The sequence below is a fragment of the Ischnura elegans genome, chromosome 8, assembly GCF_921293095.1.
Source record: "Ischnura elegans chromosome 8, ioIscEleg1.1, whole genome shotgun sequence".
NCBI lineage: Eukaryota > Metazoa > Arthropoda > Insecta > Odonata > Coenagrionidae > Ischnura > Ischnura elegans.
The window spans coordinates 25,185,271-25,257,359 of record NC_060253.1 but is presented as its reverse complement, the minus strand read 5'-3'; the positions used below and the strand labels follow the sequence as shown (position 1 = coordinate 25,257,359).

At 36.8% G+C, this 72,089-nt stretch overlaps 2 protein-coding genes and 4 long non-coding RNA genes across 9 annotated transcripts in view; 3 read left to right on the top strand and 3 right to left on the bottom strand.

The window, feature by feature from the left end:
• Positions 1 to 6,332, bottom strand: part of LOC124163213 — an 11,699-nt gene extending 5,367 nt beyond the window's left edge. The window contains exons 1-4 of the mRNA XM_046539957.1: positions 5,595 to 6,332; positions 5,259 to 5,497; positions 4,680 to 5,042; positions 1 to 2,973 (exon numbers count right to left, since the gene is read on the bottom strand). The exon at positions 1 to 2,973 is cut by the window's left edge and continues 5,367 nt beyond it. Of these exons, the coding sequence (XP_046395913.1) occupies positions 2,497 to 2,973; positions 4,680 to 5,042; positions 5,259 to 5,497; positions 5,595 to 6,081 (1,566 nt within the window). The 5' untranslated portion in view covers positions 6,082 to 6,332 and the 3' untranslated portion in view covers positions 1 to 2,496. The remainder of the gene's footprint in view (positions 2,974 to 4,679; positions 5,043 to 5,258; positions 5,498 to 5,594) is intronic.
• A 13,058-nt stretch (positions 6,333 to 19,390) lies between these two features.
• Positions 19,391 to 43,985, bottom strand: LOC124163678 (DDB1- and CUL4-associated factor 13). Of its 2 annotated transcripts, XM_046540738.1 has the most exons (10): positions 34,597 to 34,693; positions 28,699 to 28,832; positions 28,414 to 28,613; positions 27,153 to 27,359; positions 26,341 to 26,509; positions 26,017 to 26,164; positions 25,784 to 25,937; positions 21,584 to 21,730; positions 20,432 to 20,595; positions 19,391 to 19,608 (listed from the first exon to the last, which is right to left on the bottom strand). In XM_046540738.1, the coding sequence occupies exons 2-10, from the start codon at positions 28,766 to 28,768 to the stop codon at positions 19,521 to 19,523; spliced, it is 1,347 nt and encodes a 448-aa protein (XP_046396694.1). In that variant the 5' UTR covers positions 28,769 to 28,832; positions 34,597 to 34,693; the 3' UTR covers positions 19,391 to 19,520. The 2 variants fall into 2 exon arrangements, with proteins under 2 accessions (XP_046396694.1, XP_046396695.1); XM_046540739.1 differs by lacking the exons at positions 28,414 to 28,613; positions 28,699 to 28,832; positions 34,597 to 34,693 and adding an exon at positions 43,882 to 43,985.
• LOC124163680 lies at positions 30,360 to 34,583 on the bottom strand. Of its 2 annotated transcripts, XR_006865823.1 has the most exons (7): positions 34,469 to 34,583; positions 34,234 to 34,304; positions 32,955 to 33,255; positions 32,644 to 32,881; positions 32,412 to 32,570; positions 30,909 to 31,104; positions 30,360 to 30,652 (listed from the first exon to the last, which is right to left on the bottom strand). It is a non-coding gene; the product is annotated as an uncharacterized LOC124163680 (long non-coding RNA). The 2 variants fall into 2 exon arrangements; XR_006865822.1 differs by having other exon boundaries at positions 30,360 to 31,104.
• Positions 41,781 to 55,256, top strand: LOC124163681. 2 transcript variants are annotated; one of them, XR_006865824.1, is made up of 3 exons: positions 41,781 to 42,142; positions 47,258 to 47,364; positions 55,143 to 55,256. It is a non-coding gene; the product is annotated as an uncharacterized LOC124163681 (long non-coding RNA). The 2 variants fall into 2 exon arrangements; XR_006865825.1 differs by lacking the exon at positions 41,781 to 42,142 and adding an exon at positions 45,980 to 46,054.
• Positions 55,257 to 56,562: 1,306 nt separating this feature from the next.
• Positions 56,563 to 58,710, top strand: LOC124163221. Its single transcript, XR_006865734.1, has 3 exons — positions 56,563 to 56,903; positions 57,374 to 57,471; positions 58,635 to 58,710. It is a non-coding gene; the product is annotated as an uncharacterized LOC124163221 (long non-coding RNA).
• Positions 58,711 to 66,858: 8,148 nt separating this feature from the next.
• LOC124163210 lies at positions 66,859 to 70,152 on the top strand. Its single transcript, XR_006865732.1, has 4 exons — positions 66,859 to 66,947; positions 68,402 to 68,450; positions 68,722 to 68,825; positions 69,898 to 70,152. It is a non-coding gene; the product is annotated as an uncharacterized LOC124163210 (long non-coding RNA).
• The last annotated feature ends 1,937 nt before the right edge of the window (positions 70,153 to 72,089 follow it).

The following is a 72,089-nucleotide window of genomic DNA, read 5'->3' as shown; positions in this document are numbered from 1 at the left end:
TTAATAAATGCCTCTCAAAGCATGACACTCTTTTCCAAATATCTTTGTGGGGCAACAATGGCCTAAAGTGAGTGGGGAAGGATAGACTATGTATAAGACCAGCCAGTGTTGGTGAGCTCCATCGTCTATGTTCTTCCACTTTCATATCCACTCAATTTTTCAAATAATTTCCCCTATGATTGTTTCTAAATCCTTCCACTTGCCCTTGCCCAATAATTTGGATAGTGATAGTAGTAGAAAGATAGTAATACGATGATAGTCATGTGCCAAGAATCTTTCCCTCTGCTCACCCTCACTTGCTTCAGCAACATACACTTCCTACCCCCAAAGATGTTTGGAACAGAGTATAATGACATTGGAACACTCATTTTTTCTCAACCATTGCATATTAACAATAGATAACTCTTTGGTTTATTGGAATGGTACAGAACCATACGACCATCTTCGATTCCTCTTTCAATCAAATAACAAAGCAATATACAGCTCTAAATCAACTTATATCTTATTGATAACTAAAAAGGGTGATACCTCACGCTGGTCATTGAAGTTTTATCACTAAATCACAATAAAAAAAAGACGTCACGAAGGATGTTCCCAAATATAGAGACCGAGACTAGCAACACAGTGGCTTTTTTCTTAAAACATCATTTATGAATGTAAGTTGAACTGTAAATGATGTAAACTCACTTAATCATAGTTAAAACAATACAAAAAATAGCATATCAACTCAGCAAACAATATCACAAAACATCCAAGGAATTCCACTGCAAAATTCCCTCTAAGATTACCACCAAGCAGTTTTAACCTTGGATCTAATTTTCACAAAGCTAAGGAAAGGCTAAGACATGGATCACTGGATAAGTCACTTCAATTGAAAACACTTGGTGACAATAAGCCATTCATACTGTATAGTCAGCATTTTTTTTTAAATCTATTACTCAAATTTCTTTCAGCATGACACTAATTTACCCTGCATTACAAGTGAAATTCCCTATGTTAAGTACTCACGAATATAATAAAGTAAAAATGAAACTGGGATGAATCCTGTGTTCGTTAGAATGATTGCCATTAAAATAATGCAATTAACTATTTACTCTGGGCCTAAAAGGAGGAATGAAGCACCGTAAATCCCAAAAACAAGGACTATGTATGGGGGCAGAATTACCCTATTAACATGTCTAATGGTATTAATTTTGCATCCCTTACAAAAAATTTGTGTACAGATGCATAAGGTGTTGCTTGATTGAGCCAAAAGATGGCAAACGATCTACTTCATGTGTATAACAGGCTGATAATTCTGAATATATCAATAATTACCTTGGAAATTTTCACCAAAATTCAACTGAAGGGCAAATAACAAGAAGAGAGATTCACATTTTACCTTTACATCAATGAATTGCTTTACCCTATTCCCTTACATTTTAATGATGGATGTCTCATTAACTCCTTACACACAGGGTAATGAGTGCATGAATATAAAATCAAATATCCCTCACAATTGATAAATACGAATAAAGCTTTGAAACAATACATTTAAAATCATTGACGTAATGAACTAGGATGATTAAAAACACAATACAAAACCCACATGATAAATAAGCTAATAACTTCCAATTGGCAAAAACTGCTGCACTCAGAATAAATGGTGAGTAACAAAAATCTTAAGTTTTTCTGTGAACAGTTTTGATGGGTAACTTAAAGATGATTCTCCAAAATGATGGCCAAATATCAAGTAGTATCATTCAGGTATCATTAAGAGCATTCTATGCATGAGAAAATATAGTACATGGAAAGCCACCATTATCACAAATTTATGCACTTGCCCTGCACGAATAATCATGCAAATGGCATAGTCCCTGGTTCTGAGATGTCGAATATCAACGTAAATATTTTGTTGTTCTTAAGTATAAAAATGCATGTAGCATGTATTTTAAATTTGAGGTAAAGGAACTGTGATACTAGGGTAGTACAACTGCATAAGCACAAGCCAGGTGAAAAGACAACACTGGCAAACAGAATTTAATATTGCCATTCACAATATAAATAATATTTTCATTTAACAAAGCTAAAATTGTCACGCTTAGTCTTATAGGTTTAAATGTTCAATGAAGGCTTATAAACTTTGATTGTTGCTAGCCTCTTTAAGGTATTTGGTACGACATATCCGAATAACACGCTGAAATAACGCATCGGAAAACAAATCACTTGGTATGACAATGTGAACGTTCAGATCCAATCTACTAAACAGACACTAACAATTTTGATGGGTAGGCATCCTTTGAAATGCCAGAGATAAAATAAGTTTTTTTCCTGCTTCTTCTTCTACTATGACTATTTGCCACAGCATTTTACAACTTGTAAGATATCCTTAAAATTCCATAAAAAGGGTTGAAAAATATATATACTCACTTTACAAATGCACGAACCAAAATGTCACCAAAATACAGGAATTGACCACCTACATTTTACAAAATCTAACGTTCATACTATGTATCTTTAGTTGGGTCCTGAATCAAGAGTGTCTCCATGCTTCTCTTCCACAATGACCACCCTACGCGTACCGCCTGACAGTAGCTGTCTGCAGCTTTCGGCTTGGGCTCTTTCGGCCCAGTGACTTTTACAGAATAAGCCTAGCCCAACCAGGACCACTGGTAGGCCAAGGAGAGCACAGATCAGCTCTCCTGTGACCGCAGGAGCCAAGTGAAGGCCGGGTTCTTGGCCAGACAGCCCACCATCATGCAACACAGACCAGAATATCGATGCCAGAGGTAATGCTGCTGTAGGGGTAGCCATAGTGAGCACAGAGGATTCTGACAGAACTAACAGGACAGTCGACGTCAGAAAAAATACTGTATAGGCAATGGCAAAAGCCCAACCTCGTTGAGCAACCATTTTGCAAGACTCACCACCTCCTCCAAAGTGACAAGACAATCCAGATGTTATCAACTCCCATGATTCAGCAGCAGATGCACCCTTACGATAAAAGGAAAGGCAAGTGGTTAATCCACAATTACCACTCAATTATTGTGATTATACCCCCAACATATATAATGTGTTCATATCAACTTTTCATGTTCAATTTCCCTGATTTCTAGACATAATGTTTTTAAGTTTCCATAACTTTACATTAATATTAAAGGAGTCGTACACTGAGATTTTAAGGAAAAATGTAGCAAGGTACATATTAGTGAGATAACGTCAAGTAGTAGTAGAAGCAGAAATTAAGTCAAGTGGCACCAAGTTCATCCAAGTCCAAGTCAACAAAATGACCACCTAACCCAGCCACTTTTTAAACATTCAACCACAAAAGTCATCTTTTTGCTATGCCTCTCAAGTTATCCCTTGACCACAGCCTAATGTCCCTGACATTCCCATGATTTCTCAGACTGTTGTGTACCACAATAAATTGACTACCAAGCAGCTTTCTAATAGTCTGGATCCCAACAGACTCCCTGTTTTACAGCAAACGAGCTATGCATTAGGAGTAGACTTACACAAAAAGTTTTTTTTACATCTTAAAAAAAAGAACCGATAAGAAATGAAAATTTCAACAAATTAAAACATTCGCTATGACCTGATTTAAAACCCCTAGCCATGGCATAAACAGACAAAAAAATTAAAATGCTTATTCTTAGTGGCATGGATGAAGATGGAAAGTATTCATATGAATACGAATGATGAAATGGCATGTATACAGTTCGGTAGCAACATTAGGGTGGTGCCTGAACACTTCACTGTTTATGGCTCCACCAAAAGACATAAATAAAAACTTTCTACGAGTAGTACATAAGAAACAAGAAAGTACACTTTAATCCTTAGACTGCAGGAACGTTTTCATAAGTTTCGTAAGATGACTGGAGGAAAACATTTTTAAACGTTGGACCATTGCGCGACTGATTACCTTCTTCGGTTTCCCAACACTTTTATTACGACCTAGGTAGAACCCATGGGCACTTTTCCACACTGTAGGAATTGCAATTTCACCTCAACTCTCCCTGGCCATCCAAAAAATACAAAACATTTAAAAAATTTCCTGCAACCTAAGAGTTAAAATATAAGTTCGGCATCCAAAGCTAAAAATGAGTAAAAGGTAATGTGCTCCTGACATGCAGCCTACACCACTAGAAAAGAGATAATTATTGTTAAAGAAGGCTAGCATTTAAGCAATCAATCAAAGCACAACAGGAAATCACTAAGTGAATAGTAATAACAAGAAAAAGGAATAATGATGCTATGATTGCCATTCTTTGCTATAGAATCCAGCACAGAGCTGGAAAGCTAAAGGAATAGGTAGGCACCTCTAATAGAAACGGAGACAGAAAGGACATAGGACTACCTTGAGTCTAAAATAGTGGAAGGAGAAAGATTTTTTCACTAATGAATCTGAACACTACCTTAAAATCTAAACCCACCACACAATACTATAAAAATTAAAACTGGCTGTTCCAGGAGAGATACGTTGGAACCGTTCTATCAAGACTGAAAGACCCTTAGGTTAGGTGTCACCTGAAAACTATACTAAGACTGCAACGAGATTTGACGTTGCTACATCTTTGCTATCACTTAAAAATTACACAAAAATATCGTAATTTGTAGTTTCAGTAATAAAATTTTCACGTGGAACCTGCAAAGGATCTTTCATTCTTACACAAAAAATAAGATAGCTTAAGATCACTTACTTTCCCAATGTAGGGTAACATGTCGGTCCAGCAAAGACATAATATGGCAAGCATAGTGACGATGTGTATCCAGAAAGCAAGGGCTGGCGGCGAAGGGAGTCGACAACCATGACACTGAGACGTATCTCCGGAATCCTGTATTTGGATCCCACTGATAGGTTGAGATTCAGCCGCTGTGCTTGACATTCCGCTCATACCATCCAAAACGGTGTTGCTGACATCGGATGAAGACGCAAGTAGAGGAGATCGACAAGCATCGTTATTCATTCGCCTCAGTCTATCTTTTGTGGCAACAAGGCGAGATATGGTGCTAAGTAGAGATGTGGAAGACAGAGACGCTGGGGCATATGAGGAATGAATGCACTGAAAGTGAAGAGTTGAAATAAATCAGCGGTTGCTAAGTAAATAACCAGCTGGTTCGTCACCAAAATTCGATTACGGGCACACAAGATACGCCGAATTCTTTTCAGGAATTATGAGAAAAATATCTGACTGTATTGCTTTCTGATTTTCATGATGAGAGGAGTGTAAAATACCTCTATTAATAAGTAATGACAACGAAAGCAAGGCGATACATACACTTGATCTGTAAACTTCGCCTTCCAGAAGGGTGAAATTTAGGGTCCAGACTGCGAGGCCGCCAATGTAAACTAAAGTCCAAACAGCATGACTGCGCCAGGACAAACGAACCGACTCATCACTTTGAGGCTCTCTGCTACTGCCGTGACATCGGAACTCATCGCAAAGTTGGTAATCGACGCTGATGAAAAGCCCGACGATAATTGTCGTGGCGCAAAAAATCTTCTGAAGCCCCATCACTAAAGAGAATTCGGTAGGAAAAATTTTAATCCACACAACATAACAACGGAGAGGGACGTACTTGACATCAATAAAAATAAATACGGGTCTACTCACTCTTCCCACAGAAGAAGAAATAAAACACAAGTGAAAACACGAGAATAACACCCATTATAGGATCCTGTAAATGGCACAACACTCGCTTTCTATCAAGGGAGTACACGAAGATGACTCCACTGACAGCATTCAGAATCCCTGCACGAATAAGGCGCATTAAGGGCAAAGGAGGGCCAAAAGACCGTCTCGGCAAGGGCCAAAGAAGCTGTCCGCCTATACATACTGCCCCAAGCAAAACAGCTGATACAGAGCACGTAAAAATTATGGTAGAGTACGCATCACCTTTGACATTTACAGCTTCCAAATACAACGGAATAGTTACTACAAGAACGGTTGCAGACGAAACAACCGCAAACATAGACACGAAAAATAAAATTTTCTCCCAAAATAACTTGTTATTATACTGATTGGGCTGAGAATCCACCTCATTATGGGTAACTTGAAAAAATTCTTCTGTGTGTATGATGTCTTCTTGATCGCCCTCCATGAAGAACTGAGCAGAAATAAAGCCGATAAAACGAAGAGACCGACACAGTGGAATAGTTGGTTTAAATAGGAGGCTGCGCCTTAAGATCCGACATATCAAGCATCTATCATGTTAAGCTGTCGCACATTAGAAGGGCAAGATTACCCCAAAACGCAAAACGTACACACAAACGTCAGTTCCGTGGCCAGTGCACTATCGCCATTTTTAAAAACGCTGACAAGTGACAGTCTGCTTGTGTGATAGCGGGATAGCGGATGATGCCGCTGCCGTCTCCGAATCCAATAAATTCACGAGAATGCGTACAACGTCCCAGAGTTGATCCTATCTTCTTGATTGTGTCATAAATGCGATTAAACCTGATTAAATCCTCTATTACGAAAATCAATTCCAGGAAGAGCAAATTTTTTGTTCGATTATTTAAGGCCAAACAGTGATTGTTTTTAAACTTGGTTCGGAAGTGTTTATATGCATCATTAGGGTAAATGTATAATTGCAGTTAAGGTATAAAAAAATATATCTTAGGGACCAAAGAAGCTGATTTAACCTATAACATAGTTTAATTATGCTACCTCAGAAATATTTATTGATTTTTAAATATTGCATAAATGCTGGGAAACAGCTTCATTTAAGCTTGAAATGTGGCTGTTTACCCCATTAATTAATCCAATAATATGCGCCATGCTTAATGCAGAAGAACCTGGCACCCATAATACCAGTATTGCACCAGTCATACGGTTCATACAAAACGAGAGAGTTATTTTTTCACACTCCACTGTAAATGTCAAATTTTAAAGCGCGTGCTAGAATTATGGAGACTATACATGAAAGATAATCGTTAATCTTTTCTGCAACAGCGATCATAAACCTGCTTAAAAAATTTGCTTTTTATTGTAATGATTCAGATTACGATATTGGCGAAAATACGCCTCACCGTGCTTTCACGTTTGTGCTCTCCGGAATGAGGTGAGTTGAATTATTGTTCTACGTGTTGCTGACACATCAGGATAGCTCTTCCTGCGCGTGGAGTATGGATATATAGATGCACGAAAAGGAAAAAAAAAGATCATACAAAAGGGCCGTTGAAGGGAGAGGGTTGGGGTAACCGCTCCTAAAATTAAGGAAAATAGCTTAAGCTGTTTAGATGTCGAATCTCTACCGCCTCCAAATATTGTAGTGATGGGCCAATTTTTAGGGGGAGGAAAAGTCTCCCCCATATGGTCCATGGACCTCTCAAAAATTTGGCAAATCGAAATGGTTGCGGACATTTTTCATACTGCCCTGATAAACCCCTTCAGTAATGTATAACTATGTCATGAGAAAGTTGGCTGAATTAAGTTCTGAGTAGGTCATACTGAAGCAACCCTATTGAAAATTTCTTATAAGTCTTACAGAAATTCTTATAAGAATTCTGTAAGACTTGTAGGATTCTATAAGTCTTACAGAATTCTTATAGGATTCTATAAGTCTTACATATTTCTTATAGGATTCTATAAGTCTTATAGAAATTCTTATAGGATTCTATAAGTCTTACATATTTCTTATAGGAGTCTATAAGTCTTATAGAAATTCTTATAGGATTCTATAAGTTTTACAAAAATTCTTATAAGAAATCTGCATTTCTTATAGAATTCTACAATAATGCTGCGCGGGTCGCATACCTTTTATGTTTTCATCCAGCAGGCGTGTCACCATAACTTATGTTGGCAATTGATAATTATTTAAGGAATTCTACATATGATAATTTTTGGAAATTATGTATAACTCTTTTTTAAGCAATGTTCTGCTAATTTCCTGGTTTTTTTCAGCATGGTATTTGATATAAATGGTTCCAAGAAGCGGAGGCTTCTTTAATGCTACTTGTTAGGTATAGCTGAGGGCACATGAAAAATTGTAGACTTATAAGATCTGTCTCTTTCGAGTCTACAGATTACTTGACCGATGGAAGTTCGATATGGGCCATGAATAACCACGATGTATACTACGATTGCATACGTTGCAGGATACTGTTCACATGGTTCCCTAGCAACCTAACAACCAAAACTTGTATGGTTGTTAGGTTGCTAGGGATTGCTTTTATATGTTAATCATTCACTATGTCTTTGTGATAGCAGTTTAATAAAATAAGTCGTGTGCTTCTAACCAAAATAAGGCATTGACCTCATTCGGTAAGTATAAAAAAACTGGCATTCCTAGTATTATGTTACCTTAAACAGATAGTTTCGTTGAATTATAAACTTTTCATCATTAATTTAGATAGAAATGTATATTTTTCAGATTGTGGTATATCTAACATAAGAGGAAGTTTTAATGAAAACTGTGTTTTAATGGACAAAGAGAGTGATTTAGTCGTCTCTGAAGAGAATGAGAATGAATTTGTATGAGTATGCCAACATCTGCACAGTTATTATTTTATGGAAAATATATCAACTATTATTATCAATCAGTGTTTCTGTGATTCCTATTAATTTCCCTAAATCTTGCACTTATTGTTAGCCATATTCTACGTATCCTTTTCTCTAAAATGGCATCAAATTCCATTTTGCTTTGCTTATTTCTTTCATTATCTATCCAAATCTGCATGTAAAGGTCTCATTCTCTCTGGTATCTTAAATAAACATTGTTCATATGAATTTTATTTATCAAATTTTACTCTTCCTTCCCATATAATTTCTTGAAGTACCTATCCCCAGTGGAAATTGAATTTTATTTCATTTGCTTCTTCAATTTTCAAGGTTAAATCATATTCCATATTGCAATTCCTGTATCTTTCATTGCGTAATGATTGCCAAAGTTGTATTCAATTATCAGTCCATCATTCTAGGCTATCGTTGGTTTCATTGATTTTAGTTTCTTTTAGCATGTGGGGACATTAACCCTATACAGAACCCATGCCCTGAAAGACCTCTATGGTATCTCGCCTTTTCTGGCCAGCCAGGTGAACTTTACAGAGCTTCAATGTCCTTTTTGATGTACACTGATGATAGACATCTACATTTGGTTCATGGGAAATCATTAGGTTTGCTGTATAAGATATAGGCGTCTACATTTGGATTGAATTAGGTATAATGCTAACTTTGTACTCTCAGTAGGGATGTAAATCTTATGTAGCTTTTTATAGAAGTTTGCGCAAGTGTTTTAAGCATGTTGATATGATATTTATAATAAATATTTCCATCAGAAAATTTGTGATAAATAACATTTTGTAACTGATAGTTAGAAGAAATTTTCTTATAAGAAAAATTCTTATAAGAAATATGCCCATTTTCTGATAAGAAATTTTCTTATAGAAATTTTCTTATAGAAAAATTCTTATAAGAAATATGCCCAATTTCTGATAAGAAATTTTCTTATAGAAAAATTCTTATAAGAAATTTTCTTATAAGAAAAATTCTTATAAGAAATATGTCCAATTTCTGATAAGAAATTTTCTTATAAGAAATTTCCAATAGGGAAATTCCAAAGGTGAAACATCCCCTCTTAAAGTGGGAGTACCCCCAGAACCCTTCCATAGTGTGGGTGGTCCAGGGATGAACCCAAGGGCGGATCCAGAATTTTTTCTGGAGGTGGGCGCAAGGGTCTGACAGGCAAACAGTCTCCTCATTATTGTGATTATAAAAAAAATTACTGCGCGAAATATTATCATAGATTTTTTTCCTCATAGAAAAATCTGCCAATTTCATTGGTAAATCAAGTAATGGTTTCCCTATTAGTGGGCCCCGATGTCCTCATGGCAACGCGGGTTTGTCCCTATCTCCTACCTTCCACTCCTATCTTTTCCCTGGAGGCGTCGACGGGCCCCTATTGTGGCGGCGCCTACTCCCTTTTCCCTTCCCACTCCACCCCCTCCCCAGGTGACAGAGCGAATCAGTTTTTGGTACTGGATCCCTGCCCTGGTGTGTTGTAGCCCCCTTGGGCCCTCATGTGTTGTATAAAATATTTTCTTTAACTGAATATGAAAATTATTAACAAGTTACATGTATAATAGCGACAGTTTCCAAGTCCCTTTCCCACTTGGGCAATGCTTTCTTTTGAGCACTGTCCAGCGAATGATCAATCAAATATGTCTTCTTTACTTGAGCTGAAGGCTGAAATGATTGAGACTCGGTAATACATGGCACAAAACAAACATAATGATAACCACATTAAATATCTGTTGATTTTTTAAACGTGTAAGAGGGCAAATACCTAAATCTGCCTATGGATGGAGTCCCAGCCAAAGCACATAATTATAGTACTTCCAACCCATCTCCTAGTACTAATGTATCTTCTTAGCAAATTTAGGTAACCTAACCTGACAATGATTTTGGCCAGAGCCAACTTTAAAGAACTCTCCATCTTTTTTACCACATCTCTTTTCTTGGTGGCCACCTCAAAAGTTATAAGTTGTACATGCTACTCTTTGACTAAAGCTGTATGATGGTTAAAAATATTGGCAAACTGGCTCTCCAAAACAATTTAAATTTTACATGGGGTCTCCCCATAACAGTGGTTATTAAAGCTCATGAACTTACAATATAAAAACTGAACCTTTTCATGAGTTTTCTTGAGAAACTTTATTGCAGCAGCAGTAATTTTCATAGAGTATTCTTGAAGCAAGTAAAAAAATTAATTACGAGGATGTTTGTTGAAGGTAGGTGCATAAAAGGTAAATCATTCATCAGAACTTATTTACTTGTGATAAGATAACTATTACCACCACAGATATCTTATCAACAACCTCCATGAACATGAGCTGAACATGCCTGATGCACGTGATTTTATCTTCACTTGTTTGACATACTGTTATCTTTCCCCCAGCAATTTATTAACAGTGGCGGCTTGACCATAGGGACTCTCAGACACAGCCCCTCCCAAAGATTTGAAAAAGGCAAAAAAAATTAAACGCCCATTCAATTACAATTATACATCTAATTAACCAAAGTGTTTTTTTTTCAATCGCATACATTGAAAATGTAGTTACACAAAGAGTGGCAGTGGTGGGGGCTGCTGGTGCTATGACGCATATAAATTCGTGCCTTATGGAAGTCTTGACATCTTGGGATGCCACCCGAGAATGCGCAGAGCGAATTATCTAGTGAGTTGACATCGCCGCGCCGCCCAGTGGTCGCATAATCTTGGTGTTGCAGTGTTGCAGAATACCTTGTTTTGGTGACCAGTTGACTTATAACTTATAAATTACTTTATCGAATGAGGGTCATTCCATGTCAGTTCATCCAGGCATGACACCCACCGACTCGGATTTTGATGAAACTTGCCAATTTTCATCCTTCCATGCTGGAATGAAACAGTGTAAAATATTTCTTGGCTATCTCTAATAGTTTTTTTTTCACGACCATTTGAAGTTTGGGTGAAACTGCAGTTTTTCAATGGATGCGGTCTCCAGAGGCACTTGTGCCTCCAGAGGGAAATAATTTGTCTTAGCCATAGTTTTCATCCGATACTTATGAAAATTTGCAGGTTTACTATAGAAGTCATGAGGATTCCAAAATCTTATTGAAAAATATCCTAAGGAATATTGGAAATTCTCTAAACTCGTATGTTTCATAAGATTTTAGAAAATTTTACATCAAAAACATGGTTCTATAAAACATCAAATTTTGACCTGAGGCAATATCTGAATCAAGCTAAATTATTTTTTCTAATATTCCTTAAGGTATGACCCACCACCTGTAAAAATAAAATTCATGGCTTTTTGCTTGCTTTGTTGTTAAAAAAAAATTTATGCAAAAAAAATCCTTTTTCACGACTCTGGTCGTCAGTGTTGGGTCCTCCTCCAAGTGTGATGAAATGCTTGTGTTAACTGCTTTCTATATCTAAGAAAATATTTACAACATGTATCTAGTGCATAGTACATTCAAAAATTAAAACATTTTTTTATGTGCAGGTTGTTTTTCTCCCAATACGAAAAATATATTTTTGAAATAGAATATTTTAAGGAATTCATAGCACTTACCCATCATTGCTGGGGATAACTTGATTGTTGCTATATAAAACACATCAAAATACAGGATGCATGTCAATACAAGTCACCTTTCTTCATTTTGTATTGACAAAAAACTTCACGAATGTTTTTTACCTCATTAATATTGTTCTACTTTGAACAAAAAGGTTTTCAAAGTACTGGATAAAGATTTCCTTCCAGAGCATGATTCAGAAGTTCTTGATAAAGCGAGTGATATGGATGTGCTAGTTGGGTTACTAAAAGAAAAACTGGTGACAGCAGGCATTCAGCGAGAGATAATTCAGCTACTAACACTAGCTCCAACTTCATGCAGTAGGAAAAAAGTAGCCACCAAAATTAATGTTAGTGAATATACAATTCAGCATACAACGGAATTCTAAGAATGAAAGGCATCATAGCCATACCAGATCCAAGGAGGGGGAAAAACATAGAACAAACTGCAGTGGACTTAGTTCAGTCATTTTACCAAAATTACGAGTATTCACGCCTTATGCCAGGAATGAAAGATAAGGTGAGTGTGTCCAAAAATGTCCACAAGCAAAAGAGGTTACTTCCAAGTAACCTAAACGAGCTGTATGCAGCTTTTTAATTTGAATTCCCACATGTAAAAATAGGGTTTTCAAAATTTTGTCTGTTGCAGCCTAAATGGTGCGTGTTGGCAGGCTCCTCTGCAACCCATTGTGTGTGTCTGTGCTATCCATCAGAATGCATCACTTCTTCTCCATGGATGGTCTATAGAGGAGACCTACAACGACCTATTTGACTACTTGGTATGTTCCAAAGATAACAGGGATTGCATGGAACGGCACTGTTCAGAATGTATGTATGACAAACGCCTGAAGGAACATCTGAAAAGTAAATATGACGAATAGGACCCTGAAGATGAAGTGACATACAGTGCATGGGTGACAACGTATCGAACCCAACAAATTAGATTAACAGTGACTCTGGATGAATACATCAATAGTCTGGTGAACAATCTGGAAAAACTTCTCCCACATTCCTTCATAAACAAATCCCAGGCGAGATACCTAAAAGAACTAAAAAATAACCTACAGCCAGATGAAGCCATTGTTTTGCTGGATTTCGGTGAAAACTACCATTATGTAATACAAGATGAGGTTCAGGGTCATCACTGGAATCAGGATGGTTGTTCCCTACATCCAGTGGTAATTTATACTCGTGGACAGCTGAAGAAAGATCTGTGTGTGTCAAGTTTGTGTGTATTTTGTGACGATCTAGAACATGATGTAGCTTTCGTATTTGAAACGCAAAAAATAGTCACTCAGTTTTTAAAGGAAAAGTTCCTTGAAATAAAGGAAGTGCAATATTTCAGTGATGGTTGTGCTGGTCAATATAAGAACTGTAAAAACTTTATAAACCTGTGCCATCATCACCAGGACTTTGACTTGCATGCTTCTTGGTCTTTTTTTCAACTAGTCATGGGAAATCTCCATGTGATGGGATAGGTGGAACAGTTAAGTGCATTCTTACAAGAGAAAGCCTTCAGCGGGATCTGGGTAATACAATGACTTCCATTAAAAAGGTGTTTGAGTTCTGCAAGTACAAAGTGGACAAAATTTCATTTTACGTTTTAAAAAAAGAACAATTATCAATGATTCGGCAACAATAAAAAAACTCGCTGGTACCTTGTAAAAACAATCCCAGGTACTCGTAGCTACCATTCTTCTATACATTATTGCGACAAAAAAATTAGCTTTGATACCACATACAGTTCTGTCCACAATTTCTTGATAAAGCCAAGTAGGGAAGAAATTTTGACAAAAACTTGTACTAATTCTTTTGTGGCCTGCTTGTATGAGAATCACAGTGGTTTTTTGGGCTACTTATGTCGATGTTGATCCATTTGATATAAAAGTGAAATTCTTTATCATTTTACTGGCCAAAAGAGAAAGAAGATATTTACAATGTTCCTGTAAATAATGTCATTTGTTATGAGGAAACTCCTACCACAAGAGGCTCAGGACGAATTTATTACTTCTCAGAGAAAGACATTAAACGTGTGAACCGACGGCTGTTGGATTTAAAAGGAAAACTGGAATTACCAAATGTAACTCTAGTGTAACTGAAATATTAGCTTTCTCAGAGATAGGCCTCAGTGAAGACCTTGGATACTATCATATTTAACTACAAACTGATGCACAGACAAAAGTGACTATATATTGTAATTGTTCATTTATAAGTTGTGCAACATTATTGAAGTAAAACACATTCGTGAAGTTTTTTTGTCAATACAAAATGGAGAAAGGTGACTTGTATTGACATGCATCCTTTATTTTGATGTGTTTTATATAGCAACAATCAAGTTATCCCCAGCAATGATGGGTAAGTGCCTTGAATTCCTTAAAATATTCTATTTCAAAAATATATTTTTCGTATCGGGAGAAAAACAACCTGCACATAAAAAAATGTTTTAATTTTTGAATGTATTATGCACTAGATACATGTTGTAAATATTTTTTTAGATATAGAAAGCAGTTAACACAAGCATTTCATCACACTTGGAGGAGGACCCAACACTAACGACCAGAGTCGTGAAAAAGGATTTTTTTTGCATAAAATTTTTTTTAACAACAAAGCAAGCAAAAAGCCATGAATTTTATTTTTACAGGTGGTGGGTCATACCTTAAGGAATATTAGAAAAAATAATTTAGCTTGATTCAGATATTGCCTCAGGTCAAAATTTGATGTTTTATAGAACCATGTTTTTGACGCAAAATTTTCTAAAATCTTATGAAACATACGAGTTTAGAGAATTTCCAATATTCCTTAGGATATTTTTCAATAAGATTTTGGAATCCTCATGACTTCTATAGTAAACATGCAAATTTTCATAAGAATCGGATGAAAACTATGGCTAAGACAAATTATTTCCCTCTGGAGGCACAAGTGCCTCTGGAGACCGCATCCATTGAAAAACTGCAGTTTCACCCAAACTTCAAATGGTCATGAAAAAAAAAATATTAGAGATAGCCAAGAAATATTTTACACTGTTTCATTCCAGCATGGAAGGATGAAAATTGGCAAGTTTCATCAAAATCCGAGTCGGTGGGTGTCATGCCTGGATGAACTGACATGGAATGACCCATGAGTGATTGGTATGTAAATAGGCCTAGCTGAAATTGATTTAGTGATTGTTAATATTTTAGGGTTAGAGATTGCTTTGTGTATTAGTGAGTCATAATGGTCTTGTCTGTTTCCAACAATGTGAATTTTATTATTAGTAATGGAATTAAGGACCTGGAACATAGGATTGATCTCAAGAATTTAGGCCCCCTAGAACTACACTAAATATAAATCATCAACAAAAAGCCTCATAAGCACAAAACAGTTCCATTCAGAAATTTTCCAAAAATTTGTTCCAACAACTATGCTGATTGGTTGTGTGGGTGCAATGTTAAACATTCTTTTTTCTGTTCTTGCTTGGTAATGGGAGTTGCAGACCGTGCATGGACGGTGGATGGTGTCACGGATTTAAACATTTAAATGATAAAGTCAAAAATCATACATTGAGTGAACAATATATTAATGCTTGCATTGAGTATGCCGTGTCAGGAAAAGTTGACATAAGAGTCCAATTAGATAGTTCTTACAGATTAAGGATTCAAAAACTAAATGAAGAAGTGTCAAAAAACCGTTACGTATAAAGGAAATTGGTAGATGCCAATAGAACATTTAAGCTTTAGTAAATCTAATAGTTTTTTTAATCAAGCTTAATTAGGAAAACTAGGTATTATTGTTGAAAAAAACAGAACATACTGCATCACAAATTTAATACCTACATTGCCTTAAAAACTCACTAAAATACACAAAATATTCAAAAAATTTTTGACCCCCCAGTGGAGTGTGCCCCCCTAGCATTTGACTCACGAGCCGCCACTGTTTATTAACACTGTTTTTAGGCAACTTAAGTTTCAATTATTCAGCAACGAGTGAGAAATCCCATGGCAATGGTGTCTGTATAAGGGGAAAATTGAGCCCAAAAAGGTGTCCATGTCCATATAATAGATTGGTATAAAAGTGCAAAACCATCTGGCAATACAGCCAACATGAAGATAAAACATAGCACTAAAATCATAGTAAAATTGGTGAGTCAACAATCAAGAATTGATTTCCTCTCCATGAGTGTTTGTTTGCAAGTATGTAATAGTACTCAACTTATGCGTTCGTCATGAATATGCATCATTAATTCTGAAAATTGAGAATTAACAGATCTTATAAGCAGTCAACTCTTAACCAAGTTTACACAATACATGTCCATGTGCTTCAAGTTTGCCAGCAATGCATAATTACATGCAGGTTATGAGTACAAATTATTCATTCTTACTTTAAATCTGAGATAAAGTTCAATGAACACACCTTATGAGCTGTCGATGATTAATCAAGCTTATACATTACTCATCGTTGGGTACCATTTAGGTATTCTACTTTGCACAACGTTTTCTGATTAGGATCTCATACCACCTTGCTTGCTTCACTAAAAAATATTCAAAAGATTCTTAATTCTACTTTTTTAACCCATTACCGTCCACAGTAGCCATATGGCTACATCTCTCCATCATGAGAATATGAGGCTCTTGAAGAAACACCATCTCCTTTTTGCTGCCTAACAGTCTCAAATATGTTGCTGAAGTTTGCAATAACTTAATCCAGTAATTCGTTTACTTTTGAAGCCGGTCGAAATAAGCCCACTGAGGGAAAGAGATGGGTGCAAAACGTAAATTCAATACGCTAGCGTAGTTTCTGTAAATAACATGCACGCATCATAAAAGTAAACAGGAGATGGCATTCTGCAGATTTTGTAACTCCCCTTCATACAAAAATATACTTGCTCTGAAGACTCTTCATTCATAAAGGTCATTTGTCGATTGTGAACAACATTAGATCCTGACCTCATTACCACCCAGTCTACGGTATGGTATTTGGAGGAGGTGACCATCAGCCGAGTTCATTTGTGCCATGAGGGAAGGGAAGGTAATGACGGGTGGAGAGAAACCTGGCATCATGATTAGCCTGCTCTTAATGAAAGGCGCCAAGGGGACCACAGCTTAACGTCCCATCTGACAGATGGAGTGTTGCACTTGAAATGTCCTCCACACAACACTCAAGAAGGGATTGAGCAATCTCTGAAAATCCTCTGCCATCACCGACCACCCAGTGTAGCTCTATGGCTACAAGACGACCACAGGAGCAGCTTACCTAAATATCCCCAGAATCGCATGCAGAAAGTTTTCTGGGCAGAAATGGGTACACGTGGTAAGAAAAGGCTTTCATTTTGGAAAGATTCAAAGGTTGACAGTAGAAAAGAGGGTGGTAGCAGGGTCAGTGAAGATGATGATACAGAGGCTGGGAATCTGGGGATAAATAACTCTGTGCATTTACTACTTCTGTTTTTGGTACAGTATTTGAAAGAGGAGGCCAACAGCTCACGTAAACTTCCGCCTAAGGGAAGGGTAGGAAAGGAAGTGTGGAGAGAAACCCTCCATCGGCATAGGTTGCTACTAATGAATGGTGCCCAGGGCAATCTATGAATAAAAAACCCACCACTTCCAGAATTTGTATCTAGGGTCAGTCTGAAAGACCATCACTACAGCTACCACACTACCCCAATCACCTATTTCGGTTGTTTGCCCCAGAAATGCTTCACTTCATTTATTTTAATTTAGTCCACAGGGGGAAACAATGCCTCAGTAGCTTAGCTGCTCTTAAGCACTCAACAGGAGATCATGAGATCTGGGTTTGAATCCCTGTCAAGGCAAATGATTTTTTTCTTTTGGAATTCTTGCACAATTCCTCGCTTGGTCATGGATCTCTGACTGCATCTAGTCACCCAGAAGCCCCTGCTGCAGTCACGATCATTCCACATTATATGAAGCAAAGCAAGGCCTCTCATCTGGAGAGGCCCTGCTTGCAGGATGTGGTGAGGGATCATACGTTCATGTCGACTCAGCAAAATCGTCATTGCCTTTATGAGTTCTGAGATGTTCCTCAAGCAGCAAGATATTATTATCATTTAGAGGTTCTATCAGTTCAGGTAGGTTTACATGCAGCATTTTGGAGATAAACCCGGCTGTCTCCCCTTCTATTGTTGACGGATCCACCTGCTTAAGTTTGTTAACATCCACAAATCTGCTTCACAAAATCATATGGCATTGTGTTTTATGAATAATTTGTTACAAATGTAGGAAGCAATTGTTTCCTACATTTCTAAGAAATTACTTGGACCCGTGAATATAACAATATTTAATTCAATAAATGTCAAGAAAGACAAAATTCTCTTCATAATACCATGGTGAGAATGATAAATCACCTCCATTGACAGCTCAACTCATTACATTCTTCATTCTAGGGCTTCATACGGAAAAAAGTAGATATTTTTAAACAGTAATTGACTAAGAATAGCAAAAGCAAATTAGGTACTTAGATTTGCTGAAATTTGCATGGCGAAGTTCTGTGAAAGTATGTATATACTGCACAGGTACACATTGAGAAGGAGGCGGTGTTGAGTTTGCTCACTTTTAAAGATTAGTGGAAGGGATATGTCATAGCAATACTTAACATAGAATAGAAAGGTCTTCTGAAGAAAGGAGAAGAAGATGAGTAGAGCATTCAGTTGGTTTCACACTAAAAGCAAATTTTTTCTACACTGAACAGAATGCCCAGACAGTATTTAGCATTAAGAGCACCAATAATAATTCATTAATAAGTAATGAAATGAGTTAATTTTCAAATAAATACTAAGTCCTTCAGGAGTTTGCTTATTTATAGTAATTATGTGACATTAATATGGAAACACTTCAAAGTTCACAATAACTAATTTTCTTAATAAAAAGCAAATAAAAAAAAAAGATGAAAAGTTTTATGAAAGCAAGAGGAGTAAGGTAGAGGCTCGGAAAATGCCTATTTTTGATCACACAATGCATTTGCAATATATATCCTCTTGATAATGATCAATATTACCACCCTGCTTTCCTGAATCAAAACTTAGCTTAAACTCAACTGTATACTAGATAAGCACCTTTAATTCAATTGCTGCAGCTAAAAGTTTTAACTTATTAATTCTCAATTAGCATCCTCACAGCAATTGAGTTATAACTATGCAGTATGCACGATGCTACATCTCATCTTCAATTAGACACTGATGTAGAGAAAGTATTTGCCATTACATATAATTATTTCCTTTTTATACTCACCTTGTGTAATTTTCTTTATAGTAAATCTACGATTGTACTAACTGAAAAAATGGTCATGAAAAAGCTTTCAAGTTCATGAAAATCACCTTTTCTGAGGGCTTCTCACCAATGTAAGAATAATAATTCACTCATGTATTTAGATACTTTTGTAGCAAAATTTATCACAAAACAAAATTATCAAGCATTGAAAACAGTCCTTTAGTAAAACAGGCACAAACGAAAGAAAAATTATAACACATTTGGTCCACATAACTTGGTATAGATTACTCCTTTTCCTCAATAACGTGCCTTTTCCTTTCAGGCACATGAGGAACAGTCCCAGGTTTGGAATGAGCTCGTCTGTTAGCATCCCTGCAAATGAAAGAATAATGAATAAACTTAAGAAATATCAAAGATTAAGATGGTCCAAACAAAAAAAACCCAATATATGGTAACAGTGACATCTGAAGAAGTTGCTTTTTTTAAACTGTTTTCTTACAATGGGCTTTGTTATAATGAGGTACTTTGCATGCTGCGTTGCCTCAAGATGAGCAAAGAGCTCACACAGATTGATCATGTGATACACAAAGAAAGCAACTACATTGGACTCCATTATTAAGGTATTCACCTGTCTCTAATGGTTAGAATGTATTTGTGATCAGGCATGCCTTTGCATTAGGATGTCTTACGGCAATAAAATTTATTTACTGATGATGCTCATATATGTACAAACATATTTTGATTATGTACCTTCTTACCCTAATTTATGAATTTTGTTGGACAAAGAATGATAATCAATGCCTGATAACTCACTGTTAACAACCAGTCAGATTTGATATCCCTGATAAGCTAAATGATGCTAAATTAGAACGTATGTAGGCCAAGCCAGGCATGCACGCCATTCCTGCTTCTGATAAGCTTCACAGCTTATGACAATACCCACTTAAAAGTGTGATAACAAGGCTATAGATCAGGATAAAGAGAAACTCTCACCATAACATGGAACTCAGAAGTGAAATTGCATTTAAATGCAATAAAATAATTTCTGAGCGAAAAATTATCCCCTACAATGGGTTGTGAGTGGTGGTTCGACCCTGGTGCCTTGCAAAATTATGACCTACTTGCAGCAATACTTCCTCTCAAAACAGCAAGCATTGCAAGCACAAAATATATAAAATAAAAAGGTTTTACGTACTTGCGCGAGGTCTTGTCCTTGATGGCACGCAATTCTCTCTGAGCGTTGTAGATGTGCTTGGGAACCTGCCGATGACGTGCAATTCTCTTGATTTGTGGATGAAAAGCAAACTTCTCTCTCAATGCTTGAGAATATTCCAAAGCTCTCTTCTCACGAGGTTTGAGCTGGAAGAAAGAGAAGCATAAATGCATACAGGAACATTAAACATTCGGCACATTCCTACTCAGGTACAATCATGCAACATACGTGCAAAACATAGAAAAACCCTGATTAGAAAATAAAATATTATCCAAAGAGATCATGAATTACAAAAATGTAAGAATATGCGATCCAAAATAAAAATTTGGGCAGGCCGCTATTTATCAATAATTGAACTATTTTTATAAATGCAAAGTCAGTGGCTGATAAAAAGATTACACATGGTGAACTACACAATTAGAAACTTTAATTTTAGCAAATACACTTTAATTTTAGCAAATACATATGGCATAAGCTGAATACATAAGTATATTTTCTTGGAGTACAATTTTCATAAATAACTTCACTCAATCTCCAAAAGATATGGAATTAATACATAAGATACTTCAATTTCATTCAACATATTCAGATTTTATTATTATTCATTATTTAACTGCCATATTTCCACCAATAGAGGTCCTGGTCATGCATAAATTTACAGGAGAAAACAAATTGTGATTTGGCTAACAATAACAATTTAGCAACCTGAATAACGTCACCAGCATATATATTACTGCATAGTGGATGTTATGATGAGCTATTATTGATTTTTAAATCCTTCTTACAGCATATTATTTTAAATTTAATGAAGTTTAATGAAATTTCAAAATAATTTGCAATAACTTAAATAATAATAAGCTCTGCTAAAACTTTATCTGGCAAAATAATTATCTGAACGAGATAATTGTAAGCAAATGGAAAAAATCTGGTCATTGATTTAGTTTTATTTATAAATAGTTTATTTATAATTACTAGGGATTTAGAGAAGATATTCATTTTTCCAAATATCAATTTCAATTTAGAGCTAGTTATAGCTCATTAAACTAGATCTGCTGTGAATTACACTGGTAGCAGGCATTGAGCATTCATCAAAACACCATTCCTTTAAAATAAATTGGCAAATCATGGACTTACAACTCCCAGCTTCTCTGCTGCCCTAGCCTTCCAAATGCGTATATTCATTTCATCAGATGCTGATGCAATATACTTGGCATCTAAAGACCATGAAACGCAAGTCAGCCGCTGCATTCGCTTAGTGTGATAAACATCTCTTGAATGACCCTGTAAAGAAAAGAATTCAACCAGAGAATGTAAAAAAATACTTAAAAATATATGTACAGCACTAATCATTTATAAGTTTTATAACAGAACAGTCTCTGTCGAAAAATAAATTGAAAAAAATAAATAAATTGTGCTTTTGCTGAGAGCGAAATATTTATTTCTGCACATTGGATTAAATATTACATTAAAGCAGAAATTTGGAGAGAAATGTTAGCCCTCTTAGTGCTATCCTTCTTCCTGGGGTACTGGTGGTACAGGTATTACAGAAATGAGGAGGAAATATTTTCATAAAATGTAGCAACTGGGATAAAAAAACAATACAAAACTATTTTATTACATATCCACACACGCTTTTTTAAATTGATGACGTTAAACTGGTTAATATTTACAAAATATGTTTACGTTTACTGTAATAAGTTATGGCAAATTAAATAATGGACTATGTAAGAGCCACACTTATGTGCACATTAATAAGCACCTCCTTTGGTAACTTGCAGCAAAACTTCACAAATCATTTCCAGAAAGCTCATAGAAATTACTAAAAAGCTTACTTTGCTAGATAATCAAGCCATCGAAAATGTGCAGGGTTTATACTGAATTTTCATTTCCAGTGCTTTAATTTTAAAGCAGTCGCATTCACAGATTTTATCAAAAAATGCACCAAGAAATATGTATAGTGAAATTAATCAAGCACTACTTAGTAGTAGTAGCAGAAATAAATTCAAGCACTCAGGAATTGGCACTACCCCTCGCTGCTCAGCAATAAACGACTTAACTTGTACGCAGCTAAACTCTGCAGTTTCAACCATAATTTTCATTTTTTTGGACCTTTCCAACACCATAACCTTATGAATCTAGTTAGTCTGATGTGAAAATTCAGGAGGTAAAATCTACCTCAACTAAATGTACACATTACCCATAATGAAATTCTATTAACAGAAAAATAGTAAAATATAAGGGTAATTTGCGTAAAATGTATGAGTAGCCAGGAACCTACTAGCTTCATTTATACAAGTCCAGCAGGTGCTTGCCACTCAATTTACTCTGCCAGATCACTGGGATGGCTTCTTCAATAAGTAAAGAAGCCAAGGATTGGATTCTGGCCTGAAAAATATTTCACCTTCACCAAGCCTTGAACCGCTGACCATCAGGGTCAGAGTCCAATGCTGTAACCACTACACCAACACACCAATTACTCCTAATCCAGTACTTTACATAATACATTCATACAGATATGATACACAGGTACACAGATACACAGGCTATTACTTAGGTAAGTCCAAGCCCAAAAAAATTGTTTAAATTTTATGTTTCAAGATTTATTTTGTTATGAATTGTAAATTCAGATGGCAAAAATTTTGCACCTAAGTGGCTGAATAGTACATAAAAATTTTATTGGTAAAAAAAGAATAAAAATATGATGATGCTAATAAATTTAAATTTTTATCATTTAACAATTCCTTAAACAATTAATTTAAAAAATTAAAATAACACCTTTACATACTTAGTTAAATTTATGGATTGAACAATGAATTTATGACAGCAATAAGCCCACATGCAGTGTAGTTTCTTTGCAAAAAATATAATAATGCAAATATTATAGTTGCAAAACAACAACAATTTTGAAAATACCTATAATTCAGGTGTTTTTTTTTCGTTTGAGTAGGCTTATATTTTTACAAATTCTCACTTAAATTTGACAATGAGTCGTCAATGGCCACCTGCAGTCCGAGCTGCTGTTGAATGATGCACACGGCCTACTTTACAAATGAAATGTGGTAAATAACTTAAGTAACCATGACCACCAAATAATGAGGATGAACTTTTTGGTCCATAGCTTCAATATGCATAAACCACAAAATTTAAAAAAATGCCATTTGATTATTCCATCAGCACCAAGAAATGTATACATACACTAACATAAGTTACAGCTGGACATCATGAGGCATTGAATGATGTAGCCAACACATCAAGCTCAAGGAATTGACCATTCACTATTGAATAAGATCCTACGATGAATGCCCTGGTATTCTTTGTTCAGCTTTAAACTCAAGAAGGCAGGTCTTCGCACACAAAAAATGTTACCCTGAGGCATCACATGTGTGGCATCTTTTGATTTGGGCACTAAAAAAATAATAGGAAACCACCCTATAACCAATATTGTTCAGGTTGAAAATGCACCAATTTTGAACTACAGAAACTTCGAGCCAAGCGCTCTGATTGGCCGCAAGTTTGCTGGATGTGATGGATTCATCACAATCTGTGGCAGGCAAAGTATTTTGAAGACATGAGTTGTCTAAAGCATCCAGCAATGCAGCAATCTCATCGCCAATCATAGCACTTGACTGAAATTTTCTGCAGTTTAAAAATGGAGTGTAAAATCAGTAATTCTGGTTCACATCGGCATCAGCAATCCAGGGATCAAATTTCGTAGCACAATTTTTCTTCACCCTGTGCAGTGATTTTATTGAAAAATACAGCAAGGTGGACGAGATTTAAATTTATTTATCCTAGCAGTGTATCGTATTCCAGTAAAAATCAAAAATGGAAGTAAATGTGAAATCTGAGGGCAAGGTGCACTCGCAGCAAATTGTCACGTACACATTTTCGTTTCTGAGCTCTCAATTTGGTGGCGTCTATATTAAATGCCGGTGTTTTCCGTCGATCAATTTCTGAGAGAAGAGGCCATATTTCATATATCCACATCAATTTTCCCCCGAACGTTTTAGTAGCTACGTTACATCGAAGAGAGTTTGATGAGTTAGTGAGAAAAATACACATTTGATAGAAATTGATAGAAAAAGCGAACAATAACTAAGTAATTGCTTCTCACCAATTTTCAACCAAGAAAAGAAGGTTCTCAAATAACTGCGTATCATAATGCCAGAGACATGAGTCTGATTGCAGAGCACAATTGCCAGCAAAGTACAACGAAATAAAACACCTGTATAAGGATCAGGTTAGGTGCATGTAGTGGAAGTGAAACACAACACTACGTCAGGATTAATAGTAAACTGATAGGAGATTTTGAAAGGGAGACGGGCCTCTGTGGCCATCTGCAGGAGAAAATGATGTTCATAATTTGAGATAAACTGCTCACTTGCAAGGCAATAATACTTAATGAATCGTGAAATTGATAACTAGATATTACAAAGTAATATCTTTACGGTTGTCGGTCAGTCTTCTCATAGATGCACAAAGCAAAACTTCAGTCATTTCAATGGGTGCGTCTGATTCCATGAAAACGAAGTCGTCTTGTACATGCGTCCTTCTTATCGTCAGCAGAGATGAATAGACTGTCAAAAAATCTCCTCCGATAAATACTAGAGGTAAGCACTTTGAAAACAATTACATAAGCAGTGACTAATACGAGGCTATGAAAGGCAACGGGTAGGCCTTCATCAGTAAGTAAAGATAACTGGCGGAAAGACGCACCCCTAAAAAATGGTAGATATGTATTTTGAGATAAAGAATAAAAATACTGCAAAATGATAGCTGCAAATGTATTTGACCTAAAAAACAATGTTTCTGTGATACGAATGTTAAGATTTCATCTAATAATTCTATTCCATTAATTAATTAGGCGTGTTGAAAGATAGCGCTGCATCCAACCAGCTAATCACCGACTCTTAAGTTTACGGCAAAGTCCCGCAGGCCGGCGAATCGCTGTCTCTTTCAGCCAATAGGTTAACTGGCTTCATTCCGTTCAGATACCTGAAAATGCCCCTAACTATAGCCAAGAAACAATACAAAAACCACTCCCAGAGTTATCTATGCCCTTATTTCAAAGCTTCCAAGACGATACTGGATTTCCATCACCAGTAATTCCCAGTAACATCAAATCAAAGATTCCAGAACAATATATACAGCAATCAACTTTCTTGTCTGAATAATCGAAGGAGTGACTAGTTATTTGCATTCACTTTTAAGGCAATCAAATACCTAATCATCTAAAGTTTCAAATTGAAAAGCATCACAACACATACACCGCAAAAATTAAAGCAAAATAACAACAATTGTTCACATACTACTATAGCATGGATGAATTCTTACCTTGTCAAGCTCAAAAAAGCGAATTGATTTATCATAACTTCCAGACACAAACTCTTTTCCCGTTGGACTGTAATCAACATCAGTAACAGCTGACGTATGGTCCATATGGACATTGAAAGGCTGAGCCAAGTTTCTGGCATCAAATGAATACAGACTGAAAAAACAAGAAGGATTTGCTTAAATTTGGTCACTAAAGGTCTTGAATAAAATGCACCTCTTTACCAGACACTTACTTGTAATCCTCACTAGCACACGTAAATACAAAGGCTTCCATTGGATTCCACGCAACTTTGTTGGACCTCAAGCGCATAACCACCTTGCGGATAGGCCCAGACATTCGAACATCATAGAAGATCATGCTTCGATCACTAGCACAGGCAGCTGGAAAGATAAAATGAGAATTTCACATCAGACAAAAAACTAATGATATTTTCCAGTATACAATCCATTTACAGTTGACATAACCGTCAAGAAAAAAAGTCAATCTGATTTATCAAGAGTATTTGTATAACAAATAAAGATATGACAAGTACCAAGTCATCAAAACAAGTAATTACCCAAAACATTGGTCTGGATGGGGTTGAATGACACTGAGTAGAGGGAGTCCACACCCCAAGAATGCGTCTGAAGAGGTTCATCCCGACTTTCTTCCCATATTTGGCAGAAATCACCACTTGTGGCCAACAACGGCCCATCCCACTGGTGACTCACTGACGTCAGAACAGACTGAAATCATAAGGAAAAAGTCATAATTATGGAGTAGCAGTATTACATCTCCAGTCATGTGCAATTACAATTTTAGCCCAGAAAGGTAACATAACTTCCACCAAGTTATTAAGAGTTGAATATTCTACCAATACCATGCACCAATATATTCTTAAGTGTTAGGACTGTGAAGAATAATTTGGAAAATTTTGGTGGGTGCTTTCCATAATCACCGAACAAGAATACAATATTGGTATTTGTCACTTTATGAGAATTAATATGTTGGCAATTTACACCAGGCATAAAGTAAAAATTATGCGAGTTGTGGGAACCCTTAAGCAACCCTTAAGTTGGCATGAATTCATAGTTCACTTCATAATTGTAGAATTCACTATGACAGAATCTGCTGAACTCAGATTTGTTTGAAAAACATGATGGTCACAACCATAGAAACTGACTGTGGTGATGCCAGACTAAACCAGTACATTTTTAAATTCCATACTCCTCAGGTATATTCCATCCATCAATCAATATTCAATCCATTCACTATAGCAAAAACACACATTTCATTACTTACATATATACTGTAAATTCACTAGCAAACACATACATTTAATTACATAATTCAAAACTATGAATGAACAAGTAGGAAGTTTCAAATTACCTTGCTGATGATAGTGTGACAAGGCTCAACACCTCTATTTGAATCATCTTTAGAGTCTGCATTCCAAATTTTTATCGTGGAGTCATCACCAACTGTCCAAAAACTTTCACCATCTCCACTGGGTGCAAAGCAAATTCCTCTCACCCAGCCATCGTGCGCCTGCCACGATGACAAACAAACTTGACGTGCTATGTCCCACACACGTACCTAAAAAGAAAAAATGCATCTTTCACAACAATTACATTGGAGTACAAAATGAAAGACAGTTGTGCAAATCGCTTGAATAAATATGTAATTAAAACTCGCAAATACCAAATCCTCACTGATATCTTACCATCATCATCACACCTCAATAATCCTAAGATTGGCTTGACAGAACTCAACGCTCAATTCTGTTGAAGGCCTATCTTTTCACGCCTACATTTTTCTTCTCTTTCACATCCTTCTTTACCTGATCCATATATTTTATTTGCAGTCATCCTTTTCCATTCTTGCCATTTCCTTGTCATATCCCCTTCACTTTTTCATGTATATCTCGGCCCATTGTGATGCCTGAACCATGTGTTTGTGATGAAGGAATTTATTCTCCTGCAAAATCCCACTACTTTCTCAAAATCGTTTCGCATTTTTAATCCAAATGCAAAATCCCACTACTTTCTCAAAATCGTTTCGCATTTTTAATCCAAATGCCCCCCCTCTTACATACCCACTGATCAGTCATGTTGGGTGGTCAGGTAATCCGTTATTTTCCTGCATTCAACTTATAAATGACAATGCATTGTGACACAGGCATACTATAACAGCAAAAAAATATTGCCAATAGAAAATACTAAAAATAAAAATCCAACAGTTACAAATATATGGTGATGCTAAATAAATTATTCCATTTTTCTCCCTGACACCTAAATGTTTCATAGTTTTTTCTTGCTTACATCTTTGTTTCCAAATAAGCGCCTGATCATCGAAATGAACAATCAACTAATCACTAAAATCTGGAATTCTCAGAACTGAACTCTATTCTACCTTGAAACTGTCTTCAAACAATCATTAAGTTCCAACTTCACCGTTAAAATTACGGTTTAATAGAGCTTAAACACAAATATTTAAATGTTTGTCATAAGAGAATTCATGCACAATAAATGAAACATGAAAGTTGCAACTGAAAACATTACTAGGTATATTTAATGCTGTCTCCTAGGAAAGGGCAAATAGCACAAAACAAGAAGACAGACATGTCTCCATAAGCATGAAAATCTCTTACCTCTCCATCATAGGCTCCACTAACTAAAAGTGAAACGCGTTTTGGGTGTTTGGCGAGGCTGCACACTCCCTCACGATGTCCGTCCAAGTTTCCAACAAATGGCTTTGCAAATATACGCTCAAGCTTGACAGCATTCAAAGCGCGAGTATACTCTCTAGGACCCTCAAATGGATGAAGGACAGGATCGTAGTTCCGAGGTACTTGAATGGGATAAATAATTATCAATACCGTTCAACTTAAAGGCGATTGTCATTCACCTGTCCTCGAAATTATTCTTATGGGTACCTTTGTAGATATCACGCTTGGTCGCTCGAAGATAATCATCTGGGTTCCTTGTTAAAGCTTTGACTTTCATTATAGTAAATTTTTGCCGTCACTACACCACAAAACAAATTTGTTGATCTTGCTATCACGTTAACCCATAGAGCATCTGGAGAGGGTGTTAGCTACCCCTCCTACGGTAGGAAAGTGAAGCCAGGGGGGCGTGGCACTTTAGCCGGTCCGCCATATTCCATTACCCCGGGTGGAGCAGAAATACATGGTTCCTTATGGGGAATTCGTCAAAGGAAACTCAATATTTTACCTATTGACAGCCGGAAAAAGCCGTTCCCACCGATGAGGGAAGGTTATCTGTTGAATATAAAACCGGAAAAAATGCATCTTTTGGATGAAATAAACGATTCAACCACGGTGTAGCAAATTAAAAATATGACGCACGACAAGTCATTTGCGACATTAGCAACTAATTTTCAGCCGTAAGGTGAAACATAACTGATGAATTCATGTGAAACCACTAAGTTATAACTTGAGATGATCACAGTAGAACTGTTTAAACAAAATTCAGTTATGAAAGTAAATAAAAAAGGATAAATGGACGAGAGAGGAATGGGAGGACACTGAATGCTACGATAATAACGACGTTTAATTGCTATTGCGTGCACTACAAGATTTTATTTGGCTTATAATCCGTCAAAAATATAGGTACATAAATCGTGATTCAAGGAAAGAAATGATTTAGTAAGACTTAGGAACTTTGACGTGGGAAGTAGACGCGTTCATGATGCTGTTGGCCTGGGAAGGATACGAGAGTCAATCGATGATCTTTCTCAACAAGTGCATCGAAAAGATAGTCGGTTAAAAATTTCTGCATTGAGGGCTTGGCTCTATCTGATTTTCATCAAACAATAATCACAACGGAAATCATGCCTACAATTACTTATTAATGCTGTACTAAAGTATTGATGGAAAAACTTTGTACACACAGAGGTCAACCTTCCATTCTTATCACCGGACTTTTTTTTCGGATATGTAACTTCAATATCCAAGTGTTTCACGGTGTAAATCATTTCCGAAACTCCTGTTAAAAACCTCATGGCCATTAAATGGAAAGGGCTTCCTCATCAAAGGACAAATTTGCGCATTAGGTAAGTAAAATATCGGCTAAGAGACAATATCGAAAGAGATTTTGCTTACAATTCCGAGTAAACTGCTATCTAAACAGTAGTATTTGAAGAAATTGAGGATGGGTCTGGTGAATTTCAAGTGCTGACAAATCAGAAATTATTTTCCTTCCCCAAAATCAGACGAACATGCACCGTGGATGACAGCTGTATTAAATGATATCTTTGAAGGAGGTATTAAAAAAAGAAAACTATTGCCATTTTCCAACTTATATAATGTACACACCCATTAAATGTTACATTTTCAGATTTCCAGAATGACTTAACAATGTTATTCAAACTGATTACTTATAAAATTCATACAAAGTAACCAAATTAACAATAAATCTTAAGCAGACATGATGTAACATTCCATTATAATGTATTCAGATTAACAAGAGAACTATGAATACACGATGAGGCTGCCACACACCCAGGATTATTTCCAATTTCTGTATGTTCATACACCCTCAATTACATTGGTTACTGGATTAGCTGAACCTGCAATTAAAAATATGTAAAAACAATTCAGCTCTATTACACCTAAATAGGATATATTTGACAATTTCTATGGACAGAGTCTGTGTGATATATCAAATTCTTAGTATCACCAATAAGGTAAACCTCTGGATGTTTATGAAAAATGCTATCACTTAAGTTTCTATTTCATCAGTAGAACAATGAATGATCAATTGCAATTTGCATACAACTTTCTGCAAAATAATTCTTATGTCGAGAGGGTGATCTTCCTACTAGCACTGTCTTTCTGCTGGACTCCCCCCCCCTCCTCTGCTAAGGAGCTGAAATGCAGTAATTCAAGAATTCCGTTAAAAAGTTAAAGGTCCACTGGGAAACTATAAAACAGAACAATATGAAATCACCATTCCACAACACTATCACTCCTTGACAAATACATTTCATCATTTACCAAAATATCTGCATTTATAATTTCATTAAATAACTACAATAATAATAAAATATTCCATCGTTTAATGACCACTATAGTATGCTTTCTGACTATTCAAGCTAACTCACGTCTTAAAATTAACCACTTACCAAACAGCAGGATTGGTGATTGAATTTCATATAAAATAGGCATTTCCAATCATGTCCTCCATATTAATGCTTCTCACCATTAGGAAAAGGAAACCTAACATACATACAAAGTACTTTCATGGAATGTTTTGTAGATGCACTTCCATCACTCATCAAACAATCTTAACTTTCAAGGTAGCATAAAACAGTAACATTTCTGGAAAACAAAGAAAATTTAGAGTCATTTAATATAGGCAGTGAATTTATGCTGGTAAAAAACCTAACCTATTGGAAAAAAACATTTTCACCATGAATAGGATATTTCGAACAAATATTGCAATTCAGCAAAGACCTCAAGTCAATCTCAATCACTCATTCATCATCATCATTAGCCACCAATGCTAAGATTGGTTTAACACAGCTCTCCATTCCTCTCTCCTGTCCGCTAACCTTTTCACAGCAATGGATTTCTTCTCTTTCACATCCCTTATAACCTGTCACATTTCCCTCATTAATTCGGGACCTTCCTCTGCCCTTCTTCCCTCCCATCTGACCTTCCTTTTTGCAGAAAGCCTTCTTTCAATGAGCTAATCTACTGACTATTTACATCCTGCATTGTCCATCCTTGATAATTGGGTTTCCCAGGTAAGGAAACTCTTTCACCCATTCTAGCTTATGCTTTTATGGGTTAATGTTCGTCTTAGTCTCCTCTGCTCCACTGCATACTAGCTTCTTAGTCTTGTTTTTATTGATCTTCAGGTGATATCTGGCTATTATCCTTTACATATTTTTCAATACGATGACAAATCATTCATATATCTGACACAAGACCGTTATGGAACACATGATAAATGTTCCTCACGTACAATATCCAACACAGCATTACAAGCAGCAGGATGACTTCCAGCCATTTATGAAAAGGCAGTAAATTTTGAAGAAGAATATCAGCTGAAAAATGGCTGAGAATATTATCAAAACAAATGGAAAACTTACCAATAGGAAGTGATACTCCCATTTCTTAAGAAGTGATCTCAAATCCAGAATACAGTTTATATCTCATGTTCCACATCAGCGTGGAACGTGCCATAACTATTCCTCAGGTAAAAAATCCAACATAGCATTACACCAAGTAGAATGGACTCAAAAACATTCCTGAAAAGTAAGTAACTCTTGAACAGTACTCTAACAATGGCTGTGAATATTATCTAAACAAAATGAAACACTTACCACCAGAAAGAGATGCCATCAATTTTTAAGACGTGATTTCAAATCCAGACTACAGTTCAAGTACAGCATAATGTCATTCCCCCACTTAGTGACCCCCATCATTTCATATTTCATACTCAACATCCAAGCGGAATATGTCATACATATTCTCGTAAACATAGAAATTCTTAAGGAACTTAATTTAATACAGCATCACTCCAAGCACGTTGAAGACGATCACATTTCTGAAAAGTATGTAACTTTTAAACTGGAACTCGGAATTTCTGTGAATATTATCAAAGCAAATGGAAAACTTACCAATAGGAAGTGACACTCCCATTTCTTAAGAAGTGATCTCAAATCCAGAATACAGTTTATATCTAATGTTCCACATCAGCGTGGAACGTGCCATAACCATTCCTCAGGTACAAAATCCAACATAGCATTACACCAAGTAGAATGGACTCAAAAACATTCCTGAAAAGTAAGTAACTCTTGAACACAACACGAAAAATGGCTGTGAATATTATGTAAATAAAAATTACCTTACCGATAGGAAAAGAATGCCATCAATTAAAAAGAAGTCGTTTCGAATCCAGAATACAGTTCATTTTAGACTTCATGTAGATATCATTAGGTCAGCCTCCAGTTACAGACACCCTTCAAGGAGATGAAAGCCAGGTAATTATGATTCAGCTTAGTCATGGAACATGCAGCACATATCCCTGTGGTTCAACATCCAATGCAGCAACACATGTTTAACCAGCTGAATGAATGAAGAAAACACTCTGAAAAGAAATTACCTCTTAAAAAGGAATCCGAGCATGCCTGATAATATTATCTAAACAGAAATAAACTTACCGATAGGAAAAGAATACCATCAATAAAAAAGAAGTCGTTTCGAATCCATAATACAGTTCATTTTAGACTTCATGTTGATATCATTTGGTCAGCCTCCAGTCACAGACACACATCAAGGAGATGAAAGCCAGTTAATTATGATTCAGCTTAGTCATGGAACATGCAGCATAGGAAAAGAATACCATCAATTAAAAAGAAGTCGTTTCGAATCCAGAATACAGTTCATTTTAGACTTCATGTAGATATCATTTGGTCAGCCTCCAGTCAAAGTTGTTACCACAAAAACAAATATAAACAACACCTACGAGCAAAAAAAGATGAACAAGAGCTAAATGAAAAATGATGTTAACCAAACATTGCAGTAACTAGCAGCAAAAACTAATTACAACATGTGGCCTCCACTTTCTAAGAGATATGGGGACATGAATGGGCTATGGAACAAGACAAAACGCATTCAGGGCATGTTAAGTGGTCAAGATTCAATAATACTGTCAAATGATGCTTTCACAACTTTGTTTTTAAGACTGAGCATTTTATTTCTCAATGAGATCAATTAAGGTGTATATAAACCTATCAACAGAGGAAGAATTTCATGCTCTTTTGCTGCTGAGTAAGTGATGTTACTGGTCATCGCTAATGATCATAATAACTTTTCGGTCGATAATTGTAATATTGCCTGGCATTCCTATCAAAACATGAGACGCAATTGTAAGGCCAGTTTAATAACTTATTAATTTTGCATTTTAGATCTTATTTCCACAATTTGTGGAAACCAAAATAAATTTGCCAATGCTTGGTTGAGAACCACCTGAACATATGTTATGTTTTTAACAGACGTCGAATTTTGGTGCCTTAGAGTGCCATGCGTATCTCCGCTCTAAATAGACCTAATATCTGAACACTAAGTGTTCAATGATGCACAGTATTCACTCACATCTCACAACTTGCACAGCGAATTGGTACCTTTTTTACCATTATGTCAATACACCAAAATGTTCACCAGCGAAGGTAGGCAGAGATGAAAAGAGTTCCAAAAACGAACTGATATTTTTTTAAATTTCTTACTTCATTATGATAAGCATTATCGCTCATGACAAAATCCAACATAGAATAATATAATTTTAGCACTGATAAGTATTAAGTAGCAATTAACCTGTAAACTGCCGCACAGGAGTCCACCTGCTGCACGTGGCACATACATAGACAATTAACAAGGTTCACCATGCACTTCAAGCAAATGCTACAGATATTACTAATAATTGACTATTTTGCAACTTACCGGTGGAATGTAATTCCTGGTATCCTTTTATCGGGGCAATTACTGCACCCGTAAGCCGCGCAGCAAACCATCTGCGAAGGTTGAATAAAAATGTCGTTTTCAAGGTTGAATACTCACTTTTTAACGGAGAAAATAATATATCAGTATTAAGATGAATTCTAGAATATCAGCGTACGTTCAGAATGCTTCAGCAGCATCGGATTACTGAAAATTAGGCGATTTTCTTAACACGTACCTTTATGAGAAAACGAGCGAGCGGGGTAAAGGAATATGGTGGACGAACAAAAGCGCATCGGGTAAACAGGTTTCTGCTGGCTTCACTTTTTTCACCTAACGCCCTCTCCAGATGCTCTATGCGTTAACCACATGCTCGCGTAATGTTTGAACTCCACATCAACAAGCTTGAGTTAGCCCATGCGCCGAGAGGCCACAACAGGATAGCCAACATAGGCGATACCTCAATGATTTCTATGAAAAGACTATACAGTGCTACCAACACCAAATACTTTTGTTTAAAACTCTTTGTAAACATTGAAAAATATATAGGAAGGGATGAGGATTGGAATTATGCCGCTCAAGAGACAACGCTGGTTGCTTCTTCACTCTCTAAACACACATATATCTTCGAATTGCGTTATTTCCGATGATATTAATGCAGAAGATTTTTGCTTCAATCATAAGAAGGTTAAGCATGGGTTAAGCCATGGAGAATACATTATAATGTGTAATGTATGTAATGTGTGTAAGAGTAATGTATTAATCATGGGTTAAGCATTGATTTTTTAAATTTTCTATATATATAGCATTTATATACATGCACTTAGGGGCGGATTCAGCATCAAATTTAGGGGGAGAAGGGAGTCATCACTACCCACCCCCCTCCCCCAACCGGGAGAGAGAGAGGCATACCATGGACACAAGAGTACTCTGTGCCATGGAAGAAGATGGGCATACGTTCTGGAGATTTTTTTTTAAGTAACCATTTTCTACGCGTATGTGAGCCTAAAATTTCATTTTTATTCTTAATATCAAATGGAATTGCACAAGTTTATGCACTTAAGAAGTTTAACCAACCAAGCCAAATTCGGTCAAAAGCAAAGCCAGCTCGACAACAATGACCGCGTTCCGTTACTAAGTTACATTGTTACATTCTTGAATTCTGCGACTTGCGCTGGATTGTTCGCATTGGAGCGGATTTTTCAACTGCTAATCTACAGATTGAATTGAGAGTTCGACGAAAAGGAGGCTATTTTATTATCTTACTTAAGGAGAAATACCTTGTACGTAAACCGACAGAATTGCTAAGAGCTACGGGAGAAAAATTCGACGAAGTGACGAGCTGTCACGGTAAGTGTCCTTCTCATAGGGTGCTTTCCATTCATGCGACTCATGAGTCGACTTGTGTCGGCTCGCGGCATTTGTTTATAACTCTCCTATTCCTGTGCGTTACCGTTTGTTGACTTGTGTCACAACAGTCGGCGACACGCACCGAATGGAACACGAAAACCGCGACGCAAGTCGACTTGTGTCGACGTGTGTCAATGAATGGAAAGCACCCATAATGTTTACTATCGTTTTTGTAACGTTTCGTAAGATATAATACGCTCATTAAAAGAGACAAAAGCGACATTTGTGTCCTAAATTAATAGAAAATGCTCAAATGACTTACTTTCGCTTGTATTAGATTATATCTACTATCTATAATAATAAGTAGATATTATCTAAATTAGATAATATCTATTTATTAACCTTTCATTATTACTTAAATTTTGATTAAGAATTATTTAAATTGAAAAAAATGAAATTTTATGTATCGACGATCATTCTTCTATTTGCAGGGGCATTTTAAATCCATCCGAGAAGAAGACTTGGATATTTTAAAATGAAGTGGCCGTCGGGTTCCGCCGCCATTGCCCTGGTGACAGGTGCAATGGTCATCGCTGGCGGTGTAATCGGGGCCATTTGCTATTGGCAGAAAAGAAACAAGAGCAATAGGGTGGTTTCCTATTATTTTTTTATTGCCTTAATCGAAAGATTATTACTCCTGGAGTACGTATTTCACGCTTTTAGATTTTTAAATGACAATATCTATTTTTCGCGATTAAATGAAAAGTGAAAATTTTCAAGCGCGCGAAAACGCGACGCTCAAGTATGAATGCCGGGAAATATCTCCGTACGTCGTATTTCTGGTTCCCCCTCCCGCCCGGTGAGGTGACCTTGAGGCGAGGCTTAGCGCTGATACGTCGCAGGCTGCCAGCGGGTAGCTGAGTACCTTGCTGAATGGTAGCGCTTGGCTTAAAAAAGGTTTATTAATACCTTTTCAAACGAAGAAAACTTTCCGACCTTAGCCAGTTTTAATAGGTGATTATTAAGATATGTTTCCCTGAGCTCTGTGCCTCATGCATGCATTGGTAACCTCAGACGATGTATAACTCCTATCCTCTCGTGTAGAAACTAGGTCCCTGTGACGTCACGTGGAGTGGAATCGCATGGGCGCCAATCTGGCCTTTTTCAAATGAGGATAAAATTTGACCCTTGCCATTCGTCTAAACCGGTATTTCAAAAACCAAATAATTTGTGTATTATGAATACACTAATGGTGGGTAACGAATCGCAATCAATGCCTTTCGTTTTCTTTGATGAAGGAAACTACCCTATTTCGACAAAGATGAACCCGAAATACAGGAGGAGAAGGACTTAAACGACTATGAGGCAGAAGACCCCAAGACTGAGAAAGGAGGCGAAGAAGTCAATGAAGAGGAGATAAGTGCAGGAAGGAACGAGAATATGATTGAAATGGCGCTAGTGGCTAAACCGGACGCAGAGATGGACCGTGTCGATGAGTGCTCCGACAGGAATCTGCGAATGGAAGTGAAACATTGGGGAGAGGGGAAGGAAGTCCTGATTATATACACCTAATTAGTGTATATTGATTCCAATAAAAACTGAATAAAACTTGAATTTACGTGTTTATATCTCCCCCCGAGAAGGGCGTACCCAGGACCAAAACTAAGGGGTGGTTGTTCAAGTTGTAGGTAACATTTAAGCATGGAAAAGGTGAATGAAATCAAAATTTTAAGGAAAATGTAACAGCTCTTTATTTAGCTTTTAAAATTATTTGAATGAAAAATATTATTTTCCTTAAAGGCATTTGCGATTTTTGCTTCTAGGAGAGGGGGCGAGGGGCAGCTGCCCCCTCCTGCCTCTCGCTGGGTACGCCCATGCCTCATGACGATATGTAACGACGTTCTTCATAGTCTTGATCCGAAGGTGAGTTGCCTCTTCAAAATATGAAGGTAAGGAGTCCCAAACTGCTCCAAGCGAAAATAGTCAAGAGAAGAAAATTACCAGAAGCAGCTCTACTCATATCCTGAATTTTCGAAATACTAAGTCATCACACCTTCTTCTGTTTTGTTGTTTCTATTTAATTACACAGGCCAACAAAAAAAAATTCGTTTGAAAACTTTTTTCATTTTTATAGCCGATCTTTATAGATTTTGATGTGCCGAATCCAAACCCGGCCTTAGACTAAATATTAAATACATATTGCTTGGAAACTATGGGTGATACAAAAAAAAACTAGGGGAAATATACAGGGTACTGTCTTCAGGGAAATCAATGAAACACTGTGTTACATCATAAAATTGTTAGTATTTACTGCAGCGTGATAATACAGGGTTCACTTGTCAACTGGAATTGGTCTACATTCTCTTTCCCTTTTTTCCTTGATGCTTCTTGTGTAGCTTTTTCTGCGATGAATCGCTTGCTGAACTTCTCGGTGAAGTACCAACAGTACTCCTCATTATCTACATTCATTAGACCTACTTTTTCAATTTTATTATAAATATTAAAAAGCTGTTAAATTCTAAAAATATTGCTTGATTTCATAGATTTAGCTGAAAAATGTGAATAAATGGTGGGTGATACAACTTTAAAATCATCATATTTGGATTCAGCAACTTTAAAAACATAAGAATAAGGTATTTTCAGTAAAAAAGTTTTTTTCATTGTTGGCCTGTGTTATTTTTACTTTAACTTAAGAACTTAATCCATAACAACGCCCGTTATATCAGCAATGCAGTACAACCACTTTAGTCTTCAGCAATTTCAATGCGACATTTACGACCACCATCCGTGCAATCCTGAACTAGCGCTTGCTGACTTCTATCATTTTACTTGAGTGGGAATGTGGTTAGGAGGGAGGCGTTTTCAAACGGACGAGGAGCTTCAGTATAGCGGTAAAATTCATTGAAAGCCACTTGTTGCGACGTTTCATGCAGTGGCGCAGCGAGGGGGTTTGGGGGTTAAAACCCCCCTAGAGCTCAGAGAATTTTTTTAAGTTTAATCCATTTTACTTAATTGGATAGATATTACTAATAGAATAGTGTAAGGATTATTAAAATATACCTAAGAAGGCCGTAAAACACCATTTTGATCCGTTTATCATATCATCATCATCATCATCACTGGTCAACAATCCTAGGATTGGTTTGACGCAGCTCTCCACTCAGTTCTCCTATCAGCTAATCTTTTCACTCCTACCTATTTCTTCTCTTTCACATCTCTCTTTACTTGTTCCATATATTTTGTTCAAGGTATTCCTTTTCCATTCTTGCCTTCCACCTGTCCTTCGACGATTGTCTTCATCAGGCCATCATGTCTCAAGATGTGGCCTATAAGGTTGAATTTAGCATAAAATTCCGCAATTTATTAATCTCGCACCTACCTCTTATCCTGGTGGGTATTCCATACCCCCACACACCCCGGTATTAGTTGCACCTAAACACCCCCCAGCTTAATTCCTAGCTGCCCCTGGTTCCATTAAGAAGGTATTGTAAAGCAGTGGCGCAGCGAGGGGGGTTTGGGGGATAAACCCCCCCACCCCCTCAGAGCTGAGAGAAATTTTTAAGTTCAATCCATTTTACTTAATTGCATTAATATTACTTATAGAATAGTGTAAGGATTTATAAAATATCCCTCAGAAAGCCGTAAAACTCACTATTTATCCTAAATTTTTTTCTGGGTAGGGCCCCCGCACCTCCCGATTACCCAGGCGGGTATGCCATACCCCCCAAACACCCCAGTATTAGTTGCGCCTAAAAACCCTCCCAACCTTAATTCCTAGCTACGCCCCTGTTGTAAAGTACGCCCGGGGTCACGAACAACAACGAGGCGATGATGCCGAAAAGTTACGGAAAGTGTACTTAATATTTAGCAACGAAATGATTTTTAATGCACAACTTCGTTTTCTATTCATGACTCATCGGAAGTCGAAAAAAGCATCTCTTGTAAATGAAATAGAACGTACAAAAATTAATGCATCTAAAATATACAGGCACAGAATTTTGATTCCAAGCACGAAAATAAAAAGAAGTTACAAAATACTGAATATTTAAAATATCAAGGCATAAATTATTAGCCACTTTGTTAATTTCTTCTGATCCTTCTATACTTGAGATGCTTGTTTGGCCGGGAGATCTGAAGACAACAAACCTCGTCTCTAACCTCCTCCGAATAATAAACATAATGCAGTTGTATCAAATATTAGTGGTAAGTTAAAGCTAATATTTGGCAGTTCTGGATACCACCGTTTGTGCCACGCAAATGAACATTGAGTTGACATTCGGATGGAGATTAAACACATGGAAAAATTTTTCACATGTACCTTTCGTCACTACTCCCACTATTATAGATACAGCAGACTGCCATATCAAATTATTTGGTTTTAAAAATGGCGGTTTAGACGAGTGGCAATGGTCAATTTTATCCTCATTTGAAAAAGGCCAGATTGGCGCCCATGCAATGCCACTCTACGTGACGTCACAGGGACCTAGTTTCTATACCAGTAGATAGGAGTTTTACATCGTCTGAGATTACTAATGCATGAATGAGGCACAGAGCTCAGGGAAATCTGCCTTAATAATCACTTATTAAAACTGGCTAAGGTCGGAAAGTTTCCTTCGTTTGATATGGTAATAATAATCCTTATTTAAGCAAAGCGCTACCAGCTAGCAGAGTACTCCGCTACCTGCTAGCAGCCTGCATCTCAGCGGCACACACATTCTCGCCCCAATGTCACCTCACTTGCGGCAGCGGAAACCAGAATGACGTCACGCGGAGTTATCCCAGCATTCATACTTAGCCGTCGCGTTTTCGCGCGCTTGAAAATTTTCACTTTTCATTTAATCGCTAAAAATAGATATCGTCATTTAAAAATCTAAAAGCGTGAAATACGTACTCCAGGAGTTATAATCTTTCGAATTAAGTAATAAAATAATAATAGGAAACCACCCTATTGTGCGGGAATATCAACATAAAATAGAGCATGTTCTAATTTGGTTCCTTGATTCACTTGTTAACTCGTAGATACATCTGCACCTGCGAGGTACCCTACGAGCCATCATCAGGATGTGAGGCAATGGGTGATTCCACGCCAGGCATGCAGCACTCATCCTAGCCTTATTATCAGACACGCACTCGTTTACCGGACACTAAAATTGTAAATTTAACTTGCTCTTGCAAATGCATTGCCTTAACGCAGTAAAATTAACATAAGAGCTGAACTGAGCTCGGAGAACTCTGAAAATAATTGCCGTAAAGTATACCATTATTAGTAAAGTAGGAAAACTACGTGTGTATGTGACGTCACGAGAGGTATTTAGGGCTGAGGGTTGAGGATTGCGCCCTGAGTCCCCCCCCCCACCCTCGCCGACGCTCTCCTAGTACCTCCCCCTAACCACCAGCTCCACCCAACGACGCGCAAATAGAACCTCTCCAGACCGCCTCCGTGATGCACTTCGACTTAAAATCAAGGCCAGCAATTTTGACTTGACCCTGGGCTATTTGCGCCAGGATACTTGCGCCCTGATATCCTTAGCAGTTCCCCGCCCTCCATCACCTTTTGTTGTTGGTGGGCAGTAAGTAAGAAGCAGTGCGTCCCTATAGGTTTTACCGATTAGTCCTCGTTCTGCCATGGTGAAGTTTGTGTCTCGCAGCAGTTCGGTTAGCGCTGAGAGGTGGACGATATCTCGCTGATGAGTACTGGTAGGTCATGCGTTCGTTAATAACCTATTATTCCATGATATTTCTACCTGTTAAATCATATTTTTTCATAGTTTTTGTGCGAGAAGGCAAAATTCTGTGGCAAAAGGGTTTGGGCAAAATGAATGGAGTTTTTGCGCTCGGATTTTAAGAATAGACTTACCATGTTTTGTAACTATTATAAACATCCGGATGCAAGCAGCAAGGTTTAGTTCTGCGATGCATTTTCACGTTCAAGTTTATGTTGAATTCATGAATTCTGTTCACGCATCCGCATATGTTTCGTTCAATTTAAACATTTCAGAAAAATACATGATCTTTTACTAGTTACGGCATCATAACACCAGGCTTTTGAGAATTGGTATGCATTGCATGCTTCTTCCGCTGTCGCCATTCCTTATTGTCAAATGTATGGAGGTATAGTTTCATCAATACAAATATTTTGTTATAGCTAAAGGTCTATTTCTTGTTGTTTTTTTAGGTTTTAAGTAGGGTGGAGTGAAAATTTTAATTAATCAACTGAATCGAAGAACAAGCCTAAAATAAAAATTTCAACAATAAGCAAAAAAAATCAACGACCCCTCTCAATCCGTTGGGTCAACCCTTGGAGTATTAATATCATCGGTCATACTGTTTGCAGATTGCATGTCTCATGGAAATAATGTGAAGCTACCTGCTGTGTTACTAAACGGAAGGAGTAAGTGTTCATCAATCTATTCAGTGAAGTGGCAGTGTCAACAGTTCATTAAAAAGTTAATTGTCAGTTATATGTTGAATGTGAAGTGCCGGTGAAAATAAGTTTCTATTTTGGAGAGTCGACGTTGTAAAGCTGAGCTCTGCCGCCGATGGACCCGACAGCAAATAAAAGGTAGGGAGTCACCTCTTGCAGAGTGATTCCATTGAAGCTTAAACATTTTTGCAGAAAACAATTTCAAATAATCAGGTTTTAGCACCCACTTTCTCTGAGGAGAAGGAAAATTCTTTATCACAATGTGATGTCTTTTTGAATGATGCACAATTATCTTTGGATGATGATTCCATTGTTTTTTTTGTAATATATCGGGATTTAAAAAAATTATTTTCAGGTTGGTTCAATAGGTTTTAAATTCAATAAATGAACTTTTACTATTGTGTGACGCTACCACATACTTTCACAGGCTCGACTTAGTTGAATTCCGATTTAACGGGATGAATAGTAAACTTCGTAATGTTCTATTACATAAACTTTACACCTTATGAAGTTCAGCACTCATGCGTTATCCTAACAATTAAACCTCCATCAAAGTGTCTGAAAGTGCAAGTCACATGCAGACCAAATTCTAAAGGTGCTATGTATGGAGTGATAATAGGGTGTCATAGAAAAGAACAGCTGAATCACCGCATGGGAAAAGTGGCTCAAAGGGGAAAACGTATTTGGTTGAGGGAAGTGGATAAGCTTATTTCCTCTGCGCCCTCAACACATGAGCTTGCAAACCTACGTGAAGCCGTGATCGCAGCGGGCCTGACCCTATTTGACCGAATCTTTCACGGTGATAGCTGGATGATTATCTCAGTCCTAAGATGGTTTTGCTATCTCTCTCATGAATAACATGGCTTAAAAGAACATACTACTACCACTAGACCGAATGGATCTTCTAAATTACAGTTACATTCGTGATAATATCTATTTATCGTCACATTGCTTGCTAAAATCTATAGTTATTCTATGGAATTGTTCAGGGTATATAACTTCAAAAGATCCTTGGTATACCGTCTAAATCTCTGACGCAAAAAAGAATCACACATGCCAACTCAATATTTTTGCCCTATTTACTTATTTTATTTGTTTATCAAATATGAAACCTCACATTTTTTTGCTTCCTCTCGTAGTCCACGGGAATTGGAAATTTAAAACCTTTTGGAAGCTGACGTAACACTCGTGACAACTTTCCTGGTGTGTTTCTAACACTCATCGTGATTTTCTTCACTTCAAGTATTAAAATATTCTATCATTCGGCAATTGTTTTGTCAGCTTCACTAACTCTAAATGGTTTAGAGGCGGACGAATTCTGTTCAATTTTATTTGGTTACGAATTATTGAATTACGAAATACTGATAAGCAAAACTCACAGGCGTAGACTGAATCATCGGTGAAATATCCATGAACATTCTCATGCAAGAACGCATTTTTTAAAATCCATGGACCCCTTAGGTTAGCAATTGAAAATGTCTGCAGTGGGGGTGAAGAAGGTATGAACTTGGCGTGAGTTGGAATTTGTTGAATTATTACCGGACTACTTTTCTTGCGGTATGCAAGCATTTTAATGTCGGAAAAGGGTGCTCCGTTGATCGCTAACGGACTCTCCTTCACTTATCCGTTATTACCGCAGAACCTCTCTTAGGCATACCTCTTAGTGGCGCCTAAAGATCACAATTAATTGTAACTACAATGGTTATATTTCGGGGAGAATTTAACTAAAATTTGTGATTGTTTAAAAATTTTTAGGTTACTCAATATGTCAGTTTTTATAGCATAAATGAATAATAATGCCAACTAAATCAACGGTAACTAATGTTAGTCGTTACGAACATTAATTCAAATGATGAAATGAATACGATATGACTTACCTCGAGTAAGATTACGCGATGAAGATAAAGAATTTTGAATGTCATCACTGAAAGAAATCAATTCCAACCGCTGCTCCATATATATTCCTTGAAGTAGCAGCTTTCGCAGTTAAATTGTACAGGGTGATTCAAAAAGAATTTGGAAGCAGGTTGGGTTTGTTCGCTGGTTCCTGTACTGATTTCTCATTGTTGCCGATGCCTTCAGTGCTGATGGTTCTACCTGGACGGTTGGTACTTGTCGGGTGTTGGTTATGGATGACTGCTCTGAGGGATAGTCTTTAGTTCCTGTTAGTTGTGGTATTCTTTTTGAATCACCCTGTATATTCATTTGGTTACAGAGGCTCCAGTGTTGTTCGCGATTAACCATTTAGCACTCCAATTTGTATAATGATGACAGCATCAGGTTATTCCACTAGGACATGGCTTCAGTTGAACATGGATATCTGGGAAACGAATCTGCGAATGACCAGAAAAAAATAAATACGACTATGATACTTTTATTTTTCATTGAAGAGTTATTCATTTCAACGACGATCAAATGGAAGACTAATGGTTTAAGTATTCACGCTAGATGACACTATTTTGAGGCCAAGAAAGGTGTGCCCGCTACTAACTAACTTCATTGATAACGAACAAATGTAATAACCCTTAGAAAGCTTAAGCGATATCAGTGGCATTGTGGATGAAGATGATCACATAGTTGTCTGAAATTGGTAAAACACATTATTTCGAATATATGAGGCCTTTATTGGTATTAAAAGTTCTGTTCGGCACTGAATAGGGTCTACAGTTTATTCTTGACCAATGAACAAGATAAATATTTGTGCCTGTCATTTGAAAGTTTAACCGCGATTGAACTTAGGGCAGCAATTATGAGAATGTCAAATAACAAACACGCAGCTAACAGAAAGATGTGAAATCTATAGAATATTTCCGTTTCATAAAATCTTTACCGCCGAAATAATATGCAGATGCCAAGAAAAATTAGCCGATATTATCCCTAAGTGATTTTTGTAATAGCGGCGATAAAAGTTAAAGAAAGATTTTAGATTGGTTCAATAGGTATTGAATAAATTATTGCACTTTTACTATCACGTGACACTACCATCAATTTTCTTCGATGGAATCTTCTAATGTTCATTGTGACTTTCATTCAAGCTTAAGGTCTTCATATTAAAATGGTAAATAAATTTGAAATGAAGTGAATGGTAAAGGGGATCATATTTATGCACTCATATGGACAAATTAAACTAATATATTATATACTAATCGTATAATGGGATAAGTTTTGTTCCTGTCGTTAATTGCAACATCTATTCACTGCCTATCTCTGCTCTCTTAGGCAATAATGTCACACGATGAGCTTTATTAGTGGCATGTTTATGCGTAAGTGTGATCGCAATCACAAGAAAATAACTATTACCACCTCTGTTCAATATACCATGAAATTGATGTTCTCACTTACCTCAGTCCATACCTCTACATTTCTTCTTTGTCTTTCTGTTGATAGCTTAAGTAGTAATCTCTCGTTTCCCGTGAATGAGACGGTGACTTCAACGCACGAATTAATCACTGAAACAGTCCATAAAATCAATTTAAATAAGTTAAAACTTGCAGGAATGCGACTATACCGAAATGACGGACGATGAAGGACTGGGGGGCGTGTTGTATTTTCTTCGTCAGTGGGGGGGAAGGGTAGGAGCTGGATTGGAAGTGACAGTTGAATGTAGATCGTTGAGAAATTCTTCGTCCATGTCTATCGTTTTTTGTTACGCGATGACGTGTTCTGCACTGACCTTCGGATATACTGGCAAATTCTAGAATATTGATCCACGTGTATTGTGTCCGTTGGTCGTTAAAAATATCCCGCGCTATTTTAGTATAACAGCGCCACCATACGAACAAAGGTTTTTCCGCGCTATATAGTATTTTTATAATATATAATATCGCCGCATTTATTGATATATTTTATTGATATATTTTTATAAAATTTCAAATAGCTTAAAACGTACTATCTTCATTGGTTTCTATGGTTTTCATTGTCATAAAAAGAAAACGATTCGAAATTATCGTGACGTCACAGGTATTCGTCATGTGGCTGGCGGAGTGTCTGAGGTCCCCCTCCCTCTGTGCAAGAACTTCACTTCGCGGCTAGATCTCTTGGGGTAAAGAGGTGAGTACCGGAACAATTCTTTTGACGTAGTATTTTTCGTATAATTTTCAACGTGCTGTCAATTCTCTGAAATGGATAACTATTCGCAAATACCATATATTCAACTTTATTAAGTTATCGTGATCGGAGTGACTATTAGTTTGTATGAACAATTTTTACTATCCCAGCCGTCTTCAGTTGAAGTTAGCTTCATGATAGTGTTTTTTTAAGGACGCCGGTGATAGGGAAATATCCGCTCCGATTGAAATCGTCCTGTTTTCACTCTCAACGCTGTGATATGTAAATTGAACTAATATATTTTGTGAAAAGTATATCGGCGGCGGACGATAAGTCAAAGCGATTTTATGTGACGAGAAGTTGATTATTCAACGTGTTCGATGCCTCTTGACTAAGTACGTATGTATTCGTTTCTGAGTGTAATTAGTGTAACTTCTGAAAAATATATTCCGTAATGGAGTGTCGACATTTGGAATGAGTTACTAACCTGTGAGTTGTTTAGTCTTCGAATTTATTGCGTTCTTAGGACATACAATAAAACGTTTTGAATACAGGAATTATGATCCTTGCAGCAATCCGGTAGCTAGAATCTTTTTTACGAAGGCTTACCGGAAGCTTATTGTCAGTATTTCGGTAGCATAGATTCTATTGTTCGAAGGTCAAACTGATCGCTGTGATTGTAAGTATGAGGCATTGAAAGTATAAGCGGAACACTGTAATTCATGCCAGCCACACTGCTTCGCCATTTGTTATGAGATGACCTGAAATTTAAAAATTTGGCTCCTATCCGTGAGCTTTAGTCGTCAACCCTGATTCGCACTTTAAAAATTCTCTTTTTCTGCTCACTGAATGTTGAATTTTTCCACATATGGATAGTTTATGCAAGGCATTTTATAAAGTTCTTGACATTTAAGGCTAGGAAATTGCACTCAAATACTTCCGCTGTGATATTTAATAGTCACTCCGCTGTCACAATTGGTCATTTAATTTTGATTAGTAAGAAATACAAGGCAATATTGACGATAATAACTGGATTTACAGCACTTAAATTGGAATTTTATTATTTTCCAGTCAATGCAGCATTATGTTCGTTAGAATGTCAAATTGTTGTAGCTTAACTATCATTCTTAAACTATGCTCCGTGTTAACTTGAAATTTTGAGTACGTGAATATATCCAGCCTTTAATGCGAACTTTTTCTTTTCAGGTACACGAGTAATATTGGGGTGGCGAATCAATTCCGTGAAACGGCTGGGGTTTAATGGGGAATAGCGATGGGGTTACAAAGAAGAGGACGAAGACTAGAGAAACAAGGTGAGTCAAAATCATTAACCAAGTGAACATTATTTGATAGATCATTAGATATTCCCATGCATAGGTCTTTTTTTTCTTTTTAATTTGCTATGCATAAACAGCTGAATTAGTAATATGATTCTCCGTGACAATGATGCCTACAAAGGCAACAGGGAGCAATTAAAATTTGAGAGAAGTTTACGTAGCTCACGTAAATTTTGAGGGATTACATTTTAATATTTAATGATTCCACGTGGAGATGGATGCAATCTCTGAAATTTCCTTTCACATACTTCATTACTGTTTTCCATAAATACGATATCCGAGGCGTTCCTTTTCCGTTCTTATCATCCTCTTGTCCCTCGTGGATTGACTTCATCAGGCCATCAAGATAAATGCATCAAGGCATGCCCGATTATAATGGTCTGTCTTCTACTTTAAATTTTGTCGGGGCTTCTGTTCTCTCCCAATCTTACGAGGAATTCCGCATTCCACACTCGGTCCATTCATTTTGTTTTCACATTGTTTACCGAATCACCAACAGTTCCTCCACTGCTGTCATTGTCCATGATTCATTGGCATAAATTGTGAGGCCTGATGAATTGTCTCCTTACTTTACGCACAAATACCTGCTTTTACTAATAACTAGATCCTTTATTCTCCTGAAAATCTCTTTGCCTGGGCAATTCTACTGATCACTTTTTTTTGCTTCTTCGCTCGCTGGTAATTTTGCTTCCTAAATAGTATAGCTGGTCCACCTCTTCCACTGTTTGTTTCCCTATTTTTACGTTATTCTTGACTTCGTCTATTGCTACATTGTAATATTTGATGGTGATGTGGCGATTGTGATATGACATAGGTCATTGTCCTACGCATTTGAACAATAATCTTGTTAAATGTTTTAAAGTCTCTGCTAATTTTTCCTCGTGGATATTCATGCCATTAAAACTCCTGACGGATTTTCTTTGATTTAATCAATCCTTCTTAGTTAACTTTGAGAATTACCGAAGAAATAATACAGCCTCGTTTAACAAATTCCTAATTCTTGATTCTTCACGGCTTGGTCCTAATTTTATCACTCGTATTAGTTTTTTTGTAAATTGTTTATGATAAACTTGTAAGCACCACAACTTCTTTTAAGGTTCTAGGCATTAAATTCTTAATGTATCTCGCCGCTGCTTCGTCAAATTCTGGTGTTAGAATTTGGGCTCCCATCTTCATCCGCCTCGAAATCCTTTTCGATTGCTTTCGTAGTGTCCTCTCACTTCCTTGCACAACTCTTCCATGCATACAATCCATATCTTCACTTAGTATTATTTTCAGTCATTAGTTCTCAGTTTTTTTTGTCCTTTTCGGTAAAATATACTGCGATCTTCATTTGTAATGGTTCATCTAGGCAGCTTCTACTTTTCCACGCCCACTAGAGTAAGAGTCCCACTTCAGTCCATTTTATTGCACTTATTCGTAATACGCCGCGGATCATTCTTTAAATTTCCACCTTCAGGCTTTCTGGCCTCTAATCTCAAATCAAATTTGTTCGACTTAAACCCTCGTATAGTCCCCGACTGAAATTCGAATGGAGGACTATTATTGTTCGACTAGATATCACATGTTTTACTATTTTACTGAAGTTAATACCACAATGTTTGTATTGAGTGGAGTATCTGCGATATATCTGTATAATCTTGGTGGTTGCCCCTATCCTTCTATGTTGCGGTAATATAATCGTTAAAAAGATATCACGGCGCCCGAAGAGAAAACTGTGTTGTTTTACTGATCAATTAAGCCTGCAGCTTCAAACATTTGAAGAAGAATGATTTAATATATTATACTATTCAATTTGAACGCAGCAATTCAATCATAAGCTGCAACAAATATCAAAAGTTGGCCGTGTGCCTCTTTCCAAGAATATTTTTTTATTTCCTTGAGTTTTCCCATTTTTTCCATAATTTTGGTTTCACCATTGTTTTGATAAACCAACTATCGTGTATATGAAGATTACACATTAATGACTTGTATCTACGTGAAGGGGAAGTTATGAAACTGAACACCTACAATGGCCTTTTTGGTATCTATCAATATCGATGTCCGCTACCATATTCTTTAACTATCCTAAAACAAAGTTAATCCTTTTTTCAGCCGGGGATCCATTTATTCTATATGATTGGCAACACTTTTGTATGCTTTGGAGCTTCAATTAGAGCCACTGACAAAAACTTAGAATTCATAACCTCCTTTTATAATTTTTCTGTATTCATTTACGGTAGAAATTAATAGATGCCGAGAATTATGATACTGATTCGCTGATTCCACAATGATGAACGGTATGCGTTAAGCGCACTAATACGATAAACTCTTCCGTTTTCCTTTATCGTTTCTGCACCTCCTCGTTTCTCCTACGGATTATTTGGATTATATAAATTGTGTGCTATGGCCTTCGTAAGGTAATAGTCCATTAACCCAAAATATCGAAAGGAGAAAGGAATCCATCGAATAATATCACATTCCGCCTCTTCTCATCCATTGTAGGCTTCTATTTATTTATCTTAGTTGCCATGAAATATTTGCGCGTGGCGTATTTGAACGTGAAATTTTACCTTCTCGGGAGTATTCTTTTAGAGTTTCTACGTAGATGTTGTTAGTTGACCTTATATGGATATTTGTGATGCTTAATATGTCTATAGATAGTGAATTTGGTCATTGATACATTTCGTTGGTATTACCAGCTCATTGGCTGCAACTCATCCTTTGTATGCTTCTATTCAATTAGGTTGTCATTGTTTACCTATAACACATCGTGATATAGCATCTTATTAGGAGGTATTCCACTATCAATGGTACTATAGTTTTCAGTAATGTGCAGACACCCACGAGACCCACTTAACTGATGGTCGGTGAAAACTTGGAAGGTTGGCACATGAAGCAACATGCATCTATCGCCTTCACAACACCAAGAGCCGACGAGGAGCCCCATTGGAAATGAGATTAGCGGCTTGAACACACTGAGGAGACTCACGCGTCCATGCTCACGCTGTGTCATCGAGGTGGTTTCTTTCAGGCTCCGTGGCGAGGTTTTTCCTTTCTTTAGATTCATATTTGCAGTCACCGTATACGTCCCACTAATTCGTGGCTACGTTGCCGAGGCCTATTTTAATATCTTGAGAATAACTATTTTTTAAGACCAAAGAAATTTGAGGAATCGTTACAATTCAGTATTTTACATACTGCATTATGGACATTTGATTTGCGAGTGGTATATCTTTATATATTTATCTAAAGAATCTGCGTTTTATTTCCAAGAGTCGCTTATCACAATGCTTATAGTTGAAAAATAACCACATAATCAACACTCTCTTGAAATTTTAAAAACCTTATTCCGATTATGTGTCAATGATTAACTTAATCGATCCAAAGAATGAATTATCCGTCAAATCAAATCATATTGAAAATAACAAATATTTTTAACAGTGACAAATTTAGTTCCTTACCCTTTCAAAAAACGGCGGGGAAATTTTTGAATATTTAAACCACTTATGGACGCAATACTCGACAACACGTGACACAACTGTGTTCCCACCCCCCTAATTACCCGCTTGATGAATTCAAGCGCCAATATACTCGGTGGTTGCCGTAAAGTTCTGGAAGGGTTTGAGGCCTAGGTAATCGCTTCTTTTTCATTCATTAAAAGGGGAATTCTTATCATCAACATTCGTCTGATTAGTTAGGTACTATGCTTCGAAATATATTATTAAAATAATTACGTCCTAAATGCACTACTTTTAATTTATTTACATATGGTTTCACTGATCATGGCTCATGCCAATTAATCATCACTGGACCGCAATCGTAGGATTGGTTTGACGCAGCTCTCCACTCAATTCTGCTGTCAGCTAATCTTTTCACACCTTCGTATTTCTTCTCTTTCACATCCTTATTCACATGCTCCAAGTATTTTAATCGAGGTGTTACCTTTCGTTCTTTTCATCTACTTGCACGTCGACGATTTTCTTTATTTGGCCGTTACGCCTCAACATATGGCCCATAAAGTTGTTCCGTCATCTCACGAATATTACAAAAGAGGATCCTCGAGTCGGAAAATTGTATCAAACTTTGTAACGAAGACAGTTGACTTGTATGATGAATTGGTGGAGTTTCAGTAATGCGTTGATTGTTGAGTAAATTATTTGTTTTGAAGTTTTTTTATCTTCTTTATACAGCGTTTATTTAATTATTAATCCTCTACTTTCGCAATCACTCTTCATTATGTCTACAATTTTGGAAACTATATTTCGTCTTTCTTAAATTCTAGGTGTGAAAGCCATATGTTCATGAGAAAACACTCTCATGATGCAAAAAAATACATTCACTCAGGGGGAAATTAAGTATATATTTGGGGGCTTTAACAGAAATATATACAAATTTAGACGTGAACTATTTGATTAATAACTTTAGTAATTGCAAATACAGGGTGTTTATAAATGAATATCGGGGTTTTAAAGCTTTATAATATTTATTACATTATACCTACAGTTATAAATTCTATGTCAAATTAAAGAGCAACTCAAACAGCATTACTTTCAGTTAGGAATAATTCAATAAATTTAACTTTTGATTTCAATACCCTATATAATATGTATACATATCTCCTGGTGAAGAGATGCATAACCCCTGGCGTCCGCAATTACCGATTATTTTCGCCGTACCCCCAAGGGGTACGCGTGCAACAGGTGGGGAACCGCTGTTGTAAAGCATTCGATTAACTACAAGTCTTCTTTCAATTTTTGATGCAAAAATTATTTCTGAATTCATTACAGCGTGAATGGAAACGTAGTTGTTGAGGCTTACTAACAGGAGTTTTTGGCTTATTCATTCATTACTGTATGGAACTAAATAATGCCTTCCTACTTCGCTGTATCGCCTGTTCATTCCGATTCTCCTTATTTCCGCTAAACGCAGGCAATACCATATTACATCTTGGTGATGTTTTCCTCACTCGGCCGTGGAGTCATTTCAGAATTAATACGGGCTCGATCTTTCCATCCCTTCTTGTTATTCACGTCTTCGCAGGGAAAATTTTGCTCTCCACGTTGGTTTGTGCGTCACGCTGTGCAAGTTCTCGTCTCGCGGAAAACTGGCTTTGTTGCCCATTTGAATTATTTATTCCGAATGCGATGGCCTGCATTCGCCCCTGGTGATGAGTGATCAAATTCCGTCTCCGACTCCCTGAACGCTATATCCTAAACAAAGGATCCCGGTGTTCCTCAATGTCGTTCGCAATACGGTGGGCACGTACAACCTTCGACTTATCGTAGGAATGAATCTGTTGGAGGAGAGAGACATCCGTGAATCTTGATGCAGTCCTTCCACAAACATGTGCCCCTTGTTTTTATCCCATCATTGTTGTTTGGATTTTGATCGGCATCATGATCGTTTCTGGTCAGCAATCCTGAGATTGTATTTACGCAGATCTCCCATGAATTATCCTAACAGCTGATCTTTTCACACAGACGTATTTCTTCTCTTTCACATCCGTCTTTACTAGTTCCACATACTTTATTCGAGGTCTTTCTTTTCCGTTCTTGCCATGTACTTGTGCCTCAACGATTGTCTCAGTGTGTTAAGATATGGCCTAAAAGGTATTACGTCTTCTTGTCAATGTTTTCAGGAGTCTTCTCTTCTATAAGGAGAGCCATCATCATCACTGATCAACGATCCTAAGTTTGGTTTGACGCAGTTCTCTGTCCAATTCTCCCATCAGCTAATCTTTTCACACCTACGCATTTCTTCTCTTTCACATCTCTCTTTACTTGTCCCATATATTTTGTTCGAGGTCTCCCTTTTCCGTTCTTGCCTTCCACTTGCCCTTCGATGATTGTCTTCGATGAGGCCATCATGTCTCAAGATGTGGCCTATAAGGTTGTTACGTCTTCTTGTGAAGGTTTTCATGAGGCTTCTTTTCTCTCTTACTCTTCCTAGGATTTCCTCATTACGATCTCGGTCGATCCATTTGATCTTCATCCTTTTTCTGCTGCACCACATTTCGAGGGCCTCTATCCTTGCTTTCTCCGCCGCGGTCATTGTCCATTCCTCACTTCCGTATAGGAGCACACTCCAAATGTAGGTTCCTATAAATTGTTTCTTTACTTCCATATTTAAGTTTCCCGCTGTGAGTAGGTCTTTCTTTCGGTGGAATGTTCTCTTCACCTGAGCTATTCTGCTGATAATTTCTTTCTTGCTTACATTGTCACTAGTTATCTTGCTTCCCAAATAACCGAATTCATTATAGGGAACTAAAGAAATGACTCGATTCTTTGATCAAAAAAGTAATATGAGGATATAAACCGTGACACTGAAATATTGTCTTAATTAACATCTCACCTAAATTTTATCAAAATTTTTCCATCAATTATTTCATTTTCGTAACAATAGCGACATATTTGTTATCGAGCGACATTTGGGTTAATTCTCTCCTCTTCTTGCGACTTCCTCATAACCCAACGCGATCGATCCATTTGATCTTCATCATTCTTCTATAGCACCACATTTCGAAGGCAACTGTCATCCTTGATTTCTCCGCAACTCTCATTTTTCATCCCTCACTTCCGTATAGGAGCACACTCCAAATGTAGGTTTTCATAACTTGTTTCCTTCCGTATACGTTTAAATTTCCCACCGTAAGTAGTTCTTTCAATGGAATTTTCCTTCGCCTGGTCTATTTTGCTGGTAGTAGTAATTTCTTTCTTGACTCTTCCATCGCTAGTTACTCTACTTCCGAAATAACATAGGTTATATATTGACAGTCGTGCATAATTTTATTATTATTATTTAACGTCACAATTATGCCTAAATTCGTCTGATTTAGGAAATGCATAGTCAAACAGGTCCCACAAAATGAGCTAAATGAATAATATTCTGAATTGAAGTTGTCAAACCAACGTTCACCTCTATTTTGGAGTAACTTTTCTTTATGGTTATAGCAGTATCTTCACACTTTATCTCTTTTGAATCAACTATTTTTGTCGCCTGTTTTTCCGAAAGGTTATTTCATTTTGCAACCAAAAATGCAAAAATATCATTGGCCAAGGACAAGGTTGAGAAAATGATGATCCCGCTATAGAAATCCCTAAGTCCCCAAATTTATATTGAAATAAAAGGCCTTGGAAACATTTAGAATTGTTTATTTACATTATGAGATCTCAAAAAGAAAACTTAATTATCGATATTGATTTAGCAAGTTTGATATTAAGGTGGAAGTTCGATGTTTATTAATATGTAGTGTAGGTATCGCTTTTATAAAGCTGGTTACGTGTAATTTAATGCATATTTTTTTAACTTTATACATGTAACGAATGACTTAAAAGCCCTTAAGCGTTGGTAATATAATTGACATAGGGTAAATTAATAAATGGAACTATAGAAAACATCCTTTGGTGCTTAACCTTGAAGTGCGACTTATTATTTTCCTATCAGTGGATTGAAATTTTTGAACATTTTAATCCCATTACATCAGGAAACATTGAATATGGTCGGATTTTGTATTGCTAATTTTTTGTTTTATTGACTACTCAATATCATACATTTTCTGGATCTGTAGGAGCGACATGAAATTGAGTTAGCTATAGATGGCCAGGAAAGTGATTAATGCTTGGAAATATTAAAAGAATGTACTGCTTTTATAAATTTTGTATTTTGCTGTGAATTTTCTTATATTTAATTTCCACTTTGCTCATGTTCTTAACTCGACAATTCTTACATTTACTTAATGAACTAACTTGGAATCTCTCTTCTCTTCTTTGCAGAATCAAAGAGTTGGAAAAAATGCCTTCGCAGTGGCAAGGAAAATTGGAATCACCAAATGGAGAAGTTCAATTCATCGTCTGCGAAGAAAATACGAGAAGAAATAAGGCTTCAAAGCCAAATTTAGGGGGGTGGATGAAGTGAAAGGCTCTTCATCGCTAGGAATTGTCGGCTGATGAGGGATATTTTTGTGCGATTCTCTGGGTTTACGTCGATGCGTCTTTTACTCATGAATTCGCGTTTACACACAAATGACACATGGTACGAATCAAGATATGGAGGAACGGAAAGCAAAGCGCCGAAATTGACCACGGGTGTTAAGAACAAATACATGGTTAAATGGTTGCAACTAACGAGAGGTTATGATGAATGGTACCAAAATTCAAGTGAATAAAAACATTCACAAATATCATTGGCCAAGAACAAGGTAATGAAAATGAAAATAGCGCTAAATAAATCCCTAAGTCCCCAAATGAATATTGAAATAAAAGGCCTTATAAACCTTTAGAATGGTTTATTTAGATCATGAGATCTCAAAGAGAAAACTTAGGTAGGGGTGTGTGTGTGAGTGTGTGTGTTATGGTATTTTTTTTTTGGGGGGAGGGCAGTGTTATGCATATTTTTGTATGTGCTACTAATCCTACCTCTCCACAGATTCGATTCATCGCTGGATTTGAAGAAAAGAAGACAGAAGACAGCGGTTGAAGTGCGTGTGTGCGAATGCGTGTTTTAGCTTTGATTTGGGCCATTCGGGCCGACTGATTTGCGTAACGTAAGGATAGGCGATTAACATGCGTGCGTTAATTTTAGCCTTTTGAACCAAGGTTTTGAATGCACGCTAATCCATTGCAGCGTACAGGAATGGGACTTTCACTTGGCTTGAGTGCAAAGATACCCCCTGTATGTTGTCGTGGAGTGTATGCTAGGCTTTGGGGATTTTTAGTGCAAGGGTATTTTATTTTTTGTATGTGCTACTAATCCTACCTCTTCCCAGGTTTTGAAGAGCAGAAGAGGACAGCGAAGTCATCTCTTCATTTGAAGATTAGAAGAAAGAAGACAACGTTTGAAGAGGACCGCATCACTAGGACAGTGCGAGTGTTAGCTTTGATTTGGGCCATTAGGGCCAAAGAAAATTGCGTAACGTAAGGCTAGGAGTGCAAGGGTTATTTTATTTCTTGTATGTGCTACTAATCCTACCTCTCCACAGGGTTTGAAGAGCAGAAGACATCGGTAGCAGAGGACAGCATGAAGAAAGTCATCTCTGGATTCGAAGATTAGAAGAAAGAAGACGTCGGTTGAAGAGGAACTCATCAATAGGACAGTGCGAGTGTTAGCTTTGATTTGGGCCATTAGGGCCAAAGAATATTGCGTAACGTAAGGCTAGGAGTGCAAGGGTTATTTTATTTCTTGTATGTGCTACTAATCCTGCCTCTCCACAGGTTTTGAAGAGCAGAAGACATCGGTAGAAGAGGACAGCATGAAGAAAGTCATCTCTGGATTCGAAGATTAGAAGAAAGAAGACGTCGTTTGAAGAGTACCACATCACTAGGACAATGCGAGTGTTAGCTTTGATTTGGGCCATTAGGGTCAAAGAAAATTGCGTAACGTAAGGCTAGGCTTTTTGAGTGCAAGGGTTATTTTATTTCTTGTGTGTGCTACTAATCCCACCTCTCCACAGGTTTTGAAGAGCAGAAGACAACAGAAGAAGAGGACGTGCAGTGTGCTTACCTGATTCGCGAAGAACATGGCGCCATCTCATTACAGTAAGATTAAATTCCGCTTTCACCCAAATTCATACATTCGAGACCTCACTTTGAAATTAATATAGTTCTTTATTTAATAAAATCAATTGAGAAAATGAGGTTATTTTTATTGACAAACGTATGGCTTTGGGCTAACATTGTTTCATTTTTTTGTCATATTTTACATTTCCAGTTTTAAATCAATTCCAGAGTTAAATATTAAATTTAATGGCACGATATGAGAAATATTTTGTCCACAATTCCAGTTCAATAAGCAGCAAGTGCACATAATAAATACATTTAATCTGCTAACTTATTTTTGTCTATTTTACGATTTATGGTAATTACCTTTTTTATTATCTTGCTTATAGTGAAAATAATTTTTTAATCAACTTCCTCAGTCATTTGATATTTAAGTATTTCATTTGTTCAGTATTTTCTGGTTTACAATGCTGATATTCAGTTAACATTCGCAAATTTTCTCTTTCTAGTTATGACTCAATCCCAGAATTGAATATCAATTTGGGAGAAGACAGAACTACTCTGGATTTTGGAGACATGAGAGCTTAAAGGACGAAATCACTAAATGGTAAGAATGGATTTAATTTATTTCCTTGTAAATTAATACATGTGTTGTGACCCTTCACGTGAAAACCAAAAATATTACAATGGTCATGCGCAAAAAATAGTAAGTCTCATTTTTGCATCATGTAATTTTGACTTATGCTAGTATAATTAATTGCGTTTGGATTTCTTGCTTCTTTGCATAATACCTTTCCAATTCGGTATCCGAATTTAATAGCCAGTAATAGTAAACTATTCTCCTTTGTATAATCACCTAGCATTGAAAATTTCGTTTTCTATTCGACAGACAGTGGGTCTCCCCCTACGCATATTTTTTGATGAGATAGTATTTTTTCGATAATGGATCGTGAAGGATGTTTTTTCATTGTTATTTCCAAATTGTTTCGTTGTATTCATTATAATACTTCATTTAGATTTTACGATGCTTTTTTTTCTTATTTCTCTTCATACTTGTCGATTTAGTTCATACTTTCAGATCCTTCCTTACATGTGCTATTTTAAAAAGGTTTTAAATTATTTAATACTTTGTTCGAACCAATTTTTCCGTATGATATTAATGTGAAAATAGTTTAATTGATTAATTGAAAATTAATTCAACTGTTTTCTAGATAACAAAATCATTAATAGAACATAATGGTCATGTTAAAATTCAAATTTATTGAATGATTTGTAGTTATCAATGTTTTCGTATGACATTAATGTAAAATTAATTTTATTGATTAAATCAAAATTAATTAAAATGTTTACAAGATAACAGAACCAATAATAGAACATAATGGTCATGTAATCGTAACTGCAATTATGCAGTGCTACATTGCTACATACAGTTACTGCACTGTATTAAAACAAGAGCATTAAAGAATGTGCATCTGAATGTGCATGTGAATGAAAGGAATCAATGTAATATCTAAGGAGTTTTCCATTTGCTAGAACTTATTAAAGTCACAAATTCTTTTTACTTAAATTAGGAATGACTTTAATACGTTCACCCTAAACATGTCCTTTCGCATGCATTGGGATAGGAATTTATTTGAAAAGCCTCATTCAGTGCTAAGCCTCTTTTAATTGTTCTTACTTAAAAATTTAATTTTCAATACAGAGGGGAAAACCTCGTCAACCGGTAGCTGGTTGCAACGGTAGTACAAGTGGTGCTTCTTATTTCAACAGGTGATTCTGTCCATTATTGTCCGTTGTCCTGGAAGAGCGGTGCGACGAATTGTGTCACAAGAGACGAAGACGGAAGAAATTGAAGAAGAAAAAGGCCTGGGATCGTGTTGCTTTCATCAGTGGACTTTGGCTATTTGTGTGTGCTTTTTTATTGCTTTGTATGTGCTTTATTGTAATTTATTTATTGTAATGTGTTGTTTTTTTTCAGCATTAAGGGGGATTTAGGCAGGAGAGTAGGAAATTTGTAGCTTTCGACATTCGTAGCTTTATGCGTAGGAAATTAAATAGTACTGGCGTAGTACTTAGGTATATTAGCTAGTATCAGGAACTTAGGTCCGTATAGTTTTCGACCTCGGGGGGCCGCTGCGATGGACTTTATATTATCATGGGGTGGATCGTAGGTGTGTGAATGTGTGCTTGATATGAGTGAGTGCTTGTAGTAATAGTAGTAGTAGTAGTAGTATTAATAGTGTTAGTAGTAGTGCTAACACTAATTGTCCCTTCCTTTACTAAAAATCCTTCCCCACCCTCCCTCCCCCTCAAATCCAACCTGCTCCCTCTACGTGGGGAGGGGGAGTAACAGAGGAAAGTCTACGAAACTCAACCGGTGATGTGATTGAATTATAAATGTTAACACCTGATTGAATCGTGACTTTCCTTTGGCTAAAGCAGTGTGGTATCCTAGTGTCTTCTGAATTTCTGTGAATGTTCTTAATACTTGGGAGGTGTACGGTGATATGATTCTCTAAGTTTTTGTTCGTTGTTCAAAGTTTTTTATGTTTTTGTTGTTTTCCCTGTGTATTCTTTTAGTTCTTTTGCTTTAAACGTTTTATGATAATCTTACTGATTTCATTATCATGTGGTTTTTAATTAGATTTTGCTGTTTCTATGTAATCGCCAATGTTTGGAATTAAATTCGATTTTTATTTCAAATACTTTCTCACTACTATTATTAGGTGAATGAGTGTTACTCCTTTTTTTAAGAATTAAAGTAATTTTAAATGTGTCTTCTATATTTATTTTTCACTACCAATGGAATCTACACTTTTGAAGTTATGCACATCAAATGCTTATATTTCTTAATATACGTATGTAAACTTGATTTCTAGTCTATTGCGGCGTCTTTTCATAATTTATCTCTTTGTGCAATATTATAGCAATATAATTGATAGCGATATAATTGATTAATATATTATAGCATTGAAGTACTGTGCTTTTTCCATTTCTTTTTTTGCTAATACCTTTTCTTCAATCCTATTATTATTTGACCAGTCCCGGTTTCATTAGAAAACTGATCTGCCATCCAAATATCATTATAACAAGTCTTTCTCTCTTGCCCTACGATCCTCCATAGTTTTTTGATGAATGTACTTATTTTTATGCGTTTTTATGGAAGGCTTTGGCGAAAAATATCATTGTTCAGTGCTTAGTTTTTTAATGCGTGAGAAATAATTACTTCTGCTATTTTTATTGGACTCACACAAATGCTCAGCAGTGATGATATTATTTTCGCCTTGTGAAGATAAAAATTATGGAATATTATGCTCGAAATTCTCCGAAAAATTTATTAGTACCATGTGTGTCGGCTAAGTTAACCAATCGACTCAAAAGTTCCTCTATCTTTCTCGCGCGAAGGTTTACTCGCCGGAAAAATCCTTAAATGGCTTTCTTTGACGGAGGCATTGTTTTGCTGTTTGGGGGAGGGGGGGAAGGTTCACTACTGTACCTTCAACTGTATTTACTTAATTACTGGTTACTAACTGGGTTTCGTGAATACTGGTGTGCAGCTATAAAAATAGGCGATAAAAACGTAGCAAAATCGCTCGGAATGCATATTTAATAAATTAAGTGTTAATAAAATGTTTGATAACTGGTAAATAAATCTGATATATTCCAAAAAAATTGAGTTAAATAGAAAAAAATTGTATTAAAAAAAATGGGAATGTGTTTCCCATGGTTTTCATTCTTTCAATTTATTCTGCTTCCGCTGCATACTTACATACCGTTTCAATTTAATTATGTTCGGAGCCCGCCGCCATTTTTTGTGACGCAGGTATTCCTGTGAGGTTATCTCTCCCTGCATCCGGAGCGACGCGACGGCCTAAAACGTGCCGTAGATGTAGAAGTGCCAACCGTGCCGTAATCAGGCGCGTCCAAGAGCGAGGAAGCTGTAAGCATCTGGCAGACTGGATGGACCTCACTCCACTCTCGTAGATGGAGGAAAGACGCGGGCACACAGAACAATTAAGGAACAAATGCATAATATTATTTTTTCTCGATGGGAAGGGTTACTCGGCATTCTTCGAGTGTGAGTGCACAAAAAGGGTTCATTCAAGAGAAGGACGAGTTTTTAAAAAGAAATAGAAAGTCGCAACAGACTTATTTTGTAACCACACGAGTTGCGGAACGGAGGTTGCATTCTGGAACAACAAAAATATTATAAATTTTGAGCGAGACATTTCATGCGGTCAAAAACTGGATGGCGGTCCGAAGTCTCCTGTGTCTATTCGCGTGCATTCCCTGAGTTCACCAAATTCCGCCGCCCAAACTGACGTACGCACAGCAGTGCTGTACGGTACCTATTCTGCACGGAGTCGTCAATGACCGTCATTTTGCATTTATTACCAACGGATACAAAAAATATCATCCGGTATATTAGGAAAATTCAGCTACATGCAGCTGAGCTGCATATTGAATTACATGCCTCTACTATGCAAAAGTAATCCTCTGAAGTATCTGTTTATTTTTATATTTCGCATGACGAACGAACGGCGAGAATATCTTAGATGAATTTTTTGGATACGCGAAAGAGCCCCAATGAAGGAGAATTTGAGTTTGAAAAAGGATGTGCCAAGGTGACTAATAATGAAGTACGTTTTAACATATTTTAGGAACAATTTCAACAATTGCTGCTCACTATCCATTCTTTGGGCTTTCGTAAACAAACAAGCCACAAGCAGAAACGTTCATACGTGCGCATGCGCGACCGTGGCGTCGGCCGTAATGTGTGATGGGGTGCAGCCGCAGCCGAAATCGCGGTCGCAGTCGCTAGTGTGATACGGCCTTTAGGTTCATTATTCCACCCGCCCGAACTGACGTGCATACAGCAATACTGTACGGCACCTCTTCTGCACGGGGGCGTCTATGACCGTCATTTTACATCTATTATTATAAATGGATTAAAATATATCATCAGGAACGAGGAAAAAAATGCAGAATACATAGGACGGATTAAAAGTAATCGCTGAAGTGTTTAATATTTTGCGACACGAAAGTACGGCTAGAGTATCTTGCGAGAGTTCTTTGGTTACGCGAACGAATCCAGGTCAAGGAAAATTTGAGTTCTTTTACAAGTTGAGACAACATTTTGTTGATGTGAAGGACGGACACAGAACCGTGCTGATCATGAAATCTTTTATTGAGAAACGATTACACAATTCACGTCCAACTTACCCGTACCATCGCTGGAGATCGAGTATTTTCTTTTGGTGTTTCTTTATGTATAGTCACAAGGAATTAGTGTTGTATGTACAGTCACTTTCCTAAGTTTTAGGATGAAGTTTGCGGCGCCACTTCTGCTTCTCGAGGACTTTTAATTTCCCTTGCTCTCTTTGTTTTCCTGGGTTAGGTACTCACCGAAAATATTTCGTTTGCGGGTGAAGATGTGTTACAGGTATAATCTTGAAGTTTATTTTCGAGGCAACTTTTAGAATATATATTCACTGTTACTTTCAAATTGATCATTCTGTTTCTATTTATGCCGAATTTAATGATTATTTCGTGCATTTATTTCGTACTTTCCCTGGTTTTCCTTGCTGGTTCATATTTTACGTATTATAAAAGTTTATGTTGACGCAGTTGTCATTACGTGAGTGTACCTTCTATTATTGGTGCAAAAACACTTGTACATAATAATGTAGAGGACATTGACATGCAAGATATCACCAGGCGCCAATTACGACTGATTCTAGCAGAAAAAAAGAAACAAAAAACGGGAAAGACTTAGTTTGACCTCTCAGTGAAAGGGTGAAAGTTAACATAAATACTAATGTGCCTTAAAATGGTAGGAACTAGGCAACCGAGTCATGTAATTAATGCTTACGATGGTTTTTTTAGTTATCGAAAATATATTTGTATTAATTATTTAGACATTCAAACTTTCGATGAACATTAAGATGTGTGTTAATTACTTACTGATACCAGGAATACATAAGCATTATTTAAATATTTTATGAGGGATATGATAATAACGACTGGAATAAATATCGAAACGAAGTAAACATAATAATTTAGCGTACATTAGTATATTTTATTTCTTGTGTAATGAGACGCATAGAAAACTGAAGGATAATAATTCTCAGGTGTTTCAGAACTTCGATGAATTCTTTCGAATTCTTCACGCAGGATCCCGTCTGTCCGATGAAGGGTTGGAGATGGTAGGCGAGATAGCGTGCCGATGCGTAGGTTGATGACCCAATGCTGCTGACGATAGGACGAAGCGGAACTCCTTCTTTATGAATCTTCGGCAGGCCGTAGAGACGAGGAGGTCTGACGGACGAAGGCAAAAGTTAAAATTGTTCTTCGTTAGAAATGGAAGAGCGCTTAATTAGCTCCCTTACTTCTCGTTCAATTTTAGCAGTCGGGCCCTTCTTCAATTTTTCGTACGTCGGATCCTCCAATAGTGACTTTATCTTGGCCTGGTAATCCTTTCTGTTGATGACGACCGTGGAATTCCCTTTGTCGGCTCCCAGGGTGATGATGTCACGATTGGATTTCAGGTCGTCCAGCGCTCGTCTTTGGTCAAAAGGTGGCGGATCCGGGATAGTGATAAAGAGGGGTGTCTGAGGGATAACTTCCCAGCAGTAGTGGGGGTCCAAACAAAATTATCATTTTATCTCGTGTAAATTGGATTCCCCATGGTTAGCTATAGCCTCCACTTTCCCCTCTCTGGATCTGCCCCTGGTGTGGTTACTGTATGCATCAAAATAGCCGAAGGAATTTGAATTAAAAAGTAATGATCAACAAGCATACACCCGTGGGGGATACGGGGTCTTCAGTACCAGTGGGGCTGTGAAGGGGGTTGGGGGATGAACCCCCCAGAGCACAGAGAAATATTCAATTTTAATCCATTTTACTTCATTGGATTAGTATTAATTATAGAATAGAATTAGGATTAATCAAATATTCCCCATAAAGCCCTGAAACTCGCTGTTTTGAACAATTAATCTTAAAATTTTTCTGGAGGAGGGCCCCCCAACTCCCGCTTACCCTGGCGGGTATGCAATACCCCCAACTATTATTACTAGTGTTAGTTGTATTAGTATTAGTTAGACTAAGTATTAGTTGCACCTAAAACCCCCCCTAGCCGTAATTCTTTGCTGCACCCCTGTTCAGTACGTCCCCCACCAAAACTTTCTTCCCTTGTGGCGTCTTCCTGTCATATAACTTAATGGGTGACAACTATTCCAGGGTTACAGATCCCAAATTTTCCAAAAATCGGAATATATTAACCCTTTAATTGCCAACCAATTTTTTGGCACTGTGCTAAAAGTGCCGAAGCATTGTTGTTTGCAAAGGAGGTTGCAGTGGGTTAGGAAAAAAATTAGGTCTCAAAAACAACTAAAGGTATTTATTCAAAAAATTTAGGAAATATCTATTGTATGTGGTTTTACCTTTTTAATGTATTATTTGACGAATTTATGGTAATATGAGTTATTTTGATAATTTAAAGAAAATAGTTAATGTTAATATAAAATGAATATTGACTACTGAGTGATTAGTGAACTATCAGCATCTAAGAGCGACATTGCAGAAGGAGCGCCATCGCGCTCCTAGCACTTTTCGCGAGAGATGGGAGGAACGCGATAGCGCTCCCCGGCATTCTGAGGGCTAACTTCTATTGCCAGTTCCCTAAATTTTCAAATTTTTTCGAAAAACCAGATTGATTTAAGATACAAACGAGGAGACCAAGCAACAACAGCTACACCATTCCGGTAGAAACCAACAGTGATTATAACTTTCAGCACTACGCAAGCAAATTAAATTGCTTATTTATGAAATGAATGTTTTTCCGATGCATGGGAATTAAAAAAAAATTACCACTTTAGGCTTTTCGCATACTGTTCAAGCACTCCCCAAGCAGAAAATTTCTTGTTATGTGCCTGATGATCGATTCGTACCATGTTTCTCAAGGGTAATGCAAATAGAGTGATGTTTCTGATAGTGCTATATCTTCAAATATGTTTCTTCCTTTTGTGCCAAAGAATTTTTATCTGAAAGGGTGGTAAACTGAGGTTCATACAAGCCTCAGTCTGACTTTGGCGACAGACAAACCTCGCAAAAATTCCTTGGCAGAGAAACTAATATTCTATCCCCTCAGCTTGTCATTTCTTGGCCATCTGATTTTCTCAACTCTTCAAAACATACATTTATCCCCTAGTTGTATCTGATGATACCAATATGCTTCTAAGAAATAACTTGTTGAAAATTTGAAAGCATACCTCATAACCAATTATCATTATCACAAGTTAAAAATAGTAAGCACTTTCGGCGAGATTTAGGAGGAGCGCATTAGCGCCTCCCGGCTTTCTTAGTGTTCATATTTCCTCGGGTCTAAAGGAACATTATAAATTGGTTTATATACTTCAAGCAAAGCAGTGATAGAGCCAATGAGCAATTAAGTCAAAGCGCAAATGAGCAGCTAAAACTATATTACACGACAGGACGTTAAAACTACATGAGAAGGCAGGAATGCTGGGAAACTAATATTTGCGGATTACTTTTAATAAGCTAGGAAAAAAGACTCCCTGTAGAATATTCAGCATAGAAAAATTAAAATGACTACTCCTTGAAGCGTAAATCGAAAATATACTATTAGTTTAAAATTAACCATAAACCACCACGAAAAACCATTTCTGTGCGCTCGTGCATTCATGAATTCACTGAGACCTATTGTTGCCGTCACCAAGGTAAAATTTGTTCGAAAGAATCTCAGAGAATTGACGCGTTTGCGAATACAACGGAAGACTTTGCTGTGAATTTTCGAATATATCGAAGAAACTGCTTGGTGCAAGCGAAGAAAAATATCTACGTTCGTGAATATTCACTGTAGAACCGAGTGAAAAAGTGACTGAAATTACTGTAAGCTGAGCCTGTTACCGGGACTTCTTCATCTATCAACGATGGAGGAAATTATGAGTAAGTGTAACAGTTTCAAATGATCAATTGAATGGTTTGCGGCGTAACTTCGTGAAATTGCCTCATATTGGAATGAAAAAACTTTGTAAATTTCACATGAATTTTATTAGCACGACCAGTTTCATCGCTGCGCGACATCATCAGGGCCTGATGATGTCGCGCAGCGATGAAACTGGTCGTGCTAATAAAATTCATGTGAAATTTACAAAGTTTTTTCATTCCAATATAGTTTCAAATGACATGAATGCATAGGAAAGAACTTGCGGACACGGAAATACATATAACGAAAGAAATATTTTTACCGTTTGTTTAATTCAATGATGTGGGCAAAAAAATTATTCCGTTTGAAAGAATCATTTAAACATACAGACATATGCTATTTTAGTCCTCGTTACTGGATATAAGGACTTGATCGAAAACTTCCTTATTTAAATGAAATAAGAATTAACGTATTAATATCGTTCGATTTTAAATGAAGATACATTGAACTAATTAAAATGAGTCAATTTAGGAAATCAAATAATTAACGTCATCATTACGTTGTTTTCCCACCCTCCGCTGACAACTTGGAAGAAATTCGTTCATATTCATACCGAATAAATTTTTGTCGTAAATATAACTAAAAAAAACTTATTGTTTTAGCCAAATCACACGGATAACACTATGATTAAAACTCATTGAGGGTTTATTTTTATTGCAGACGAAAGGAGAGGGATACAACTAGAAGCTCCAAGAAAGCCCATGAAAAAGTAAGCGCATTAATATTTTCACCAACATAAAATCGATGCAAAGATTAAGTTAGAATCGAGGAATTAATTTTAAAATAGTGGAATAAATTTAAGTCCAATTCACCAAACCTCCTAAAATTATGGATAAGAATAATATGAGAAAAATAAAAGTTTTGAATTCGACTCCATGGAATCATAAACATCCTTTTCACAAGTATGCCAACGTAGCAGAATATAGAAAAGCAGAAATATAATGAGCAATTTCGTTTTTTTTCATTAAACAGGACACCGAAAGTATCAAGATTGAGAAGACTGACATCTTGCTTGCAGTCGGCCTTGTTTATCTCCCAGCGAGGAACATATGAAACTGATGAAGAAAAGCGTGCAGGTAAGACCACATATATTCTCTCTCCTTATCAAAATATATTGAACATCTATCGCACCAATCCAAATTTAATATGTAGCACGACTTTGCTCGAAAGAATATGCATTTCATTGCTTAACCAATTTGGAATAATGCAAAATATAATCTGAAAGTAGACGTTAATATAGATCTGCTTTTACCAAATTTTTTTCCTCGCGTACCCATCTTTACGTATGTAACTAATGCTGTACCCCTTAAAAAACGTGCCCATTGCATTACACCATTTCACTATGGGCAGTGTCACTTTGTGCTATAAATAATCACATAAATAGAAACTTTGTTTCAAATACCAAAACCCCGTATAAAATGATTAAATATTTCCTGGTTGAGAGATACATAGTTCCTAAACTCCAGTGGCGCAGCGAAGGGGTTTTTTGGGATAAAGCCTCCCCAGAACTCAGAGAAATTTTTAAGCTTAATCCATTGGACCAATTTCGATTAATTATACATACAGATTAGAGTAGGGATCAATAAAATATTCCTCTAAAAGCCGTAAAACTCACTATTTTGTACAAATTTTGTTAAAAAATTACCTGGGGAAGGCCCCCGCACATCCCGCTTACACTTTTGGGTATTCTATACCCCCACATCCCCAGTATTAGTTGTTCCTAAAGCTCCCCCTAGCCTTGATTCCTAGCTTAGCCCCTGGTTGAGTCCGCAATTACCGAATACCTTCAGCGTACCCCCGGAGTGGTTCGTCGTTTACCCTAAAGGGTATTACTCTTTTTGGGGACCGCTGATGTAGACCTTTGATATTGAGAGTTTAACACTCAAACCTCAGTCTGATGAAATTTCTTTTTCCTCATAGTGTAGTCGAGCATTCATATTCGAACTAAAAAGTTATTATCTTTTTCTTGGTTGTTTTATAATAAGCTCTCCAGTTAAAAATATCTCCCCTTTCCCCCAACTCAAAGATGCCGATTTGGCATTCTAATAATTCATTTCCTTATATAGTTTTGACGCCATCTTCAATCCAACAATATTTATAAAAAATTGTTGAAGTGCATCGACTTGTAGAAGTAACATGCGATCATAAACGTAGTACCTGTACCAAACGTATATATCTATTTTAGTATATAGTCGACATATGCTATTTTAGTCCTTGCCACTGGATATGAGGACTTGATCGAAAATTTCCTACTTTAAATGGAAGTAGCAATAGCATATTAATATTGTTTGATTTTAAACGAAGATACATTTAACCATTTAAAATGATCCCGAAAATTTAGGATATCAAATAATTAACGTCATCATTACGTTGTTTTCCCACCCTCCGCTGACAACTTGGAAGAAATTCGTTCATATTCATACCGAATAAATTTTTGTCGTAAATATAACTAAAAAAAACTTATTGTTTTAAGCAAATCACACGGATAACACTACGATTAAAACTCATTGAGGGCTAATTTTTATTGCAGACGAAAGGAGAGGAATACAACTAGAATCTCCAAGAAAACCCATGAAAAAGTAAGCACATTAATATTTTCACCAACATAAAATCAATGCCAAGATTAATTTAGGAGAGAGGAATTAATTTTAAAATAGTGGAATCAAAACAAGTTAAGATTAATAATTCACCAAACCTACTAAAATTATGGATAAGAATGACATAAGGAAAATAAAAGTTTTGAATTCGACCCTATGGAATCATATACATCCTTTTCACAAGGATGCCAACGTAGCAGAACATAGAAAAGCAGAAATATAATGAGAAATTTCGTTTTTTTTTTTTAAACAGGACACCGAAAGGATCAAGATTGAGAAGACTGACATCTTGCTTGCAGTCGGCCTTGTTTATCTCCCAGCGAGGAACATACGAAATTGACGAAGAAAAGCATGCAGGTAAGACCACATATATTCTCTCTCCTTATCAATGTATATTGGAAATCTATCGCAGCAATCCAAATTTTATATTTAAAACGACTTTGCTCGAAAGGAAATGCATTTCATTGCTTAACCAACTGGAAAATTTGAATAATATAATCTGAAAACAGACCAGCTTTTTCCAAATGTTTTTCCTCCCGTGCCCATTTACATGCATATAACTTCTATTGTACCCCTTCAAATGTAACGTGAATATTGTATTACATAATGTCACTATGGGCATGTGACACTTTTTGCTATGAATAAACACGTAAATAGATACCTTGTTTCAAATACCCCATATATTATGAATACCTACATGTTTCCTGGTTAAGAGATACATAGTTCCGGAACTACCTTGGCGCAGCGAGGGTTTTTTTTTGGGATAAAACCCCCCCAGAGCTCAGAGAAATTTTTAAGTTTAATCCATTTGACTAAATTGGATTAATTTTATATTTATAATAGAGTAAGGATGAATAATATATTCCTCTGAAAGCCGTAAAACTCACTATTTTGTACCAATTCCGCACCTCCCACTTACCCTTCTGGGTATTCTATACCTCCTCATCCCCAGTATTAGTTGTACCTAAAACCTCCCCTAGCCTTGATTCCTAGCTGAGCCCCTGCTGGAGTCTGCCATTACCGAGGCGTACCCCTCACGGGTAGGCGTACCTCCGTTTGGGGACAGCTAGTGCAGACCTTAAGTATTGAAAGTTTACCACTCAAATCTTAGGCTGATGAAAGTTTTTTTCCTCGCAGTTTAGTCGAGCATTCATATTCGAACTAAATAGTTAATTGCTTTTCATGGTTGTTTAGTAAGGTCTCTGGTTAAATAATCTCCCATCTCCCCCAACTCAAATATGCTGATTTGGCAATCTAATAAAATTTAAAATAATAATAATTCATTTCCTCATAAAGTTTTTACGCCATCTTCAATCCAACTAAATTTTAAATAAGTTGTTGAAGTGCATTGACTTGTAGAAGTAGCATGTGTTTCATAAACGTAGTACCTGTATCAAACGTTAATATCTTTTTTTTTCAAAATTTCCAGGCAATATCGCTTCAATGCTGCAAGAAACGTGAGTTGAATGTTCTACACCCGGCGCTGCCCCGAGTTTCGGACAACTCTGGTGATACAGCACAACTTGGGAGTTTCAATTTTTCGGCATTAAGGAGCCCCTTAGAAAAAAAAATCAATGCACGAAAATGTGTGCATGTCTAAATTGTAAAAGATTTGCAAAACATGTGTAAACGAGCTAATTACAATCTGTTCAGTGTCATTAAATCAATCGTTTGACCAAGTCTTTTCGTGGAATTATAGTTTTTTATTTCTTCCAATTTTTCAATAAAATTAATGTTTTCCGGCCGAGCATGAAGAGGATTTAACTTCACAGTTTACATACGCTTTATAGGACAACGAGCATATAATCATGAAAAATAAAATACTAAGGCGGGTATTGACAAATTTTTTTTTACTAATTATGGAGGACTTTCGGAAAGAATAGGTGGTATGCAGTTCACAATTAGTCATCATGTGGTAAATATTGAGAATATTTAGCATTCGAACACCTTTCTGAACCTTTTTTAATAAAGGGTGGGTCCTTAAATGGAGAAATATCATCCTCCTTATCGGTAGATGACTCGCGAATACGAAATATTTAATCTCAAAACCTTTCTCCTCTTGGATTTGGGTGGAGGGAAAAATAGCCCTCACTCCCCTTGCATCCGCCATTATTAATATAAAGTTTATCTACCAAATATAAAATAATTATAAAATTATCTACCAAATAAACGGTGCATCGACTATTCAATTTAATGCTGATCGAAGAATAACGCCCAGCAAAAGTTACAAAATTTTTGCATCGGCATGAATGTGGAAGTATAATATGTCAGTTTGCGTAACATTTTTATGACCTTGTGGGGTACATGTGGAAATCCACTCGCATGCTGGTAATAGGGTAGTTTCCTTAATCGAAGAAAACGAAAGGCGTTGATTGCGATTCGTTACCCACCATTAGTGTATTCATAATGTACAAATTATTTGGTTTCATAATTCCCTTTTTAGACGAATGGCAATGTTCAATTTTAACCTCATTTGAAAAAGGCCAGATTGTCGCCCATGCGATGCCACTTCACGTGACATCACAGGGACCTAGTTTCTCTACGAGTCGACAGGAGTTTTACGTCGTCTGAGATTACCAATGCATGCATGAGGCACAGAGCTCAGGGAAACATGTCTGAATAATAATCACCTATTAAAACTGCCTAAGGTCGGAAAGTTTCCTTCGTTTTATAGGGTATTAATAATACTTATTTAAGCCAAGCGCTACCTGCTAGCTGGGTACTCTCCTACCCGCTAGCAGCCCTCATCGTAGCGGCGCTCATAGCCTCGCATCAAGGTGGCCTCACACGGCAGCAGTCGGAACCATAATGGCGTCACACGGGCTTTTCCCAGCATTCATACTTAGCCGTCGCGTTTTCGCACCCTTGAAATTTTTCACTTTTCATTTATTCGCGAAAAATAGATGTCGTCATTTAAAAATCTAAAAGAGTGGAATGCGTACTCCAGGAGTTATAATCTTTCGATTTAGGCAATAACAAATAGTAAGAAACCACCCTATTGATCACCCCCAACGAAACATCCTAGAGGTCGTCATCCACCGCCAACGAATTAAGTTCAAAGGTGAACATTCTGCAGGCGACAATGTTTCTGGCTGAAATCTGGCAAGATGTCACCTGCTAAACAATTCAACATTGTTTTTTTCATTGTGGTTTCAAACGTTTAAACGAAGTTTTCAACATTCTAGCAGAACCTGAAAGTGAATTCAACTCGAAACTACACAAAGTAAGAAGCCACGAAGAGTTCGAATATAATTTGGACTGCTATGGCGCCAATGAAAACTGTGAAGATTATATTTTTAAAACCATAATATACAGGCAACGAGAGGTGTAGCTGAACGTGAGGATAGTGACGGAGATGAAATTGCACCTCAGCGTAGCCGAGTAATATCTCAGGATGCAAGAAGGTTCATTGAGGTGTTACGACTCTTCTTTAAGCGATAGGGCAAAGAAGGTAGCCCAATATGGTCATTGGATGTCTGTGCCGACTTTGTTCGTACGACGAGGATGACGAGAATGAAGCAGAATAGGGAAGAGTGGGTCACAATGAAACATGGACTACTTTGATACAGTGAGCATATTTAGCTTTGGAGTTGTGTGTCAGGTGCTATTATCTTTTCGGAA

Coding starts and splice junctions, on each gene's coding strand:
- LOC124163678 (XM_046540738.1), bottom strand. CDS start 28,768: ATGAAAGTCAAAGCTTTAACAAGGAACCCAGATGATTATCTTCGAGCG. Junction 21,731..25,783: donor GCTTTTTTGAGCTTGACAAG/GTAAGAATTCAT, acceptor TTTTCTTTACAG/GGTCATTCAAGAGATGTTTA. Junction 19,609..20,431: donor AAGGACAAGACCTCGCGCAA/GTACGTAAAACC, acceptor TTTCATTTGCAG/GGATGCTAACAGACGAGCTC.